Below are 72,089 nucleotides of genomic sequence, written 5' to 3' on the forward strand. Positions count from 1 at the left end.
CTTTTGGAGGAACATTATTTAAAGATCAAGTGGGCCAAATCGTCTGAGCACAAATATATTGAAGAATCTTTACTTAGATGATTTAAGCAGCAAAGAACAAGTAATGTGTTGATCAATGGACCTACTCTTCAAGCTAAAGCTAATGCAATTCCTCGCACTCCCACTTCACTAATAATAATAATAATAAAATCCAAAGCCTGTTTCCAGTGATTTGACCGGGTCAGGAATGGAATGAATGAAGCCCCCATCCAGCGGCGAGGATAGGAATTGTGCCGGTTGCCGAAGTCTGTCGCGCTCCTCTGGGGCAATAATTATTGTGATTAATTAGTGTTGCTGGAATGAAGGATGACAGGGAAAACCGGAGTACCCGGAGAAAAACTGCCCCGTCTCCGCTTTGTCCAGCACAAATCTCACATACAGTGACCGGGATTTGAACCACGGAACCCAGCAGTGAGAGGCCGGCGGGCTGCCACCTGAACCAGGGAGGCCCCTCCCACTCCACTAGTACTGTACTGTAAATATAAAACTTAATTCAGTTACCGGTACGTCTCTTGAAGTTTTAACTTAATTCTGATAATTAACCACGTAAGTGTGCAGCCTAAAACTTACATATATGACATTTTTAGCAAACAAAAAAGATAAACCCAGTTTGTACGACTACTTGCGTCGCGCGCGGCCGCCCTGCTTTAAGCGTATATACAATCTGTGAAATCTTACCTTATAAAAGATGCTGGAAGTGTCATCCTTCATAATGAGGGACTTCATAAACACCATTAGGATTTTCCCCACACCAGTAGGGAGAGTTATAACCTTTCACACGACTATTAAGTTGAAACCAGGCCTCATTCGAAAACAACACATGCTGTGGGTCTAATAAACGATCAATCAATGATGCTGTCCTAATTTTGTGAGTGATTTATCCGGTGACCGTTCAAGATTCCACCAAAACTGTTCGTGTGCGCGCAATGTTTTTATTGAGAACTGAGCCAGTAGTTTCAAATTTATTTACAATTACGAGAATCTGTGTTCATGAAGGTGGCACTTCACCAGGAAATGCATCACGTACCCGTCGGGCCGACTCGTACTTGAAAAAACTTTTACATACGAAAATACGGCGTTGCAGCGATAATTGTCTCACCGTGTTAACAACTGAGATTCAGACCAGCTATTGATGCTAGGCCGAAGACGTGCATGCTCCTTGCAAGGTCAAGAACTACGCGCGCGCCTCCCGTACAGCTGCTTAGGTCTCGGAGAGTAGAAACGCCGCTGGACGGTCTGGGTTTATGAGAGAGATCCTGTATTGTATGTAGAACATTTTCCAGAATGCATTCTGCATAATTCATTGAATACGTTCAAGGAGAGTATACCATTAACTACACCCCAAACATAATTTTTCTCTCTCCTGAAAAATTACTTATTTGTTTGATTACATCCTTATTCCGGGGAGGTCTTCAAATCACAAAGTAATTATGGATCACAGTTATTGTGATCCGCGCGACCACCGGAGTGTTAATAACATCATCGCTCTTTAAAGAGCAAGTTGTTCGTCTTTTTTAAAAGTGAGAATCGTTGTAGAACTTTAACTGTATAAAAGATGAGCTCATTTATCGGGTCATTACAGTTTACACGAGCCAATTACTGGCAGAGCCAGTCTGTTCCTAAGTGTACTTTACTAGACCTTTATTGCGTGAAAGTGAGACTGGTTTTACAGGGCCATCTTCGTGAGTGAGAATTGCTTTCGCTGCTGGCTATGCGTGCAGGTGAGCCTTCCCCAATCCAAACTAGCTTTCGCTCGCTTGCTTGCTCATTCGTAGGCTAACCCTCCTTGCCTTCTCACAGCGAGTGGCGTTGCTCCGGAAGGTCGTTGACCCTGCCAGCCAGGCCCGCTGGGTGGGCATGTGGGGGAACACTAGTGGAGGGAGGGCTTAGGGAGGGAGGGAGTAAGATTCTTCTGTACCACCGCGACGTCGAGGCGGGTCGGAAATAGCGAACAGGCAGAAATCAGCACGTGTGTTACTGTCCATGCAGGTGAGCCGTGGCCTCATTTCCGTGATAAAACTAAACTTATCTTTTGTACTGTGTAGGCTGACCAGAAATGTTTGGGTTGAAAAACGTAGGCTGTATACGAGATCGTATACGAGCTGTATACGATCGACCGATATGGAGGGGGTTATAGTTACAAAATGACAGAACATAATGAAGGTACTTGTGCGTGTGTGGTGCGCGCATGCACGAGTGTCATTGTAAGGTCACTGATACAAGTAAACTATGTTGATATTCAGATTGCAGTACCGGTGCATTACAAAATCTTACATTAAAATTCAAAACACGAACCTTATGATTAAAGTGAATGGTTTTACGGCGAATGGTATGTTCAGATTACAATCCAAAAACCAACTTTCTTTTTCTTTTTTCTTGGTATTTGCTTTACGTCGCACCGACACAGATATGTCTTATGGCGACAATGGGATAGGAAAGGCCTAGGAATTGGAAGGAAGCAGCCGTGGCCTTAATTAAGGTACAGCCCCGGCATTTGCCTGGTGTGAAAATGGGAAACCACGGAAAACCATCTTCAGGGCTGCCGACAGTGGGGCTCGAACCCACTGTCTCCCGATTACTGGATACTGGCCGGATTTAAGCGACCTACAGCTATCGAGCTCGGTAAAATCCAACTTTCGAGGCTTCTTAGAAAATAGATTCATGAGATCTGTTGGCTTTACAATTTTTTTTCTCTATGAATATTCAAAAGAGCCAACTCGTTGAGTGGACTTTCACATATATATTCTCAGCTTCTTTTATTTTCTTTTGTAAAAAAATCCATGGGATAGGGAGGGGGCGGGGGTTTGTAACCTCCAGAGAACCCACCTTGGCTACGCCCCTGATCCGAGACATTCAATTATTAACTGCTGCAAATTAGCATACATCTTTCTTATAGACTGCTATGCCCATCAACGTTCAGTCTACAAGCCTCTGGCAGTTGACTAAGCCCCGAGTGAGTTGGCCATGCGGTTAGGGTCGCGTAGTTGTGATATTTCATTCGAGAGATAGTGGGTTCGAACTCCACTGTAGGCAGCCCTGAAGATGGTTTTACGTGGTTTTCCTTTTTTGCAATTGGCTTTACGTCGCACCGAAAAGATAGGTCTTCCGTGGTTTCCCATTTTCACACTAGGGAAATGCTGGGGCTGTACCTTAATTAAGGCCACGGCCGCTTCCTTCCCACTCTCATTCCTATTCCATCGTCGCCATAAAACCTATCTGTGTCGGTACGACGTAAAGCCAAGTGTAATAATTAAGGCGAAGGCCGTTTCCTTCCCAGTCTTATCCCTTTCCCATCCCTGGGTCGCCGAAAACCTTTGATGTGTTAATGCGACGTCAGCTGCTGTCAAAAAAAGAAAACATGAAATATGCAAATAGATCCTTAATTACATCAATATTATACATGTATGTGTTACAATTTTGTCTTCTTCAGTAAATCTAGACCATATTCTCTGGCTAATCTGAACTTGTCACAGGTACTGTTGACATTGTATTTAATTTTCACTGCTTGTCCATGTGCTGACACCAAAAGTTTACTTATCCGCTCGACAATAATTCTTGATGTCACTGCAAAATATACATTACACTACCTGTAGCCAGTGAAATGGTTGAGTAGAATGCAGATTTCTATCCCTGTGTAAAGAAACAACAACAAAAGACAAACACGGCTCTTTAAAGAGAAAGCACGATACAGCATATTCGTATTTTTGATACTCAAAATATTATAACACTCTTAAAAATAGTATATTATTTTGGTCATCCTAATATCAAGTCGCATTCATTGCTATGAAATTACTTCGTTTTTCATAGGAGTGAGTGAATTTGTTCTTCTGAACTATCCCACGAAGCGAAGAGGGTTAATTGTCATATGCAGAATGTTCTAAATAATAATTGCAGGAATAAATCGTGTGCACGGGGCTAAAAAGAAAAGATGTGTCAGGAGCAGCTGCGAAAATTTGACAGGTGGAAACAAAAATGATTATTATGACTTACTGGTTACTATTATATTTCTGGAAATACCGAGGTGCTTGAATTTTTACTCGACAGAGTTTTTTACGAGCTGGTGAATCTACCGCTACGAGAATTGGCGTATTTGTGCGACTTCAGTGTCACTGGTCTGAGCCGGGATCGAGCTCTTTAATTTAGGGTTAGAAGGCAAGCTCTGAACCTCCTGGGCCACTCAACATGGTTGACTGATCGCGTAACTCTCGCCTTCTATGCCAATGGTTGCGAGATTGTATCCCGACACAATCGATTAGTCATTAAGATATGGCTTTACTGGCACAATAAATAATATTTTAAAACGCAAATTTTCCGCATTCTGGTGTCTCTCAAGAGCGAAAAAATAGAAGGGTTATTGATGATGATTGACGTTTTAAGGGGCCCAACATCGAGGTCATCATCTCAAGGATATGTGACATATAAAATCGATTCATGTAGTTCTAAGCGCCGAGATTTTCATAAACTGAATGTAAAAACTTTCTTCGTTGCTGAAAACGATGATTTACCTGAACGTAACCCATCGCCTCGAAAGCTTAGTATAAATTTAAAAGACCTACTAAGAAGTACATGTGCCTTATGGTGAAGGCTATGTGATCGAATCGTGGCACAGTGGGTTAATATCTTCCAGTGTTTAAATGTAAGAGACCCTTGGTAATTGATTTACTTCCACGTTAACCCTCTCTTAGGTGTGAGGAATTTAATGACACCGTTAGTCACAATAGGCACGTTCCACCACGTGCTAGTAAAAATCCCACCCGAATTTGTCGTGATTCGAATCCGGCATATTCAGTCGAGTGGAGAGACCACCATAACAGCGCGCCCGAATAATAATAATAATAATAATAATAATAATAATAATAATAATAATAATAATAATAATAATAATAATAATAATCCGCCTCTGTGCTGTAGTGGTGAGTGTGATTAGCTGCATCCCCTCCCCCGGAGGCCCGCGTTCGATTCCCGGCTCTGCCGTGAAATTTGAAAAGTGGCGTGAGGGCTGGAACGGGTTCCACTCATCTTCGGGAGGTGAGCTGAGTAGAGATGGTTCGATTCCCACCTCAGCCATCCTCGAAGAGGTTTTCCGTGGTTTCCCACCTCCCCTCCAGAAAAATGCCGGGATGGTACCTAACTTAAGGCCACAGCCACTTCCTTCCCTGTTCCTTGTCTATCCCTTCTAACCTTCCCATCTCCCCACAAGGCCCCTGTTCAGCATAGCAGGTGAGGCCACCTGGGCGAGGTACTGGTACTCCTCTCCAGTTGTATCCCAGACCCATGATCTCACGCTCCAGGACACTGCCCATGAGACGGTAGAGGTGGAATCCCTCGCTGAGTGGACCCCGTTCCAGCCCTCGGAGCAATTTCAAATTTCGTGGCAGAGCTGGGAATCGAACCCGGGCCTCTGGGGGTGGCAGCTAATCACACTAACCACTACACTACAGAGGCGGATATCGTTACCTTTTACAAAATGTGATTTTTACTTGTAATTTACTTCTTGAAATAAAATTGTAATTGATATAAATCGCTAGAAACAGAATTCAGTTCTACTCCGGGATAACCAGTAGCTTCAACAATGCTGAATGAGGTACGTTCTTAGCTTTGCAGTACTTTCAAAACATCATGCTTATTCCAACGATATTATTAAAATTTAAAACAGAGGTATTTTCCTAGTACCCGTGTAGGGCGTCTTTTCAGTAAATTCAAAAATATTCTCCCTCCCCTCACTCTTCCCATGTCTTCGATGATTAGCGATGAGAATTTTGGAACCAATTAATTTATTTGATAAGTGAATGGCAAATTATTTGAAACGCTAAATGTCATGGACTAAAATACAAAATTATTGGAAAAGATCATTTTCAAAGTTCTAAGGTATCAAATTTTGTTCTCACGTAGTGATGATAACCACTTATTGTCTCTTAAGCTAAAATAAAAACACAAAATGAAGTATCTTTTCCCTGTACACTTTTGTACTTTTCCAGGCCAGTGCGAAAAAAAAAGCGTTCTGTAAAGTAATTGTAATTCCACTGACTACTTGTTGAATGAGTAATTTGTAATTGTAATTGATTAAAATATTTCTCAGGTAACTTTATTCGAGCCCAATTACATTTTTCTTGTACTCTTCCCTTCACCATTACAATGCAAACTAAATACGTGTTGCAGGAAGCGTCGGGTGGTCTGCTGTTCCGTAAAGTAACGAGAGTAACATAACATGTAGGGGTACTGATAGGCTGGGTCCCTAATGTTTATGCAAACATCCTAGCAAAACTGTAGTCGGCCTAAAGTATACTTCTTATACTTCAGGAAGTTCGCATTCTAAACTGTCCATGCCTCAGCATCCGGGCTGTAGCAATAAATAATGCAGTGTGAATGAACAGCCTACGATAGCCTGTAACATTAAGTTGGTTTGCTGGGTCCAATAATCGCATATGAACGTTCAGCTGACGCCTGTAACATTTGCGAAGTTATTATTGGATTCATCAGACTGCCATCTCAGCAAAGCGTTTATAAAGGTACAGTAGCCTACTGTCTTTGGTTGATAAAAGCGTAAACGTGATAACAGAAGCAAATAAAACGGTGTTTTTAGAACTCCTTTCAGGATAAAATTCCTTTTCTGCTAGATCAGTTAAGGCTGGTGATAGATGTTTTATAAATAATAATAATAATAATAATAATAATAATAATAATAATAATAATAATAATAATAATAATAATAATAATAATAATGTGGCCTTGGGCAGACATTTTGATTTGATGCCATTTAAGCTGTCTCACATCAGTTTCGCCTTTCCGATGTACTCTACCGGACCTCTGTCAGGTGATGTATGACAATCTCACCAGAAATTTTTACATGCCGGACACCGTACGACATAGCATGTCAAATGGACTTCTCTTTTCAACCCTTCAAAAATCCCTGTACTTCTGCCGGGTTTGAACCCATGACCTTATCATCTAGAATCCGACACTCTACTACTAAACCACAGAAGGAGATACTGGTAGTAGAGTTTTAATTTATTTTACAATTTGTTTTACGTTGCACCGACATAGATAGGTCTCATGGCGACGATGGGACAGGAAGGGGCTAGGAGTGGGAAGGAAGCGACCATGGCCTTAAGTAAGGTACAACCCCAGCATTTCCCTGCTATGAAAATGGAAAACCACGGAAAACCAGCTTCAGGGCTGGCGAAAATGGAGTTCGAACCCACCATCTCCCGATTACTGGCTATTGGCCGCACTCAGGCCACTGCAGCTATCGAGCTCGGTAACTGGTAATAGAGGAAGGAACGTTAATGACACGGCAATTTCATCGGACAACAGTTTAAAAATAAGAAATTCACGAATCGTGGAATGATTTGCAGCGTGATTTATTGAGGGACACTATTAATCTCAGACTTAATTCAACATTCCAGCATTTGCTAGCGAAAGTGGGCATGCCTGCAGATTGAGGTGTCGTGAGGTCAGCACGACGAATCCTCTCGGCCGTTATTCTTGGCTCTCTAGGCCGGGTTAAACGTTATATTCCTTCATTAAATATGTAATTAAAACAATGAATGAATTTCAACGCATTTTCACGTCTTTTTGTGCCAGATTTTAGATCTCTTTTTAGGTCTTCTTAGTCAATTTATAGGTCTTCAGCGTCCGATTCCTACTCTTAACTCTTTCGAGAAAGCTTCCATACACAGTTCATGGCTCTTGAAATATCGTGTCTGAAGTAGGTATCTTAGTCTAGGAGTGAGGGAGGTTTAATTTTAAAATTTGGATTTCAGTCTTATTTGTACGGTTTTGAACTGAATGATCAACGTTCATACGTTTGGTTCATAGGGCTCTGGGTTCGTAATTGCGTCTGGTTATTTCCTCTGATTCTGGGACTGGGTGTTTGTCTCAACAACTCAACACACTCCTCATATCCATACAATACACCACTCTACCAACCACCGCAGAAACACGCAACACTGAATACATACCTCCACATTGGGTTGGCGTCAGGAAGGGCATCCGACCGTAAAACAGGGCTAAATCCTCATGTTCTACACATTTTCCACCCGCAACCTCACCAGGGTGTGGGAAAAGTGACAGGATAAAAAAAGAAGAAGAATGTCAAGAAAAAAGAAGAAGACTGTCTTTCTCAACCACCCAGCCAGCTTCAATTCATATTTTTGACAATGAAGAAACTCACTTCGAAGTATTTACAATGATTGAGCAGTATATGATGTAATACATTTGTCTGTAAGACTAACACAAACACCCGGTCCATAAGTCGAAGGAATTAACAAGACGTGGTTAAAATCTCTGGCCTGGTCGGGAATCGAGCCCAGGTCTCGCTGGCCCATTCAGCTAAGGAACCGGACTTGAAAAGAACATTCTCAGCATGAGTACCGGAAGTTTTCGTGGACTCGATTCGAACCTTTAATATTCGACTTCCTAGTCCAATCATAAACATATGCGCACGGTTATAGAGGTTTGTTTGCTTTGGAGCTTATGGGTAGTATGGATACGAAGTCAGACGAAGGAATCCAAACCAACACTACTAATAAAATATTAGCACTAACATATGACCTTTGCTTTAGTGTTATTGAACCGAGCCAGCGAGCTTCACAGGCGTTCGTTTCGCAAAGTTCGCTGACTGCTGACCTCCCAGGAGAATAGCAGACACTAGAGGGACATGCGCAGACTACCACTGCGTCGCTGTTGGAGAGAATGTTCACCCCGCGAGGAGTGTTCCCATTGGTTGAGCTAATAAAGGCACTTCAGGCCGTAGAGGACATTAAGGTCACACACACACACATATACACACACACATATGTACTCACAAAATTCGCGAGTCAAGCGCTTTCTCATTGGTTGGCTTCTTTTTACCACATGACCTCAACTGCGGGAGAGAGAGAGAGAGAAATCGCCGTGTGCCGTGTTGGAGACATTCAACTTCTTCTTTTGTTTTACGCTGCCTTTGAGCGGAATGAAGGAAGAAGGCGAGGCGGCCCTAATACCACATACCCTCCGGAGTTTAGTTGCAAAATGTATTTCGCAGCGTAAGGAAGCCTTTCTCGCGCTATTCTTTGGTGTGCGCCGAATAAAAACACATGCTTTTTTTATACTCGCCGCTTTTACAGCTGACTCAGTTTGCGTGAGGGTAGACCGCTGCTCAAAACGCTCTTGTGTGTGTCTGTCATCTGGTTTCCCAGAAAGGTCTTTCTTGTGTATACGGGTGCGCTGGCAGGTTTAGTTGGAGGTTCGCATCGATCCGAGAGAGTGGGGTCTGGCTTGTCGGCTTCGCGGAACGGTCCACCAAGACTACTCCACCACTAGTCTGCTCTTCCCGCCAGTTGCCGTCTCATTGTTGCGCTGGAATGTTCGATTACACAGTGGGCTTTAAAAAAAAGTGACGTCTCGTTCGACATTCCACAGAAGAGTTCAGTTTCTTTAAAAAGTACGTGAACATTGTGATTATTCGTTTCAAGTACCGTTGGAGATTTGTATCTACACTGTTACGTATTTCGATTGTGCTATGTGTTCTGAAGAAGCTAGTGATAGTATTTTTGTAACTAGCGCCGCGGATTATTTTCAGGTAAGATCTTATTATTATTTTCAAATAATAATAATAAATCTAGTTCCCGAAATAAGTGCATTCTCTATACGTAATCTATCCTTACTATTAAGACACAGTTTCACTGACTTACTTTTGATTGGAATTGTCACAAAAGCAACAAATGAACTCAAACTGTGTAAAGTACCGATTTAATGATTCTGTGGAGCAGAAGCTCTAAGAATAGCATTATTACTTTTGTTCGTTTTGAGGAATTCGACTTTGCTCTATACATCTGCCCACTTTACAGAAAATCACTTCAAAGATTCCTGAGGGAGGGTAGATTAAACATAAAGCAATTAAAGCAAGCTATCGGGATGAGGATATCATTTCACCTTCGTATTCTCTTCTTTGAAAGCATTCTTTATTCTATTATTCAAGTCAGTTAAGTTCAAATAACTCATATTCCGTAAGCATTTTAGGCCATTAGTAAGAACATCGTATTGAAATTTATGTGGAATCGTATTGCTTGATTTTTGTTTTACAATATATATAGGCTATATAATACAATTTTATTCGCTATCTATGCATTCTCAATATAGGATCCTTACGTGATGTGATGTGATGTGATGTAGGCCTACGTACATGGATCCATGGGTTATTCAATTTTTTAGAATCATAATATTGATTGAGTTTTGCGTAAAAACCCATATATTTGTGAAAAAATGAGATTTCTTCTTCCTATTATTAAATCTGAGAATAGAATAATTCAAAATAGAAGCATAAACCCAAAGAAAGCGACAGTGCATGTAGGCTCCTAAAGATAAAATAAAAGCTATGTGAGTATTGAATCTCCTCGTCTTGCAGTTAGCTGTTCCTTTACACACAGTTTATGAATCCTTTCTTTAAACGCTTCCCATAATAACATTGCTTGATTGCCGCTTGCGTGTAATAATAGTAGTTGTAAAAGTGAGGTTAAGTACACACAGAAGAGGTGGTGTTTTATAGTTAGCATACCGTACTTCACCGTTATGTATGTCGGCTAAAGAACAACCGTCATGCTTTTACTTGTGACATGTTTGAAGCCCCAAGGCACGTTGGCGATTCTCAATTGCTCGCTTACCACAACTGACCTATACAGACCGAACTGTGCGATGACGTCATTCTGCCGGACATGCCGCCTTAATTCGAGTATCACGGGGGAAAAATGTGTACATACTTTGGTCTGTTTCATTTTAACCCCATTTAAGTCACGTTCACTAATTTTAACACAAAAAAAGTTATTTTTTAGCCATACCTTCAGATATTCGTTTTCTTCTGATTGAAATTTTGTGTTAAACGAGTGCAAATAGTACATAAAAAATAGCTATTATTAAAAAAATAAAGTGCAAAAAATATATATTTAAAGCTAAGAATACACCTTTGAGATGGTATCTTAAGGAAATTTTTGATTGGCCTCATTTATGGAGATGGTGGTGATGATTATTGTTTCAAGGAGAATTACAACTATGCAACTATCCCCCCATTTATGGAGAAATGAGATCTAATATCATTTAAGTATACCTATCATTCCTTTTCTCACTGAAAATATATTTGTCTTCCACGGTTTTGTATTTCTGAAAGATCCTCTTAATTTCAATCAATCAATCAATCAAATCAATCAATACTTATCTGCAATTAGGGCAATCGCCCAGGCGGCAGATTCCCTATCTGTTGTTTTCCTAGCCTTTTCTTAAATAATTTCAAAGACATTGGAAATTAATGAACATCTCTCTTAGTAAGTTATTCCAATCCCTAACTCCCCTTCCAATAAATGAATGAATATTTGCCCCAATTTGTCCTCTTGAATTCCAACTTTTCCTTCATATTGTGATCTTTCCTACTTTTATAAACGTCACTCAAACTTATTCGTCTACTAATGTCATTCCACGCCATCTCTCCTCTTGACAGCTCGGAACATACCACTTAGTCGAGCAGCTCGTCCTCTTTCTCCCAGTTCTTCCCAGCCCAAACTTTGCAGCATTTTTGTAACGCTACTCTTTTGTCGGAAATCACCCAGAACAAATCGAGCTGCTTTTCTTTGGATTTTTCCAGTTCTTGAACCAAGTAGTCCTGTTGAGGGTCCCATACGCTGTATCCATACTGTATTAGGGGTCTTACCAGAGACTTATATGCCCTCTCCTTTACATCCTTACTTCAACCCCTAAACACCCTCATAACCATGTGAGAGATCTGTATTCTTTATTTACAATCCCATTTATGTGATTACCCCAATGAAGATCTTTCCTTATATTAACACCCAGATACTTACAATGATCCCAAAAAGGAACTTTCACCCCATCAACGCAATAATTAAAACTGAGAGGACTTTTCCTATTTGTGAAACTCACAGGCTGACTTTTAACCCCGTGTATCATCATGCCATTGCGTACTGTCCCATCTCACAATATTATCGAGGTCATTTTGCAGTTGCTCACAATCTTGTAACTTATTTATTACTCTGTACAGAGTAACATCATCCGCAAAAAGCCTTACCTCCGATTCCACTCCTTTACTCATATCATTTATTTATATATTGATTAGTATGACGTTTATTATTACAAACAGCATTAATTTTGAGCAATCCTTCTAAAACCATAAAAAAAGTCAGTGAAATTTGAGTTGCTTGTTCTTGATTTATATTGGAGCTTGTGGTTCCATGTTGGTCATCATCCTCGGTACTTTTACATAAGAGAATATCTGGAACGCGGATACGATTGCCCCGTTAATTGGAAAGTGCCGGTCTGAATGGCTCAGACAGTTGAGGCGCTGGCGTTCTGACCCCAGGTTGGCAGGTTCGATCCTGGCTCAGTCCGGTGGTATTGGAAAGTGCTCAAATACGTCAGCCTCGTGCCGGTAGATTTACTGGCACGTCAAAGAACTCCTGCGGGAGTAGTCAGTGGGACGTAAAGCCAATGACATTAATTATAAATCAGTCGTCAATGGCTTCTCATCAAGGCAGTCGCGGTTTCAATTCCAGCCAAAGCATACGATTACGGTATCTACAGTACCGTAAACCTACGAGTTTGCTTGCTTCAGAGTTACATCCTTGCAATTTAATTTATTTTTCTTTCTGTCATTTGTTTTATGTCGTACCGAACAATCATTTCTTATGGCGATGATGGGATAGGACTGATCTAGGATTAGGAAGGAAGCGACTGTGGCCTCAATTAAAATACGCTCCTAGTATTTGCCTGGTCAAAAACAAATCTTCAGGGCTTCGACTATCTTCCGAATGCAAGCTCTGAGCTACGTGAACCAAACCGCGTAACCAACTCGCTCAGTGTAGTTTAGTCTCTACATAGATTTATAGTTTTACATCACTGAAATGAACTGGCGTTGGCCTTCGATACTGCATGTTGTTTTCATTATTGGTATCTTTGATTGAGAGAATGCCCTTGAAATTGAAATAAGGCATTATCCCAGTATTTTACTGGACTGAGTCTGAGAAATACCCGAAGAAAAATACAGGATAACCATATTTTACGTAGATGTTCAATACATGCCAGAATGGTACTATCCGAAACGAAGACTTTCTGATGAAATGAAATGGACTATGGCTTTTAGTGCCAGGAGTGTCCAACGACATGTTCGGCTCGCCAGGTGCAGGTCTTTTAATTTGACTTCCGTAGGCGACATGCGCGTCGTGATGAGGATGAAATGATGATGAAGACGACACATACACCCAGCCAGCGAAATTAACCAATGATGGTTAAAATTCCCGACCCTGCCGGGAATCGAACCTGGGACCCCTGTGACCAAAGGCCAGCACGCTGACCATTTAACCATGGAGCCGGACATTTTCTGATTTATCTTAAAAAAAGAAAACGAGTACATATTTAGAAAACGAATTACATTTAGACATTAAAATTAGAATAATAGAATGGGATCAGGTTTACTGTGGAACATTGTACCAATCCTTGTAGTCTGTCAGCTTACAAAGATTGGGAAAATCAAATGACAATCAATTTATTATGATGATGATAATTTCGTGTGGGTATTTCTAGCCGAGTGCAACCCTTGTAAGGCAGACCCTCCGATGAGGATCGGCGGCATCTGCCATGTGTAGGTAAGTGCGTGTTATTGTAGTGAAGAATAGTGTTATGTGTGGTGTGTGAGTTGCAGGGATGTTGAGGGACAGCACAGACACCCAGTCCCCGAGCCAAGGGAATTAACCATTTAAGGTTAAAAAATCCGACCCGACCGGGAATAGAACCCAGGACCCACTGGAGCAAAGGCCAGCACGCTAATTAGCCATGGAGCCGCACGATCAAATGATTATAAATGTGTCCCATATGTCTCTCGGTCATAGTCATCCATCAACGGTTGCTAATTTCAGATGACCCCCAGCCATAAGACAGAGCCTGTACGGTTGCTAGGCAACACTGTCTAGCCATCCATCCTTACTTCACATTACAGCCTGCATGGTTGCTAGGTTGCACTTCCGTCACACAGTTTGTTACAAACACTATTTCGTTATACAAATTTTCGTGTGACCCAGCTGCAAGACATATTTATGATCTGGGAGTGTAGTCCTATCAAGCGCCAATGTCTTCGGACATAGAAAAGACTAAAGCATTAAATTAAACGCATCTAGTAAGCTTCGATTGGGAAAGAAGAATGCATTTTTGGCGGTGAGCCGATACAAGAAATTTTATTTTAATTTTATACGAATTATTTTACTTACCGAGTGCATCAACCTCCTCTGTGGTGTAGTGGTTAGCTTTATTAGCTGCCACCTCCGGTTGCCCGGGTTCGATTCCCGGGTCTGCAACGAAACTTGAAAAAGTGGTACGAGGGCTGGAACCGGGTCCACTCAGCCTCGGGAGGTCAACTGAGTAGAGGGGGTTCGATTCACACCTCAGCCATCCTGGTCGTGGTTTTCCGTGGTTTCCCACTTCTCCTTCAGGCAAATGCCGGTATGGAACCTAACTTAAGGCCACGGCCGCTTCCTTCCCTCCCCATTGTATATCCCTTTCAATCTTCCCATCCTTCCACAATGCTACTGTTCAGCATAGCAGATGAGGCCGTATGGGCGAGGTGGGATCCCTCGCTGACTGCGACGGAAAAACCATCCTTGGATGTTACATACATACATAATCATTATAGACTGTTATGCCTTTCAGCGTTCAGTCTGCAAGCCTCTGTGAATTTACTAAACGTCGCCACAATCCTCGATTTGCAACTAGTGTTGTGGCCTCATTTAGTTCTAGACCTCTTATCTTTAAATCGTTAGAAACCGAGTCTAACCATCGTCGTCTTGGTCTATCTCTACTTCTTTTACCCTCCATAGCAGACTCCATTATTCTCCTAGGTAACCTATCCTCCTCCATTCGCCTCACATGACCCCACCACCGAAGCCGGTTTATGCGTACAGCTTCATCCATCGAGTTCATTCCTAAATTAGCCTTTATCTCCTCATTCCGAGTACCCTCCTGCCATTGTTCCCACCTGTTTGTACCAGCAATCATTCTTGCTACTTTCATGTCTGTTACTTCTAACTTATGAATAAGATAGCCTGAGTCCACCCAGCTTTCGCTCCCGTAAAGCAAAGTTGGTCTGAAAACAGACCGATGTAAAGATAGTTTCGTCTGGGAGCTCACTTCCTTCTTACAGAATACTGTTGATCGCAACTGCGAGCTCACTTCATTAGCTTTACTACACCTTGATTCAATCTCACTTACTATATTACCATCCTGGGAGAAAACACAACCTAAATACTTGAAATTATCGACCTGTTCTAGCTTTGTATCACCAATCTGACATTCAATTCTGTTGAATTTCCTACCTACTGACATCAATTTAGTCTTCGAGAGGCTAATTTTCTTACCAGATTAATAATAATAATAATAATAATAATAATAATAATAGTCGTTGGAAATGACCAGAACGAACTTTTGTTATTATCACTCTGCTCGTAAATATTCGCTTATTTTACTTATCTCATGCATGCACTGTGGCGTGACTCATTGTGGTGAAAGTTCTCCAGAAATCTTTCCGGTGTTTAACATTCCAAAGATGAAAGAAGAATTAGAGCACTGTTATTTGTGTAATTCAGAGACTAGTAACACTTAAAAAAGCCGTAGAACGCCAAAGTTTTCCAGATCTAAAATTTGCTCGGAATCTGAAGCGCGGTACTACTTTTCTAATGACCGGGCGAGTTGGCTGTGCGGTTAGAAGCGCGCAGCTGTGAACTTGCATCCGTGAGATAGTGGGTTTGAATCCCACTGTCGGCATGCCTGAAGATGCTTTTCCGTGGTTTCCCATTTTCACACCAGGAAAGTGCTAGGGCTGTACCTTGATTAAGGCCACGGTCGCTTCCTTCCCATTCCTAGGCCTTTCCTATCCCATCGTCGCCATGAGACCTATCTGTGTCGGAGCGACGTAAAGCAAAATAGCCAAAAAAAAAGAACCTCTTCTAATGTCGTAATATCGCGCTGAAAAATATTAATTTAAGTACCCTATTTTTATTCCTTCTCAGTTCTCGTTCTCAGTTTTTAAGTTTAGCGTAATACCGTTCGCTCCCCTCGGCTGAATGGTGAAAGTACTGGCCCTCGATTCATAGGGCCCCGGGTTCGACAACCCGCCGGGCGGGGATTTTAGCAGCGCCTGGCTAATTGGTCTTTATGTTCGTCTTAATACTTCTCTTCATTTACAGCACATAAAACACATCACACTACGAACCATTGCATGAACACGCAATAGTGAATAAATCCCTCCACATAGGGTTGATATCAGGAAGGACATCCGGTCGTAAAAACAGGTCAAATCGCCATCATGTGCCGACCCCAATAAAATTGGTGAAAAGACTAGGAGAAAGAAGAAGATGGGGGTAGGAATGTTAGAGGGCACCTAGTGAATGGCTGCGTGGTTTGGGTTCGTGCTGTCAGCTTGCATTCGGGAGATAGTGGGTTCGAATCCCACTGTCGTCAGACCTGAAGATGATATTCCGTTGTTTCGCATTCTCACACCAGACGAATGCTGGGGCTATACCTTAATAAGGTTACGATCGTTTCTTTCCCGATCCTAGCCTTTTCCTATCCCATCGTCGCCATAGGACCTACAGTATTTGTGTAGGTATGACGCAAAAAACAAAAAGGAACTTAGAGGGAGATTCCCACCTCCTACTCCTACCTCGAATAGACAAACAGACTAAAGCAGATGTAGATTGCAATAGTTACAGTACGCAGAAATGAAGGATCGTATGGCATGGAGATCTGCATCAAAGTAGTCTAGAAGTTGATGGCCTAAACAATATCAACAACAGCAGCAGCAATATGAATATGTATATAATCGAAATCGAGCTGACGTCGCAGGGGCTTACTGCTCATAGTAATACTTTGCAGTTAAAAATTCCTTAACATACTGTGGGTCTGATGAGATGTTGCGTTGTCGGAATATTGTTTTAAAAACGGCTTGTAAATATACTAATCGAGACCTCTCATATTTGAAGCACGCTCTTGCGCCGGCTGACAGGGCTTGTCTTCTCACTACATACGGGACGACTTGGGCGACCATGAGGCTCATGCTGAGCCTAACATTACCTCCACTTCATTGCTTCAGGCTCTTACCTCCTTTCCTGTCGTCCACCTCCGTAACGGAACGTTCTCGGAGGACCCGGTTCGAAACTCGGTACTACCAGAGAGGGCTGGTATGTTGTAAAACAGAAGATACATGCAGCTCATCTCCATTGGGTGTATGCCTAAAAAGAGCTGCCACCTCGAGGAATTCGAGGACCCTAGTTTGTCTGGTTCAGTGGCTGAGTGCTCAGAGTATTGGCCTTCGGGTTTAGGAGTTCACCGTTCGATTCGCGGTTGGGTTGTAGGATTTTAATCGTAAACGAATGATTCTATTATTATTATTATTATTATTATTATTATTATTATTATTATTATTATTATTATTATTATTATTATTATTATTATTATTTAGAGGGATGGGCTAGATAGCAAATATTCTGAGACGGCTTTACTTGCGTAAGTTTTATGTTTTAGAAGGGTGACGTTACACAAATCTTGGTGGACCGTTATCCCAGATGACAAGCGATGAGGTGAAGTCCCTTGCTGGCACAGAGAATTTCTTGTTCTTATTGTTCTTCTTCTTGAGGGGTGTGGTTGGACTCTAGGATTATCGTCCAGTCACAAAGGCACAGAGAATGAAAGAGCTATGAGACTCCTCGCCTGTGTATTACGACCCAGTTTGGCAAACTATGTTCTTTGCTTACTATAGTCTGTAAACGATCCTGGAAAATGACAACAGTTCGCTATAATGTAGGCCTATACGGATGTTCTGTTGTAGCCCTACCGGGGAGCTCCCCAGGAGTTTTCCCGCCCCTTTTTATAATTACAAACCACTGCCTGCTCGATCTGCATCCGATGGCTGCTTATACTGCCTGCTCATTCCATATTCAAACGTGTAACACTACTTACAAGCAATCTGCCGCTAGATGGCAGCACCAGACGTACCCAGTTATCGCGTGAATACAACTAGATAAGCATACCAGCAAAATTTAAAATCTGAAAGTAACAGAAAAATTAAAGAATTTTACGTATAAAGTGGTGTTCTAGAGAGTTATAGCTTCAGCACTTTTCGAGAAAGAGGTTTCGACGAACAAGAAAACCTGGAAACTTTGTCTGTATGCTACTTCCCTACATTACTAAGTAGAGGTTTCACGAATTTGGCAACCACAGTTTCTGACACAAGTTCCTGGTGCTTATTGTTACTAAAACACTTTAAAATCTTACATTGACACAAAGAAGGTAGAACATCTGTGTCGGTGCGACGTAAAGCAACTAGGAAAAAAAAAGAAGGTAGAACATAGTTTTTATAGTCTGGACCAGACTTGCAGATTTCTTGCAGTACGGTAAAGCCGCCTCAACAAATTTCTGTAGCCCCATAATTAGGCCAATAAATCGTTGCTGGGGATAGCGCAGGCCTTCTCTATCCGACTGTCTGATTAGGCCTAAGCTCATCAATGGGGATGCATTAAATGAGGTGGAAACGTTATTCAACAACGTGTTGCATTCTGTTTTCTCTTCCATTACACGCACTAAATAACCACACCTGGTAAGCAGTTTCCAAAGTGACACACACACACTGACTCAGGGGGTTCACGAAAATCTTCCAGTAAATCAAGTACATATTCAGGGAATAATAATAATAATAGACGGCCTATTAGGCGGCTTGCATGTCTGTGAAGATGAAGGCCCTACCTAGGATGATTTCTAATGCTGAAGACGCCACACACACCCAGCCCCCGAGCCACTGGAATGAACCAATTAACGTTAAAATCCCTGACCCGGTCGAGAATCGAACCCGGGACCATGTGAACCGAAGGCCAGTACGCTGACCATTCAGCCAACGAGTCGGACATACTCAGGGAGCAACACTGGTTCTGTTTCGTCAAGTCCGGGAGAGAATACTGAGGCAGAAAATTTTGAATTTTGCTTGTGGATAACGTTAGCACCATCGGCGGAGAGAACCTGACATTAGTTTAGCTATAACTGTAAAACCGAAACAACTAAATAGGCCCTACTTGCGTAAATAATAATAGTAATAAAAAGAGCAGTATATTGACACGATTTTATACCGCTAGCAAACGACTCGTAATGGAATCTTAATCTACTTACCCTCCAGGGTTGGCTTTTCCCTCGGACTCAGCGAGGGATCCCACCTCTACCGCCTCAAGGGCAGTGTCCTGGAGCTTCAGACTCTGAGTCGGGGGATACACCTGGGGAGGATGACCAGTACCTCGCCCAGGCGGCCTCACCTGCTATGCTGAGCAGGGGCCTTGTGGGGAATGGGAAGATTGGAAGGGATGGACAAGGAAGAGGGAAGGAAGCGGCCGTGGTCTTAAGTTAGGTACCATCCAAGCATTTGCCTGGAGGAGAAGTGGGAAACCACGGAAAACCACTTCCAGGATGGCTGAGGTGGGAATCGAATCCACCTCTACTCAGTTGACCTCCCGAGGCTGAGTGGACCCCGTTCCAGCCCTCGTACCACTTTTCAAATTTCGTGGCAGAGCCAGGAATCGAACCCGGGCTTCAGGGGATGGCAGCTAATCACGCTAACCACTACACCACAGAGGCGGACAATGGAATCTAAAATGACAGCATATTATTCTGTTTTGTACCTTCACATTAACAGTACAATTGTCCCCAGAAATTATATTACTTAGTATGTAATACTTCAAACCTTATGTAACGCTTACTATTTTCTGCAATGTTATTTGAAGAGCTCTTGTTAGACGTCTCTGTGCTTGAATCCCTTCTCCTGATCATCGCTGAAATTAGCGGTTGTTTAAAAGCTGGATAATCAGGGAAAGGGCTGGGTACAGATCCTGTTTTTAATTTTCGTGTTTTGCTGGTCACTTTGAAATCGTCATTGACGAAATGTAGACTGCAAACCACGGAATAATCAGAAGGAATCCATTTACTTCCCTTGCTGTTTCCTTCCCTGGATATAATACTTAACCACTTTCGACGCAATTGTGTACTTGAAGGTATTTCGTGGAATGAAATATCACGGAATTCTGGTTTCCCTTTCTTTGATTTGCAGAAAGGCACGCAGCAGTACACCATTTTCACTGAAAACAAGTACAGTACTATCTTATTTCCCGCTATTTCATTCCGACAGGTCCGGAGCCGGTTGGTGCTGCCACCTGATGTGTGTATTTGTAAACGGAGTGTTTCATTTAGTGCCATGTTAATATGTTGTAATGAGCAGGCAGTATAAGCAGCCATCGGATGCAGATCGAGCAGGCAGTGTTACAAACCAACTCCCCCTCCCTTTCATAAATACCATAATCTACGGTACATTTTATCCGAAATGCCAATCTTTCGTGACTACCACGTGGCTACTTACTTACCTTTTAACCACAACGGGTTTTTTCTTCATTCAAACGGATACGAAATTTCAGGTTTTAAAAGGTATTTGCTCAACATTTATTCGGACACGTCATAATAAAACAAAGCAATTTGGAAGTGTGATATAAAACACAACTCTAAAATAAAACGAACGTTCTGACTACATTATACATAACAGCACAAAAATCCTGCCAGTTTTATCGTCAGTTGCCTAATCTCTTGTATCACCTATGTCTTCTTCTTCCTGTTCTCTCTCAATCTGTTTACCCTCCATGGTTGGTTTTCCCTCTAACTCGGTGAGGGATCCCACCTCTACTGCTTCAAGGGCAGTGTCCTGGAGCGTGAGACTTGTGGTCGGACGGTTACAAATGGGGAGGAGGACCAGTACCCCGCCTAGGCAGTCTCATCTGCTATGCTGAACAGGTGCCGTGTGGGGGAATGTGAAGAAGATTAGAAGGGAAAGACAAGGAAGAAGGAAGGAAGCGACCGTGGCCTTAAGTTAGGTACCATCCCGGCATTTGCCTGGAGGGGAAGTGGGAAACCACGGAAAACCACTTCGAGGATGGCTGAGGAGAGAATCGAACCCCCCCTCTACTCAGTTGACCTCCCGAGGCTGAGTGGACCCCGTTCCAGCCCTCGTACCACTCTTCATATTTCGTGGCAGAGCCGGTAATCGAACCCGAGCCTTCAGGGGTGGCAGCTAATCACACTAACCACTACACCAGAGAGGCGGATATGACCTATCTCTAAAATACAAACCAATATTGATCGGTGCAAAAATTCTCGGCAAGACCTGTCTGCCAGGAGACTGCCCATGCAAGCTACTACTAAAATGTTTTCCTTTCTCCCTGAAGGAGGAGGCGGGCCCCTTAGACGGTGACGCCTTCTCTCAGGCCGGGAGATTTGTTACGGGGAAGGAGATGCTCATAGAATGGGACGGGTTGGGGGCCCTGGCCTATACTAGTAACTGTCCCGGCATTCGCCTTAGTGCAGGAGAATGGAAAACCACGGAAAAGTATTCTCAGGACAGCCGACGGTTGGGGCCAGCCGTGAGGTCCAACCCTGTCCCGTCTCCTGAATACAGATGCATAGAGCCACGGTAGAGCCGTGACCACCCCTCCTCTGGTCGGTTGGCCGGTCAGAGTGCAGAACTATTGGACCACGGACGAGCCGTGGCCACTTATGGGCCGAGACCCACAATGCATCTACCGACGTCATGCAAGGAAAAGAGGGACACGTCGACAGCAAGCAGTAACAACTGTTACTGGGGTGGGTGGCGTCATCCGCGAGCACCCTTGTGTAATTCCGTCATATTTTCATTGATGCAGAACTTCCATTGGCAACTTTAATTTATCCACTGAGAATCATTTATTTATTTTTCATGTTTTATTTTACCGGCCCTGAAAGTAGCCACGCTGGGCGGTGGCACGATTCGCCCACGCCTCGAGCCGGCACCGAGCCCTCCTATCCAGTCCTTCAGTGTGCAAATCTTCTCTCTTGTGAGAAAGATGTCTTCCATCGGTAGCACCTTGAGGGTAGCGCTCGGTGTTAATGAAGCCACGCCCATTAAACTGGAGTGGGTAATATAGATTGTAACGTAACCTAATCCTCACTCTAACTACAGTTCTCTAGCAGACTCCGTTAGTATGAACTGTCTGGATGTAGGCAGCGGTGAATCAGTCGTTTATCCCCTCCACGTTAGCCTTCAGAATTTTTGACGACCATAGAAATCTAATGGGTGTCTCTGACAGGTTAGTAACCTTGTATGTTGCTTGTGCTATCGACCTGGAGTGTGCGCCCATCCTGTTTAGCGTGCTAATTTCAGAGTCGCAATAAAACGCCTACTGAAGAGTTAAATTGCAATGAGCGAGGCAAACCATGTGCTGTTAACATGTGAAAGAGTGTAAAGAATACACTCTACTACAAACAAGCACAACCTGTGTGATTGTCGTGTTCGTACTGGTGTATAGAAAATGATCTCATAATACTTTTTTGGGGAGAGGGGGTTCTGTCACTCTATCGTCCGACATGGCGAGTGTATTGCCACTAGACTGCACTTCGTTTTGAACAACAGCGACATAGGCACAAGTTAGATAAAAGAGACGAACAAGAAAATCATTGTAGACTGACGCCGGATTCTAGAACAACAAGGAGCTGAGCTAGCATCATGACAGAGTAAATGGTTCTTGAATTGGTGTGCCGTGCGGTTAGGGGGCGCAACTGTGAGCTTGCATCTGGGAGATAGTGGGTTCGAACCCCACTCTCGGTAGCCCTGAAGACGGTTTTCCGTGGTTTACAATCTTCACACCAGGCACGTTACATAGGGCACGGCCGCTTCCTTCCCACTCCTAGACCTTTCCTATCCCCTCGTCGCCATAGGACTTATCTGTGTTGGTGCGACGTAAAAAACACCCCACAAGATTGAAGGGTGGAAAACTGGAAGCTACAGATATGCGATAGAGATCGCTCTATCTTCTTGTTATCATTATTGAATGTAAAGTCGAGGTACAGATAACGCTGAACTGATACCAGCAGTTGTTGTTGCGGTTCAACAACAAACAACTCAGAGTAACCGCAAAACTTGGGAAAAATGTCCGCAAATGCTTTGACTTCCTGGTCCTTTTCACAATAGTAAATCGTATGGCCTCAGGTACCGAGCGCAGACATTTTGGTTTGTTGCCTTCTAGGCTGCATGCGTGTCATTTTCCACGTTCCATTTTACTCTGCCAAATGGCAGAATAAAACAAATCTTTAGCTGAGTTCAGTTATTTTTTCAGATAAACATCAAATGTGTCACCAGAACTGAATGGTATTTGAAACTCATTCGATCATTTTATTCGATTACGTAAATAATCGGATGGAGGTTATTCGATTATTAAAAGTATTCGATTATGCCATCACTACAACTGAATGGTATTTGAAACTCATTCGATTATTTTATTCCATTATTTATTCGTTTACGTAAATAATCGGATGGAGGTTATTCGATTATTTTTTTTTTCTTGGGGCTTTACGTCGCACCGACACTGATAGGTCTTACGGCGACGATGGGATAGGAAAGGCCTAGGAGTTGGAAGGAAGCGGCCGTGGCCTTAATTAAGGGACAGCCCCAGCATTTGCCTGGTGTGAAAATGGGAAACCACGGAAAACCATCTTCAGGGTTGCCGATAGTAGGATTCGAACCTACTATCTCCTGGATGCAAGGTCACAGCCGCACGCCTCTACGCGCACGGCCAACTCGCCCGGTATATTCGATTATTAAAAGTATTCGATTCTCCCATCACTACACCAGAGAGCTTTCGCATACCGGCATCGAACAACATGCAGTGTCAAATATAATGTTTCCTGCCCTCTGTCCGGTTTGAACCCGCGATCTAGGGATCCGCAGGCCGGCAGAAAGAGCTTTACAAAAGAGAATACAGACAGTAGGGCTTAGTGTGAAATCAAATAATTAATGTTGTTTGTTTCACTTAGAGCCTCCGTGGCTCAGGTGGCCTCTCACCTCTGGGTTCCGTGGTTCAAATACCGATCACTCCATGTAAGATTTGTGCTGGATAAAGCGGAGGCGGGACAGGTTTTTCTCCGAGTATTCCGGTTTTCCCTGTCATCTTTCGTTCCAGCAACAATCGCCAATATCATTTGATTTCATCTGTCAGTCATTAATCATTGCCCTAGAGGAGAGCAACATGCTTCGGCAGCCGGCATAATTCCTATCCTCACCGCTAGACGGGGCTTCCTTCAGTCCATTCTAGACCGGGTCCAATTGACTGGAAACATGCTGTGGATTTTCATTTACATTTGTTTCACGTCCCTTAAATTATTATAGATTTTAAAGAGATGCTGGATTGTCGGTATTTTGTCCCGAAGAAGTTCTTTAATGTGCCCAAAGCCAACGACACCGAGGTTGTGGCATTTAGACCTCCCAAAATGACACATAACTCTGCCAGGATGGAAAGCGTTACCTTAGGAACAGAAGGATTAAGACTGTGGTCGGCTGTACCAAATCACTTTCAAGGTCCATAAAGCTGTTTGTAAACTTCAGGCTTGTAAACCAAGACTTTCAAGCAGTGCTGTCAGACCTACAGATTTCATTTCCTAAAAAATATCAGTCTTTATTAACAATTTACTGCTATAGCCCGGCTCCATGGCTAAATGGTTAGCGTGCTGGCCTTTGGTCTCAGGGGACCCGGCAGGGTCGGGAATTTTAACCATAATTGGTTAATTTCTCTGGCACGGGGGCTGGGTGTATTAAGTTAGGTACCATCGCAGCATTTGCCTGGAGAAGTGGAAAACCACGGAAAACCACTTTGAGGATGGTTAAGGAGGGAAACGAACCCCATCTACTCAGTTGACCTTCCGAGACTGAGTGGATCCCTTTCCAGTCCTCGTACGACGTTTCAGATTTCATGGCAGAGCCGGGAGTCGAACCCGGGCCTCTGGGCGGAGGCAGCTAATCACACTAACCGCTAAAAAGTAGAAGTCTTTGTAAACAGTTTACTTATCTATGACTTAACAATTGAAACAAGTTTTTATGGATCAAGTGTGTCTTTCACAGCTTAATTTGAGCTTAACCTCTACTAAATTCCAAGGTGAACGTGCTGAAACTGAAGGCGAGAGGTCACGAATATACAGTACAGTGTGTACGGAAATTCCCGCTACGAACTCCTTGGGCTTTTAGGGCGAAATATGTAGATAACTTTTCGAATACAAATCTATATCGGGAAACACACATGCCCACTTCCCGACACAGAAAGTGAGCGCTGAAAAATCGTCAAAGTCCCAACTGTACAGTGATGAGTATTGTCCTCATGCAACCATGATGTTGTGGTTCCTAGTTCTATATTCAGGAGCAATGAAGCATTAGTCATACAGAAGTTGACATCATAACTGGCGTATGTACGAGTGTGCGAAGCAATTAGATAGCGCCGTATCCTGTAAACGACCTTAAATTCGAGCGAAGTGGAAGGTAGCAGGCAGGCTAATAGTTGTCTGCGCACACCAACGCGGGACGCGGGAACGATCCCGTCGCGAAATATTATGAGTACAGCGGGATATGGATACATTCACACCCGTGCGTCACTCTCCCGCCTACATGGCGGGATTGCTGCGAACCATTTTCAGTTCGCAGCGTGCAGCGTTTTCCCGCGTCCCGCATTCATTGTGGTAGTAGCAATGGTGACTGAACTGTTGACAGAGTGCGTTAAGAAACATCCAATGCTTTACGACATGAGTAATGAAGATTACAAGAATGTAAGGAAGAAAATATATGTTGTGGGATGAAATAGGAAAAGAATTGCGTATTACAGAGCACGCCGTTGGATGTCATTATTATTATTATTATTATTATTATTATCATTATTATTATTATTATTATTATTATTATTATTATCATCAAATAAATTTCAATTGTGAGATATCCCGGTGGATATGTATTTTCACAATACTATGGGAACGACGTTAAATGATAACATAAATTACCTAACGACAAGCAATTAAATGAAAGCAAGACATTGGAAGAGATTACTGTATAACAAACCCAGGAATTTCACGATAACGAAAGGAGAAGTATAAAAAAAGCAATATATGAAAACCATTTTTATTTTCGTAAATTTAAAATGATTTTTTCTACAGCATTTCATTCCCTGCGTATTTCCGCCATGTCATCGTACTGTGGGTCCTCTCTACTGAGACCATGACTGCCTATTAAAGCAGTTTCATTGCTGGGCAACGCAGGGCCACATCCAGATGAAAGTGAACTAGTTTGTGATGGACTTCGTGCTTTATTTTTACCCCCTACCGTAACAAGTGTGATATAACCTATGGATCAGGCCGTTTTGGAATGTCTAAAAAGAAAGTATCGGCACCGCCTGCTACATTCACTCCTGGAAGCTACTGAACGTGAGGAAACCATCACGAACTTCCTCAAACAGATAGCCATGAAGGTCGTAATATATTGGACGAGCTTCGCAGCGAGCGCGGGATTGTAGGTTTCGCTCCCGCTCCCACTTCCGCGTCCCGCGTTGGTGTGTGCAGATCTTTATACGGGTCCGTTCGTGAAGCGCCGCAGCCCAGTGGGTGCGGACTCAGGTTCACGATGGGAGGGGGGCTGATTCGAATCCGCTTGGGTATTTTTTCACTCCGCCGGCAGCAGCAGTGGGCAAACCAATCAATCACAGGTAGGTCATTCTGCCAGCAACTATATCACACCAAGGACCACATATCCGTGAGCGGGCAGGTGCTCTCGTTGAAAAAAGGAAATCTAACGGCAACGGAGGCTTGGCGACGGTACCGCATCCCAGAGTACGGTGACACGTTGGATAAGACGTTTTCGAGAATCGGAAAACGTAAAGGTGCGGCCACACAGAACGCTACGTACGCGATGCATGCTACATACGCGACGGCAGCTATGCGAACAGAAAAATAGCTTCCTTTGTTGACGGTGTGACTGGTCACGCAGAGTTCCATACGCCACGTCGTTCTGCTTGCTACGTTAGCAGCGTCGCGGAGTTTATGATTCTCGGCTATATTCGGAAAATGTCGCTCCTATTAGTCGTCAGTCATTTTCCACTCGTGTTATTACCTTTCATTCAGCGCAGTACTCGCTTATTTAAGAACGACTCTTTAAATTATTCTTTTTACATTTAGGCCTAACTTTCATCATTACGTAACTCCCGAAAGGATGACATTCGCCAAACTTTGCTCTCTTTAAGTTCAAGCCATTCACCCACTTCCTTTTACGCTTACATACGGAAAGCAACAACACTAGGTCATCGTCGGAGTCATCACTGCTCACCTATGGCGTACTGTCTGCCAACATCTCGACCAAGACTGCGGAGTCTCGTACAAGACATAGCTTTCTGTGTGGCCACGTGGGGTAGCGAACGTAGCATACATCTCGTACGTAGCGTGTGTAGCGTTGTGTGTGGCCTCAGCTTAAGCCGACGTACTGGCTGGAGTTCGTGGCGGGTCTCGAACCGGGAACAGGGCGATTGTTTAATTACCAATTCGATTGACGCCATCCAGCTGCGTCCGACCGCACGGTTTCCGGACGGCTCGAGGACGGCCATGAGATGCCTAAATGAGGCAGGGTTACAATCCCGGCGAGCGGCTAAGAAACAAAAGCTCACTGATGAGCTTGGGGGGGGGGGGGGGTGGCGAGTGTATCGCCTTGCGTTTACCGAGGACCATGTGCTAAGCATCGTCGCTCTGGCCGTGTACCTGTTGCGTGTTGAGGTTGGACGAGCTCTCGCGGGATATGAATGTTGCGCAGAACTGAACAACGTCTCACCGTGAGGCAATATATGCACATTTTAGACAATATTATGATTTCTTCCGTGTGGGTGTTTCATCGCGCTGTTGTTATAGGTACTGTACAATGTCAGCAGGACCTGTCTCCGATCCACACGTCCCGATTAGTTCAGGAATGGTTCGCAAGGTCAGGTCGTGCTTATTGACTGGCCTTCTTGTGGGGCAGACATGAATTCCATCGATAACGTGTGGGCCGAGACGAAGAGAGTAATGATGGCAACCTGTCCCGATCTTGTGCCAAATACGAACGACGGTCTCTTACTAAGAGGATCACCCAACGACCGTTCTCAAGGTCACAAATAAAGCCATTCACTGTCAATAAGAGCATGATAAAACAAAGGAAATGATGTTACTCGCCATACAAGTCAGTGTAGGAATAAAAAAAAATAATATTTTACCCTACCGAGACTCGAATTACTGACACCAAAGATGAGCGGCAGAACTTACGATTTAGCACTTACGGCTACTGCTTTGACTGACAGAGCCTGCACGTTCGTAAGCACTTCACAAAATTATAACATGACCGCCGGACAAAATAGAGTGCATACTGTACATTACATTACGACTAATGTCGCCACTGGACGGATATATTATGTCCCAGACCAAGAGACATAACAAGCCATGTCCTATGACCGTATAAGAACAACGAAATAGAACGTAACTCGGCAAGGCCTCACCTGTACGTGTTGCGGGCAACCATACCTTTCAGGGGACGCTCAGCTTCTGTGTCGGGAAGTGTACGAAGTTTTAAATATCCCACTTCTGTTAGGTGAAGAGCGATTACTTCTGTGTATCACGTTTGCCTGTAGTTTGACAAGGTGCGGGGTGCCTAGGTTACCCTGACGTCACGTGATATCTAACCTGCTTCTCATATTAGTGCTTCGAACTGTACACCTCATTCACTTGCCACTGCGTCTCCCACGAACATGTTAGAACACAGGTAATTATTGACTGAGTCACAACTGTCATAATTCCATTACAGTACCGGTCAAAAGTTTAGGACCACATTAAAAAATCATTAAGTTCCATCTAAAACCTAAAATTGCGCTGCTAGACCTCTGTATCTTTTTCTGAGCTCTCGCATCCAATATGATATACGTCGCCTAATTTCACTGATTTACGCCAAGTATTGTATAAGTTATATATTTTTAACTGTTGGAAGGTCACATCAAGAAGTCAACATTTTTGGAAATATTATGTACTATATACTCTAATTGGTTTCAAGTATCACCAGCAAGATTCTTTTGTAGACTTAGCAGTGGGGGTCATTTTAGTATAAATATAAAAATTCCGAAAAAATGCGGCATCAATTTTGGTGCGGTTTTTTTTTCACAAACTAGTTCTAAAATGGTCAGTTTCTCCTTGTTCTTGTCATAGGTCTCAGTGTGAGCTATCGGTATCAGAAATGTGTTCTTGGACGCCATCCATAGAGTGCAAATGAAACTATCAGGGCAGATAAGTCTGACGCCGATAGCTCCCTGAGACCTTGGACCATACATGACAAAGGCAAAGAAAAATCAACCATTTTGACCCTGGTTTGAAAAAAAAATACAGGACGCAAAAAACGGCGCCGCATATTTTAGAAATTTTCATATTTATACTAAATTGGTGGTGATACTTTCATCCGATTAGAGTACACAGTACATTATGTTACCAAAATTTTTGGATTTTTTGGTGTGACCTTCCAAGAGAAAAAAATTCATAATTTCTATAGTAATTAGACTAACTCAGTGAAATCAGGCGACATGTATCCTATTAGATGTGAGAGCTAGGAAAGAAAATTAAGGAGGTCTAGTGGCACAATTTTCGGTTCTAAACTTTTAACCGGTACTGTACTATCGCTCCTTCACTCAGAAGAAGCAGATTTTAATACGTTATTTAAAATTGTTGGACCTATAGCACTCCAGACATAGGTTCTTATTCAAAATGTTATCAACTCAGTCCCCTCTCTAAGCCCTAGGGGCTTGTATTGGACATTTTCAGACACCATGTATACGTCGAAATCCGCGGGGGTGGCAATTAATCATACTAACCACTACACCACCGAGGCGGACTATTCCTCTATATTTAAAAATAAAAACTTACGAATGGCTGTACAACATACGAACATATCCTGCCAAATAGCGACGTATGGTAATCTTAGATGGGAACACTGATTGTTGATCCACGTAGCACATTGTATTACCATCCCTAGGACAGGGATAGTGAGTGGTCAGTTGGTAGTGAAGTACACGTGGATAATGTGCGCAGGTGAACCTCACGTATTGCAAGCAACCTGAAGAGCATAGACGAGCTTGGAGTGTTGCCCGAACCGCGGTTGGGTTTGATGATGAAATCGGTAGTACATTGGCCTTGCATGCCAACTGTTCCGGGTTCGTCTACGGCCGAGATAACTAATTTAAGCTTCGTGGATTGTGAAATTTACCGGAAGACGAGCAAATTGGCTGAAGTGCTCCTTTTCAGAAGAGTGCCTGGAACTCGGCACTGCCTCAGTGTTATACTGTGACTACCCAAACCGCATGGCGCAACAGCCGTCCAAGCGTCCGCTACTCATCACGAAGACCTGCAGATTACGAGGTGTCGTGTGGTCGGCACGACGAATCCTCTCGGCCGTTATTCTGGGCTTTCCCGACCAGGGTGATGTGTACAGGTAGAATGAAAATGAAAATAGGTACGAATTAATTAGGAACCCTAGAAAATTAACATGTGGCACCAAAGAAAATGGTGCAAAACTCCCAAAAGAACAGAACTTCCCAAAAATCTCCGAGGAGGCGAGTTGGGGTGTATGTTACGTGTGTGTTTGAAATTGGAGCTCAGAAGCAAAGATATGTTTGTTATATTTACACCATGTACCTAGGAACAAAGTAAATAAACATATCGGAAATAATAATAATAATAATGATAATAATAATAATAACAATTTTTACGAGGGATTGTGGAAAATCTTCAAAAGACACTTGTAAAGGGTCCGCACTCCACATATGTGTGGGATTCTTACCCACTAAAAACCACACACCGTTTTCCCACGATGTGTATCATCACCCCGGAACCGCTCTCGCATTACTTCAGGGTGATACCGTGCTTTGTCTTTCAGACGTCTTCTTTCTTCATTTCTCCTTTACGAACGTTCGTATGCTTCCAAATCCTTCTTCTGGCGAAGGACATCCTCCACATACACTGCCACGCGATCCCAGGATTCCTGGTTTCGCAGCATCGCAGAAATAATATTATCTGTTGTAAATTCTCCTACGAGTAGTTCAGTTTCCACGCATCTTCTCTGAATCGTCTAGTGGCCGCACACAAAACAGGTGTGAAATACGTCGTGGATGTCATCACAGTATATGCATGCTGCGTCACTCGCTGCCCAGTTTTTGCAGGAATTTCCGGAAATATCCATGTCCTGTTAGAAGCTGCGTGAGGTAGTAATTTACTTCACCATGGACCCTTTCAACCCACATATTCAAGCGTGGTATCAGTCGCTTGGTCCATTTGCCTCGAGGGTCACTTTCCCATCTGAGTTGCCATCGCCTCATCCGTTGACTGAAGGCACGCTTATGTGCACATTTCTTTCCCAGCTCTCCTTGGGCACGCCAGATTTCATGTCGCTCCAATGCAAGTAGGTCTATTGGGGCTATTGCTGCTACCGTGAGGATTGCAGGTTCGGAAACCGTCCGGTATGCACCTGCAATACGTAAAGTTGCTCTCCGTTTTACGGCAGCAATCCTCCTCCGATACCAAGCAAATCTCAAGGATTCAGCCCAGATTTCAGAACCATATAGGAGCACTGACTGAACCGTCGACATGAGAAGACGTCGTTTACTGGATTTCGGACCTTTAATATTTCCCATCAGTCTGCTAAGTGCAGTCATGTATTTTACTGCCTTGTCTGTCGCTCTCTGAATATGATTCCAGAATGTGAGCTTGGAGTCAAGTGTCACTCCTAGATATTTTGTGCTCGCAGATGTTTCAATCACTAACTCTCCAACAGTCATTGGTACAAGAGTTTCGATCCTTTTCCTCGTCAGAAGAACTATCTCCGTTTTGTGTTCGGCTAATGTTAGACTGTGGTTCATCATCCATTCTTTTATTCGCCGCATCACCTGGTTCAGTTTGATTTGAGCCATTTCAACATTACGAGCTACTAGTATCAATGCGGCCACATCATCAGCGTAGCCCACAAGCTTCGTGTCCTCTGGCATCTCCAAACGTAACAAGCCATCGTACATTATGTTTCAAAGATCTGAACCAAGGATCGATCCCTGCGCTGCACCAGCCGTCAGACGTTTTGTCTTTTGTCCATCTTCCGTATCATACAGCAGAGTGCGATCTTTGAAGTAATCTCTCATTATGCGCATAAGATATTGTGGTAGCTTGAAAGTTTCTTCAAGAGCTACCAACATATCGCTCCATCTTGCCGAATTGAAGGCATTCATCACATCCAGGGTCACAAGAAGTGTCAATTTACGGAAATGATGGTTGCCCATTTGTGCCCTTTCTGCTGTATTCACCACCTCCCACACTGCATCTAGCGTCGAGTGTCCTCTACGAAATCCATGTTGGCGAACAGATAAATCCCCTACTAGTTGAACTGCTGAGAGGATTCTGGGCTGCAGAAGTTTCTCCAGGCCTTTTCCAGCTGTGTCCAGCATACATAAAGGTCTATAACCACCAAGTTTTCCTTTGCTGATCAAAACCAAACGAGCCATTTTCCATCGGGGACTAAAAAACATTCGCTTGCAGGCAATGATTGTACATATTCAGCAACAGTTCTGGACATAGTCTGATAATAATAATAATAATAATAATAATAATAATAATAATAATAATAATATTCCTGGTTTTACGCCCCACTAATTACTTTTTCGATTTTCGGGACGCCCCACGAGTTCTTTAACGTGGGAGTAAATCCACCGGAGCGAGGCAGCTTCTTATCACCGGACTGAGCCGGGATTCAACCGGCCAACTTGAGTTCAGAAGAACAGTGCTTTATCACTTTAATGTATAAATACAAACCTTACTCTGTGTGTTGGCCCTTTAGTTTGAAGAAACCATTGTACCTGGTACAGTTGATTGTTAATATCATTATTGATATCATTAGTGATATGTAGTTATCATTTAACTTTACTTAAAACCTACTGCGATTATTATTATTATTATTATTATTATTATTATTATTATTATTATTATTATAGATTCACCGAGCTCGGTAGCTCCAGTCGCTTAAGTGCGGCCGGTATCCAGTATTCGGGAGATAGTAGGTTCGAACCCCACTGTTGGCAGCCCTGAAAATGGTTTTCTGTGGTTTCCCATTTTCACACCAGGCAAATGCTGGGGCTGTACCTTAATTAAGACCACGGCCGCTTCCTTCCCACTCCTAGCCCTTTCCTGTCCCATCGTCGCCATAAGACCTATCTGTGTCGGTGCGACGTAAAGCAACTAGCAAAACAAAATATATATATAGATTCTCGATGTTGGGTCCATTAAATCGGCATTATTCATCATCATCATATCATCATTCATGTAATTAGATTCTGAATAAGAAGGAAAATCGGTTTTAAAATGTTTCTCTAAAATGTTTACAAAAGTCACAGTGGAGTTTTAAAAAAAAGTTGGTAACAATTTTGTCAAGATTTGGAAACATGTGTGTATCTGTCCTCGAGTCATTGGGTAATGTACTTGCCTGTTTCGAGTTCCAGGGGTGGTAACATTCACATTGTACATAACTGTATAATGTGAGGGGTGTTCAAATGAAAAGGTACGAAACGTCGTAAAAACCAAACTGGTTGAAATTTGAATACGACGCTTCGAGATAACGTAATGCGGCATCTAGGGAAGTGGATGTAGTGTCCGGCGTGGTGGTGCGCATTGCGCGGGGGCTCTCACATGACCCAAGGTGGTGCTCACCGTCTTTTTCGAAGCTCGATACTCATCGAGTTCCTTGAGTACGGAAAAACCGTTAACAGTGAGGTGAAACACTCCGTAGTCTACGCAAGTCCATCAAGAGCAAACGGCCTGGGCTGTTCACGCAGGGAGTGATTCTACTTCATGATAACGTTCGTCCACACATCTGCAAGGTCACACAAAGTGTACTGGCCGCACTTGAGCATCCGCCCTACAGCCTGGACATAACGCCCTGCGAGTTCCATCTGTTTGGTCCGCTAAAAATACATCTCAAAGGGAAGCGCTTCCACTCGGACGACGAACTGAAGAACACCGTGAAAATCTGCCTCCTGTCACAGCCACAGAAATTCTGAGAGCAGGGAATCCTTCTGCTCGTGAAACAGTGGGATAGTTTTGCTCAGGCCTGTGGTGATTACTTTTGAATAAAAACACCGATTATACGCACACGTGTCGTTTCGTATCTTTTCATTTGAACACTCCTCGTAGCATTGCTCATATTTAAATGGCACCTAATTATCCTTAATTCTTGGTATCATTTTGATTCTGAATTGAGACTAATAGTACACATTTTATATTTCAATGGCATTTTAATGACACCTGAGGGAACGCTATTTCTTTGTATAGTCTATAAATTTTTATGTGAAAGTAAAGAATATGATCGCCTTGTCTGTTTCAGTCTCAACAGAATGCATATCATGGATGAGGACTGTAGTAACAAACCCTCAGCCTTGGATGACTCGCCAAAGACCAATGGATCTCCCAAGACAGTGGCGGCTGATGGAGAGAAGGAGAAGGACTCCGACAGCGGGAAGGAAAATAGTGGTACCGCTAGCTCGAAGTGTGAGCAGGACTCCACATCGAAGAAGAGAGGAGCCAGCCAGGAAGGAAGCGAGAAAGTAGATGAAGAAAAGGAGTCGGCTGCTGACAATGAGGAAGACAAAACAGGTAATAATAATTATAAAACGAAAACAAACCAAAAAATGCCCATGTCGCTACAGTCTACAAAGCTACCACTGCTCACTCTGAAGGCCTGTAGAATACGATGTGACACATGGGCAGCAAATACTCTTGGCCATTATTATTATTATTATTATTATTATTATTATTATTATTATTATTATTATTATTATCCACAAATTGCAGATACAGTTCAGGGATGGTGAATGGAGCATACCCACATACAGTCTCACGCACTCGGGATCACACAAACTTACATCCGTCCTCCCACGCATACTGAACATTCACACAGTAGAAAATTATGTTATGTACAGAAGGTTTCTTTATATACACATTCTTTTTACCTTTTTACAAAAAATATTCAGTAGGTAGTTCTTTCCTCTGTAGTGAGAGTTTATTCCATAGCCGAGCATAACGAATAAAGAACCCACTTTGATATACTGTAATGCTGTTCTTGCAGGTGGAGGGAAAAGGGACACACCTCGACCTCTTTGAGCGGAACGGTAGTTCTTCTGGAAGCGGTTGAAAGGGTTGATGTGAATGTTACCTGCGAGGGATTTTTGTCAGAAAAGCAACATCTATTATTAGTTTTCTTAGCGTGAGGCCGTTATCTCACTTTTAAATAGCTCCTCAGTTGCTTGGTAAGATAATGTTTTCAGATACAAATTTATGAACATATATTTATCTTTCTTAGTCCGTTTTCCGTCCAGGGTTGGTTTTTCACTCGAACTCAACGAGGGGTCCTACCTCTACCGCCTCGAGGGCAATGTCCTGGAACGCGAGATATTCGATCGAGGATACAACTGCGAAGGAGGACCAGTGCCTCATCCAGGCGGCCTCACCTGCTATGCTGAACGGGGGCCTCGTAGGGGATGGGAAGATCAGAGGAGATAGGCAAGGAAGAGGAAGGAAGCGGCCGTGACCTTAAGTTAGGTACTACCCCAGCATTTGCCTGGAGAAGAAGTAGGAAACCACAGAAAACCACTTCCAGGATGGCTGAGATGGGAATCGAACCCCTTCAACTTAGTTGACATGCTGAGGCTGAGTTGATACAGTTCCAGTGTTTGTACCACTTTTCAAATTCTATGGCATCGCCGGGAACCGAATCCAGACCTCCGGGAGTGGCAACTAATCACACTAATCACTACACCATAGAGGCGGACATGAAAATATATATACCTAAAGAAAAAAGCCACTTTATTAATAATAGAATGACGTGTTTCGTTCTATAAGAATATCCTCAGATTCTTTCAAATCACTTATTTGCATGTGTAATATCTTCATTGTGTAAACTTGTCACTGATTATGAATAGACGATATTATGAACAAGTTAAAGAATTCGTACATTGTCCAACTTTGACAGCAGAAGAACCTACATAAGGGGTCTCTCATATAAACTCAGACCGAATGCACAGTGTTTGTACTCTGCGCTACAGCAGTTGTCTCAGCCGAACTAATGCCACGTGCTGCCGCCCTGCTTTAAGCATGTATACAATCTTATATGAAATCTTACCTTATAAAAGATGCTGGAAGTATCATCCATTCTGGGTTTTACAGGCATTGTATCTAGTAACTACATTCTGGTTGACGCGAGTAAGTTCTGCCACTGTAATGTTTCTGATTTCATTCGTAATGTTTTCTTTCAGTTTACCTTGCAAGTAAAAACCACACACTGTTAGATCTGGAGAACGAGGGGGAAATAAACTAGCATTTACACTGTCTGCAGACACTCCCAAGATCGTAAGAAGGAAATCTTCTGCTGTATGAGCAGGGCTGAATCTCGTTGAAACCACCCACACAATTTTTATTTTTCCATTAACTGGTGGAAGAATGGCGTCAACTTGCCATCTTGGCACTACTGATTTACTGTTGTTTCGAAAAAAATATATAGGTCAAGTTATTCGTCCTGTACTATCAACACACCAAACACCAATCTTTCAATCATAATGTGGGTCTTCGTAAACACCATTAGGATTTTCTGCACACCAATAGCGAGAGTTATGACTGTTCACACGACCATTAAGATGAAATAAGAACTTTTACATATACAAATACGGTGTTGTAATGATAACTGTCTCACCATGTTAAGAGCTGAGATTCACCCTGGCGACTGATGCTTGTCAGGTCGAACACGTGCAGGCTGCTTGCAAGGTCAAGAACTATGCACATGCCTACCATACTGCAACTGCCATAGCGCAGGGTGCGTTTGGTCTGGGTTTGTATGAGATAATTGTATATTTGTTTAACAAACTGTTTTTGAGCATGTTATTTATTTTCTTGTTTGTTGTCCAACACGGTCCTCATGAAATCACGCACGGGCATTGTCAACGATGGTCGGTCGATGTTAACAGAACAAGAGTCAGGCTTGTCCTTCCAGCTGCATGGGTTCGAAGGGTAAACAGGTGCGTTAAGTTGTCTTTATTTTGATGCTTCAAGTGCAGGGGCAGACAGGTTATCTACGGTTTTAGGTTTTGTAGATGAAAGTATTATTAATGGCACGACACTTGAAGTTTGTTTTAAACAATGCAGAATACGTTTTGTTGTTTTGGATGACTTTTATAGTGCAGAGTGCAGTAAGGGTCGCCCAGCTGTGAGCTTGCATTCGGGATGTAATGGGTTCGACCCCACTGTCGGTAGCTCTGAAGATGGTTTTCTGTGGTGTCCCATTTTCACACCAGGCAAACGCTGGAGCTGTACTTTAAATAAGGGCATGGCCTCTTCCTTCGTGCTCCTAGCCCCTTTCTATCCTATCGTCGCCATAAGACCTATCTACATCGGTGCGACGTAAATCAAGCTGTAAAAGTATAATAGTGCAGAAGTTGTATGAAAGCAAAAAGTTTTGTTGTTTCGTGTTTAAAGGGGCCTAACATCTAAGGTCATCAGCCTGTAAAACATTTTAGGAACTTCAACCATTTAAATCATTCATTTATTCGCATGTCCAGTCAGCATTTCCAAAAACTGCAGTTGCGATGGCCATGTTGTTTCCTCTAACAGTATCTTGTGATGTCCAGAACGGACAGATAAGTAGGTGGCTTGGGGCTTGTTCAGCACCACATTTAAATGAGATGTCTGCATTTGCTGGAAGGATCACCATTTCTTCAGGTTGGTCTTGCATCGAGGAACGCCCGAAAATAAATTAACTATGTAACATCTTTACAACAAATATATTTATATCTTACCTAAGAAATATCATCACTTAAATATTTTCAGGCAGAGAAAATTGAATTTTAAATGTATTTAGTGTGTATAAGACTCTCAAATGATATTATCAAATAATAATATTATTTAAACCACCAGGAAGGAAAATAGAATTTTATTGTGTGTATTGTTACACATACTTTAATGGAATCCTAGAATTACAATTACAGCATTCATTTTGAATGAATGAATGAATGAATGAATGAATGAATAAGCCCTCTTCTCTCTCAGTCACTAATGACCACCAACTTGGGAGAGAGTTTACATGAATGAATGAATGTTCTTTTTCAATCGTGAGGGAAAGTAAGACAATGCTTTTTTATTGATAGAAATGCAGTATGACATTATTTTTAGCAAAGGTAAGTGGCTCCCACACATCAGTTTCTTTGACCTGTTGGCTTGCAAAATCATTGGAGCCATTCTACAGTTATGGAATAATTTTTTCTGGTCCTAGGAACCCCATCCTATGCAGCAGGCAGGTGACTCTGCATTTATATATATCAACTGTCATTGCTGACATTGCCTGTACATTGTATCTGTGGCACTAAGGCAGAACCCGATATGTCAACAAAATCAAATATTTGGTTTGAATGCCAGTATGGTAGATTTTGTGATGAAGAATATGATGGCAAAGCCCGGTTTAATTCTGGTGCATGTACAATGCACTGTTTCCAAAATAAAGATTCTGATATATTCAGTACATACATAGGAGAAACCTAGTGATTTGTTCTCTGAACCTGCTGGGGAAATAAAAATAAAACTTGTTCCTTCTTTTTATTATATTCACAGATATATTACACGATAAAAATTTCATATTCAGTTCATTTTATGAAGCCACTCATGTTGCATTAAATCCGTGCAATCCACGGACATTTGGGCATTGTGCAATGTTTGGACGTTGTGATTTACATTATATTCATGTCAGTTTTAAGACTCATTCAATATATTACCAGGGTATTATTGAGAAGATGCCAACACGTCGCATTGCAACAAGATGTATAGACTTTTTATCTAATGATTTTATTGCATCCTTACTATATTTTTAATGGTTTTCGTTTGTGACTGAAGATATCTCAAAAGCAGGACGAAACATGTCTCATTACTATATTTTTATGTAGTCTTATCAATTATCATTATTATCAATGAAGACGATTCATAGTATTGTAAAGGTGGAACATTTGATGTAAGGATTTCACAAGTTTATTCACGAATATATGCCACTTCAGTTTAATGGGTACAATATGAATTTCAGTGAGCTCGCCAACTTTTAAAAGCTCCTACTGAAAATTCGTGTTCTTTGAAATATTGGGTTCTGCCTTAGTACCACAGATATAAGACAGAACATTTTGAATTAAAGCTGTATATATATTTTGAAAAATATGCATTAATTATGCAACATCTACTTATGTTTTGCTTTATTGTGATACATTTTGTCCTCACTTTTTACAAACTTTAATTTATTCTTCCACCTAATCAACACATACTGTAGTTTTCCTTTCAAATAGTACTAGTTTCAACTGTACGTAGCAGCCATCCTCAGCTGTTCATCATAAAAATTGGAATTAGAAGAACATAGTGTCAGTATAAACAAAAGGGTTAAAAACCTCCTGAGTTAAAACTACAAAAATACAAACACAGAAAATACACTAATGTACACATTTAAAAGTCCAAACATTAGACACTTGATAATGGTCAAGTAGATTTAGGATTTAGGGGACTGTCAATAGGCATTGGCATTTTACGTCACCCTTATTCGACACACGTGTATTTTTGAATGGAGCTACACCAAAATAATTTTCAAGTTCCAATTATCTTGCAATTTATTAGTTTTTATTCTGGAATCCTAAATCCACTTGACCATTATCAAGTGTCTAATGTTTGGACTTTTAAATATGTACATTAGTGTACTTCCTGTGTTTGAATTTTTGTTGTTTTAACTCGGGAGGTTCTTGTTTATAATGATGCTAAGTCCTTCTAATTCCAATTTTAATGACGAGTAGCTGAGGATGGCCGCTATATATGGTTGAAACTAGTACTACTTGAAAGTATAACTATGTATTGATTAGGTGGAAGAATAAATTAATGTTAAAAGTAAGGTATATCCATCAATACGGGCCTAACCAGGAAATTTATTGCTTATACATTTTGTTCTCTGTGTTGAAGATGAATCGGCTGAGCTGCAGATCCCGGTACCTGTGGCTGCATCAACTCCGATGACAGTTAAAGAAGGGGAAGCTGAAAAGGACAACACAAACGTTGAGTCTCCGAGTGCTTCAGGAGGAGAGGAAGGGAAACAGGTAGTCGATAATGGTGCAAGAGGTGACGAGGCTGCAAGACAACAAGAGAAACAAGATCAACAACAAGACTACTTGAAAGGTGGAGGTGCTGGAGATAATTGTAACCTCCCACCTTCTCCTCCGGAGGAAGAAGAGGATAACAGTGGCGCAAGTAGTCCTGCCAGTCAACGTGAGGAGCCCAAACGCTGCCCGGAGCGGAGGAAGCGAGACAGCAGTGAAAGTGACAGTGATACTCCGAGTGTAGTTAAGAAAATGAAGATGACACATGCGGAGTTGGAAGAACGTGAACGTACCGTTAGTGAATATGTAGAAAGTGCAGCCGGGACGAGTCTCGAGGAAATTCAGCGTCACACAGAAAAACTTCAGCAGGAAATCCATACTCTTAACGCCCTTGCTCGAGCTAAAGAACAGGAGTGGAATAACATATTGCGTGTGAGGAAAATTAAGGAAGAGATGTACATACGTCTTCAGAGAAAGAAGCAAGTTATGTTGCTTATGATGGGAGCTGCAGGCAAAGGTGGTGATGCTCTGGACTGGGATCTAATGTCTGACATCAGATTTGGTGATTTCTTCGGTTCAGAAGAGTTACCATATGACAAGAATAAGGTGTGTGCTATGAATTGTAAAAGGGTTTCCAAAGCATCCAGTAATAAATTCAACATGAAAGGACATTTACATCAACAACCTTCATCTACTGGAAGTGTTCTGAAAGGTGTACGCAATCACTTGCCTGTTACAATGGTTCCTGCAATACCGTCAGGTCCTTGCAATTTGTCAACGACCAGTCCTGTCTCTTCTTCTTCTTCTTCCCACCTCTCTGCAAATACAACACTGACGAGAGTTCCTGAATCAAGCAGAGACAAGTTGAATGGTAGAACACATCGACCAATCCTACCAAAACCTACTATCATTGTCCCTTCAGGAAATGGTAGTAACAGTAACAACAGTAATAATGGACAGAATCCTGTGATAGGTGAAGGTCGTCAAGGGCCAATTCTCGATGTCCGTTCCATTATTGCAGACTATCGATCTAAACATCCAGGAGATGTTCCGAGACGTGGCCGAAGGCTTAAGAGTGCATTGTCCCCCACGCCAAGTTGTCAGGTTCCAGAAAACCTTGTTACCTCAACTAGAGTCAGTGGTACTGGTGGTATATTGAGTATGGCATCATTGGCTTTAGGGTCAGGATCTCAGATGAGACCTGGACCTGGACTTATAGGCTCATCAACAACAGATATGCCTGACTTAGGGTTTCTCCTCAATTCTGCTGCAGACAGTGCTCGACAAGATTCCTCGAGACCTTCCAGTGCTGATTCTTCTCGCAGTGGGGCTCCTTCTCAGGTTGCACATGAATCTGGAAACCATGGAGCAGTGGGAGGAATCAGCTTTAAAGATGTTCTGGTTCAGTTTGCAAAACTCAGCCAGAATGAGCAGCGCCATGAGCCTGTACCTACAACTACAGCTGCCAACAAAGCCCCTCCATATCCTGAAGTCACTCTGCATCCTGTGTTAGCTCCCAATTCTCCTCCATCTTCCTCATTGCTGCACGGCATCCTTACCAAGTCTACGTCAATGCAGCAGCAAAGAGGTGGTGATACTAACAATGCACGTCCAACCACATTCTCTCCAACTCTTGCAAGATTGCTCACTGCTCCAGAGAGAATGTCAGGCAGTATAGCCAATACCACCACAGTCACACCTTTTCACGGAACTGCAGGACCAGTCTCAATATCCGATTTGCTGTCTACTTCCAAGGTGAGATTAAGTTTACTTTACTTATTCTTTTCTGCATTCTGTTTATATATAGTTGTTGCACCTTGAGAAACTGCTATGTGAAATATTAACACGTTCACGGCCGATGACGACACGTGTGTTATGACTTCACTTTCACATAGTGCCAATGACGACACATGTGTTACACTCCGTGCCAAATATTAAAGCTAATTTTTACGGCAGTACCTATGTAAACAAGTGGACCTCTTATCTGTGCATTGTTAAGCTGTTGTTAAACATATGCTCCAACTTGGCAGCAGTTTAATTGCTAGTTACTATCTCTGTAGTCATTAGAATTTGGCTTAATGTTCTACGATGTCAACAGTGAGGTTGCAGGGCCTTCTCAGCAGAAAAAACACCACTTCATACCCAAAAAATTGACACCATCTCATGCACAAAATCTTTCATACCACCTACAGGAACACATTTTTGCATTTTGCCAGTAAATGTGTGGCTAAGGAGAGTGGGCATAGATAGCAGGAGCCGTGCAGACAGTGATCGTTCATCACACAGCAATAACACAGATTTTACCACGCAGCATTTTTGCTGGAAGTGTTCAGAAACTCGTTTATCTGTTGTAGGAAAGTTATCGAAGATCTACGACCAAACAAAAATTTATTTCTCAGATTCCGATTCATTACCTGTCATGACGCACATGCTGCATCAAAAGGCACTGCAGATGAAACGCTCATCAGTAGTGCCGCTTATACACAGTGTGCATCATGACTCCCATGCACAGAAATATTATAGAAATAATTCAAATGATAATCTAAAATGGATAAGGACACAGAAATAAACTCCTTTAAGAAAAAAAAAAGTATTACGACACCAGGGTAACGGTTACCCATGTCCATATTACCAATATAACTCATTCTTGGTTGCCAGCGTTTCGCCCTCGTGTGCTAGGGTGGGCTCATCAGTTGGTACCTAGCACACCTACCAATACGCTGGCTAGTGCACACCATGGAGGCCACTGCGTAGGCTAACTGGAGCCACCGGCAGTGCCAATGCACTAAGAGACTTTGTCTCATTATCAAAAATTGATGCCTGCTTGGTCATCAGATGACATAGATATTGATTCCCATAGGGAATCTGAAATATTTGTCCTGAATGAGTAAATTTATATTACCAATATAAATGGTCTGTTTTTGGACATTATAAATTTTCCAGCTAACTCATTCTTGGTTGCCAGCGTTTCGTCCTCGTGTGCTAGGGTGGGCTCATCAGTTGGTACCTAGCACACCTACCAATACGCTGGCTAGTGCACACCATGGAGGCTACTGCGTAGGCTAACTGGAGCCACCGGCAGTGCCAATGCACTAAGAGACTTTGTCTCATTATCAAAAATTGATGCCTGCTTGGCCATCAGATGACATAGATATTGATTCCCATAGGGAATCTGAAATTTTGTCCTGAATGAGTAATATTGGTAATATAAATATATAAATATAAATATATAAATATAATATAAATTTACTCATTCAGGACAAATATTTCAGATTCCCTATGGGAATCAATATCTATGTCATGTTACCCATGTCCAGGCAGCCACGAATGTGTTAATTTTCAGTACAGAAATATTGTGTGAACAACATCAAAGAATTCCTGTTCATAATGAAATGAGTGCTGTGGGTCAGCGTCTCTCAAACATCACAGTGTTCTTTTTTCAGGCCCAACAACTACATATTTATATTTTAAAATAATTTGAATTTGAAGGCTATACTCATACAGTAGATCTTTATCATTAAACTTACATTTGAATTAGGTAATGGAAAGGAACACAAGTATCGGATCAAGTCATATACAGCTTCACTGTCCACTTCAAATATCTTGTGATCTGGTAAAGATATAGACATTTTGTTTTCAAATTCTTAAATTGTGTTAAGGGGCTCATAACACACTATCCAATTCATCTTCGTCATGTATGTATTTACCAAGAAGCCGGTAGCAACTTCGTTTTTCTAAAATAGGACTATACTAATTCCACCCAATAGAACAAGAAAGAATCAAGCGATCAGTTCAGTGATGTGCTTATTTTGCAAATCCATCAAGTACTTTTGAAGATATTAAGATAGTTGCCTGCGTCTTGCTAGGAGCTTCACGGGAATAATCTTTCCTTATATTAATACCTAAGTATTTACAGTCATCTGTGGGAGTTACTTTTACGCCGTCAACACAGTAATTAAAACTGAGAGGACTTTTCCTCTTGCTGAAACTTACAACCTGACTTTTTATTCCTGTTTATCATCATGTCTGCTGTCCATCTCACAACATTGCATTATTTTCACAACACTACTCTTTTGTCAGAAATCACCTAGAACAAATCATTCTGCTTTTCTTTAATTTTTTTTTTTTTTTCCCCAGTTCTCCAATCTAATTTTCAGTCTCAAGATATGCAAAGAGACTTAGGTGTTAGTTAATATTTCCTGTGGGTCATTTGTGGTAGTCATGAGTATGGTACCATATTTTAATTTTTCCATAAGAAGATATATTTTTGTTAGAAATCTTTAACAGTGTATCTTTTCATATTATTTCAAGACTTTCATCAAGATCATGAAGGTTGTGCAATATAAATGTATTTCAATATCTGTCTTGAATTTTTTTTAAATCACTGTTTTACTAACACATTTTATTTATAAAATGTATATTACTCATGATGATTAAATCTGATCAGCTGTTTCGGAAGTAAAATACAATTTTGAAGTAAATCCATGCAGATTGTAATTTTGTAGCCCATTCTTTAGTCTGTTATTCATGTGGTATTTTGTGGTGTGTTACTTGGTAACTTGAAATATATTTTTTGATTCTGATAATCCAATTTGTGGAGTGTTTATAATATTCAATTCAATATAATTTTAACAGATTTAGAAAAATGTCACTGGCCTAACTTTATTTTGCCGTACCTTTTGATCATTAGGACTCTATTTGGAGCATATCAGTTCTGGTCATGAAAGACGAACAGTCGTTCTTACATTGAAGTTCATGAATCATTGTTGCATGCACCAAAACAACAAAAATTAATTTTGATGAAAGGATAAAGAACGTGCAGCAAATTGTAATTGGACCTTGGTTTGTTTTAGCAAACCAGAAATGAGATCACCATTACTCCTGTTGCTGCTCAACAACCAGTCAAAGCCAAAGAAGAAGTTGTACTTTTGGTAAGTGTTCAGTACTTGTTTATAACTTCCTGCTGGGTCAGTGATAATAACCCCATGGTGTAACTGCCTATTAAGGGCAGTAGTCTGTGCTGAGATGACTGTTGCCCAGATACTGGAGTACCACATGGTTAGTGTGACGACATCCTCAGCCATATTGCTTGGTATTAATAAGAGACCGCTGGGCTGAGTGGCTCAGACCGTTGATGCGCTGCCCTTCTGACCCCAACTTGTTCAGTCTATTGGTATTTCAAGGTGCTCAAATACATCAGCCTCGTGTCAGTAGATTTACTGGCATGAAAAAGAACTCCTGCGTGACTAAATTTTGGCACCTCAGCATCTCTGAAAACCGTAAAAGAGTAGTTAGTGGGACCTAAAGCAAATAATAATAATAATAATAATAATAATAATAATAGTAATAATAATAGTAGTAATAATAGTAATAATAATAATAATAATAATAATAATAATAATAATAATAATAATAATAATAATAGACCTTTAAAATTTCAATGCTCCATATATGCATTGGTTGTTTTAGTTATAGGGTTATCTTAGTACTATACTATTTATTTATCTACATGCTTATAGGAGGTAAATTAACTTATTGGTGCCGACTTCCAGAACCATTCCATATGCCAACAGTTTGGACCGAAAGCCGACATATAGAACTGTTTATTTAAAGATAAAAATTTCATTGTTCCGTATTGAAAGTATTAACGTTAAAAATTAAATAATTGAAAAAGAGGTTCAACCTATTCAATACATAAGAGAAAGAAATGTAGTGATTACATTCTTATTTAATAATAACTATAAATGGGACCGGTTTCGACCTTAGTCCAGGTCATCGTCAGCCGTTCAAAACATAAAAACATGTAAAACAATGCATATGAAAAAGAAAAAGATTAAGTGAACTCTGGATCCGTATAAGATGAAATATAAATTAACGATGGGGGTAGAAATTGTGAGTCACTTAAAAGAAAACAGTACGTAATATTAAGAATGGTAGTATGGCACACACAATGATAGGCAAAGTCTCACAATGTTTATGAATATTGGAGAACGGTCAAATGGGTCAGTTTCCACACTCTGTCAGGCACAACTGACCCATTTGACCGTTCTCCAATATTCATAAACATTGTGAGACTTTGCCTATCATTGCGTGTGCCATACTACCATTCTTAATATTACGTACTGTTTTCTTTTAAGTGACTCACAATTTCTACCCCCATCGTTAATTTATATTTCATCTTATACTGATCCAGAGTTCACTTAATCTTTTTCTTTTTCATATGTGTTGTTTTACATGTTTTTATGTTTTGAACGGCTGACGATGACCTGGACTAAGGTCGAAACCGGTCCCATTTATAGTTACTATTAAATAAGAATGTAATCACTACATTTCTTTCTCTTATGTATTGAATAGGTTGAACCTCTTTTTCAATTATTTAATTTTTAACGTATAGAACTGTTTACAAGTAATCTGTTTCGTGGTCCATATCAAAATTTGTGATCTAAAGAATTCTATAATAAATAAGACTTTCTACCTTTTTGATATACTATATATATATTTAAAAACATTTAAGCTCTTTATGCTTTTGCAATCGTGAAATTACCAGCGTTTCGCCCTAGTGTAGCAGTGGACTCATCAGTAGGATGGCTACACCTTTCCAATACCCTCGCACTAGTGTGCCGTTGAGACACCACTGCAAGCCTCTTATGTAGGACAACGCAGTTACGGTGCACTAGGGGAAGCATGTGCCTCCACTTTGCCCGCCTTTGGCCTTTATCAAAAATAAGGTTCCTTGAAGGAAACCATAATTTAATTTCATTGATAGCAAATGTTAAAAATTTTTAAGCACTTTAGGCATTTTCAGTTGTGAAATTATCAGTGTTTCACCCCAGTGTAGCAGTGGGCTCATTAGTTGGATTGCTACACCTTTCCAAGATGCTGGAGGGTAGTGCACCGTTGAGATATATTCAGGTATTAAAACTATATATTTGCTTAAAACAAGCTATCTAGCAGTGCATGTTTTGTTCCTCAGGAACATCCTCAGCTACTTATTTATTGCTTAGGTGATTTTTTTTACAAAGAATTATATTCTTTGTTAAAAACCATCTTAAAGTTGTACTTGGGTAGTTATACTTAAAATAAACTAATAAAGAAATGGAAGGAGAAGGGGGGAGAAGGTAAATGGGGACAGAGGGGGGAGAATTTATTTCTATTTTACTTAATTCTCCTCATTTAAATGATTTTTCAAAAAACTTTTCGTTTTGATGTTGTATCTTGGCTTTAGGAATGTTCCTCAGCTGGTCTTCTATGTTGGAACAAGATTTGTCGTAAACTGATATGATAAAATTGGACCTCTTGGGTATTTGTTGTTTAATGACCTCTCTAAAGCTGAGTACTTTCAATTTAAAGGTTCTAAAATAGCGTTCCAAAATCTTGTTATGAATGTCGTAATCCTACTGTTGTCGTTGGAGAGGTCTTGTTGCAGCGAGTGTGGCTTTCCATCTGGTGAAGTAACGGTGTTAACACCATTGCATGTACTACCGACATCCATAGATGCCCACTGCCCCTGTTTACCTTCTCCCCCCACCCCTTCACCTGCCCTTTTCTTATTATTTTTCTTTTAAGTATAATTAAGGAACATTTTTAAGATAGATTTTAATGAAGATTATAATTCTTTGTAAAAAAAAATCACCTAAGCAATGAAATAAGTAGCCGAGGATGTTCCTAAGTAACAAAACATGTGCAACTAGATAGCTTGCTTTAAGTAAATACGGTATATAGCATCAAAAATGGTGGAAAGTCTTATTTATTATGGAATTCTTTTGATACAAAACTGTTCCTTACTAACTTATAAATGCTAATAGTTCAAGTTACTGGCAAGAGATGGGTCTTGCAGCACATATAGATTCATGGGTGCCCATAGGACAGTTTGTAGGGGGGGGGGCCTACACCTGGGGGTATGTAGTATTTTTAATAATTTGGAAGATGAATGACGACTTGTATTCCACGGCAGAATACCACACACCATATCACCTACCACTTCTACGTAATACCGATTTTAAAATAATTTTCTTGAAAGAAAAACACCTGAATATATTAGATTTTTTCCTTTCCCTGAGAGCTAGGGGGGGAGGGGGCATCCCCACCTTGCCCCCAGGCATGGGCACCCATGTAATAGATTACTTCTTGAACTTCAGGGAATCTTTTAAATGAAATGTACCTTTCAAAGTTTATGGACAAAAAAAATGCAATCTGCCTGTGCTTGTTCATAAACAAATGTGGCTGGTGATCCTGAAGTGGCTAGAAAGCGATGATGACTTTCTCATCAAAAGGCAGTAATCTTTCTCAAAATGATGATAATAGTGATGTTGGTAGTTTTATCGAAAATGATTCTACTTTCAGGCCATGCAGAGTGTACAAGGTTCATAAAATGATGTCAGAAATGTGATTTGAAATATGTGGTGTGGCCACTTCATCTGGAGAGCTGCATCAAAAAAATATCACACGCTGATTCACTACTAAAGACTGGAAAACAGTTAACACACATTTAGACATTGGTCTGTGATGGGTACAGATTTTGGTTTTTCAATAAACAAAGTTACACATAATTCTTGAAAATTTTTTGTCCCTATTATTCATATTTCAATGGATTAAAAACAGATGCTTCAAAGCTCAAACATTCACTACATTGCCATTAATGACTGGTTAACTGGAGGTACTGTGCTGTCAGTATGACGTAGGTCTGCCCTTAGGTGCTGTCCCAGCCTCTACCCTTCTAGGAATAATTTTGATTGATGTCTTCCATTCCTCCTACAATATTGCAAACAGTTCTCTAGACATTTTTGGGCAGTCTCGTCTGGCTGTCAACCAGCACTGTAGGAACGAATGCATTATCATGTTAAAAATTAAAAGGGCCAATTCCAAAGGGCCATTGAATTCCTTGTGGGCCAGCAGCTTTAATCATGTCTGCAGCTAATTCATCAAGGCCAGTAGCTCATCCATTGCGCATACTTTTAAGGGCTGATTCTACTTCACTTCAAGTTGGTGGCGTTTCTTCAGATATATTATCTCTGCAGCTTGACTGAATCTGTGCATTGGGACTGGAGTCCTTTTTTGTACCATTGTATAAATTCTCAAAGTACAATTTCATAATTTTTCTTATTTCTGTGTCTTTCCTAGTGATGTTCTCATCTGGTTTCTATAAAGCTGTTATATTTGCTCATGATTACTCCTGGTATTTCTAATAACACTGTACAGCACTATTACAAGAGTGGTATTTCAGATTCGGAAGACAACTAAATGTGAAGGACTACATTATCGAAAGCTCATAAAATTGACCAACAATAATATTACATTGACCATTGTTTGTGATATTTTTTGTCTCTTTTGCTGCCACTCATCTCCGATAGATGGGATTACTGCTGCGTACCGAGTATAACAGCCTGCCTGAATATTGGTGGGAAATAGCTGGGGAGTTAGGTAACTTTCTTCTTTAGCCTGCCATTCTTCTGGTTCATACATTTTCTGATACTACGGGCACGTAACACACTGGTCCATCGTAGTATTCCAGCTATTCAATTTCTACTCTGGGGCACTGATTGGGATGAGCAGAGTGCACACTTAACGGGATAATGGCAGAGGAGTGTTTATGGCTGTCTGCGGCCAGGTCATTCCAACTCTGGAACTTCGGGCTGTTAGATCGACAGCATAGTACTGTTTGTTAATAATAAGAAAATTTGTGGTTTTTCATTTGATTAAGTATTTCAAATGATAGGATTACTTTGAGAGATGACATTCCTACTGACATTGTAATGCTATGTTAATTTCACTTGGGAAAACCACTAAGACAAACTTTCCGAGGATGTAAAAAGGCAGACAGAGAGTGAGTGTCTGGCGTTATAATGAAAACTCCCCAAAACTTGATTGTGACTGATGGTAGACAAGAAGACATCCATATTATTTTCTCTAATGGAATTCAAATTTCATTGCAAACATCACCAGTTTTCTTCATATTTACATTATTCAGAATCTGTTGAACAAGACATGATACTACAAGAAGACAGGAATAATTTATTTTTCTCAGTAGATCTGAGATCGCATGTTAACACAAGGACTATATTTTTATAAATACTTGGAAATGTCATCACAAGGTTTGTAGGCAATAAGTTTTTAATCTAAGACTAGATATAGTTGAGTACATTTACCTTGCCCAACCTCATCCCCTTCAAAGCTTAACTAAGTCAAAGTTTTTATGGTGTTGGGAACGTTATAAGACTAATAAGAGAAGAATATATTTTTATACCTTTTAATTATGTCACAAACATGCTGTAGCTGATGATGTTTACATACTAAAGAAAACGTGTACTACTGAAATATGAATTTGCCTAAGGCAAAACATACATATTGTATCGATTAGGTGGATTCCTTGGTTTACTTCACTTAGTTATATAATACATTGGTATGGACCATGAGGTTAATAGTTTGCAACAGGCATGATCTCAGAACTTACGGCGAAGTGCCGATAAGTCTGTTTCATTACCTGTTTTATTTACTGTTATTTATCAAAACTACATTTAGAACTGTAGAAGAGTGAAAACACTGACATGAGAAAGTTATTGGGTGGGACATGCCTTAAATTTTCCTCTTCCTAATGACACCCATGAATTCATGGAGTCGAGGAGGCGGTGGACTGAAAACATTCGGGAACCATTGTGTTATGCCATAAGCTTGATTCTGATATGAAAATGAAGTTCATTAACTACTGCATGTGTTTTTCTCTGTTGTCACTTACAGACATTTGTCTTTTTTTTTTTAAATTACCCCTATAAATGACTGCTGTAACTAGGAGTGTTTATTTCTTGTGTCAGGAGGAAGAGCAGGAAGACAGTGCAGATAGACTTGTTATTGATGAGTCTGGAGAAGGTGGACCTCGAATTGATGCAGAGGATGATCAAAGCGGTGCCCAAGATATTTCAGCCGATGATGTTCCAGAATGTCAAGGTTGTCACCAAAGAGCGGCTCAGTTCGTATGTGCAGGGTGCGGAAACCAGTGGTACTGTAGTCGTGACTGTCAGGTAAGAACAACTGTCTCTAATGTAATATTGTAGTTCCAGGTTTCATTTCTCTTGCGCCTATGTTTTTGTTACTAATTTACAAATTCATAGTCATTAATGGGCAGGTATTTGTGTAGATTGGGATAATTATGATATGCTATATAAAGAACTGATTTTCACTAGTATTCACGATTCCTGATTAATATCATCACCATCCTCCTTTCCCTTATCCAGCTCCTGCTGGGTCAGGACATTTACCAGATGTATGCATAAGTTTTTGCCGGTTTAAATGGTTAAGAAAACACGTAGTTTTCAAGGGAAATTCATTTTTTATTTAATCAAAATATTGGCCATTGGCTTCTACACACTTTGCCCATTTTTCAGGTAAGTTATGAATACCATGCCAGAAAAACTGCTTGTTGTCTGTGGCAAACCATCAAACCATTTTCCAACTTCCTTGAAATTGCTGAAGTGCTGCTCTGCGAGCGCGTGCCCCATTGGTGTGAAGAAGTGATAGATGGCGCCAGGTCGGGGCAGTAAGGCGGGTGTAGAAGGATGTCCCATCCAAGCGATGTCAAGGTGTTTTTCACTGGTTTTGCTGTGTGAGACAGCGCATTGTCATGTAACAAAGTCACTTTGTCATGTCTTCTGGCTCATTCCAGTCATCTGTCGATCAATGCATGATTTAAATTAATCATTTGTTGGTGATAGCGTTGTGCATTAATGGTTTCACTGGGCTTCAAGAGTTCATAATACACAACACCGCTTTTGTGGTCTACCGGAGCGTGCACTGTCTTTCACATTGATATCACCACGTTTAAATTGTTGAAACCATGTCTCACATGTTCTAATCGATGGAGCATGTTCACCATATGTTTCTACCAGCAAACGACGACTTTCTACAGCCTTTTTCTTTTGATTAAATAAGAAAAGCAATGTTCTTTTTGAGGAACAAACATCGACATGATCACTGAACGATACAACACAGCCACTAGTGTTTGGCAGGCTCAACGTGAGTGTGTTGGTAGGTTAATGTCAGTCAAACAAACTGATGTATGTGTCAAATTCATACGCTGTGTACTGTTCGCTGGTGCCACCTCTTAGTGAAACCAGAAAAGACTTATGCATACATCTGGTATTACACTTCTCCACTTTCCTCTCTTCTTCCACCATTCCTGTTCCATCATTTCGTCCCAGTCCATTCTTCTTCTTCTTGCACTCGTCTTTATTGAATCAATCCACCTCGTTCTAGGTCTCCCTCTCACTCTCTTTCCCTCGAACTTCATCTCTGTCATCTGTTTTTAGTATTCTTTTCTCCTCACCTTTACATGTCACTGAGCAAGTCGTCCATGCGGTTAGGGGCGCGCAGCTCTGAGCTTGCATTCAGGAGACAGTGTGTTCGAACCCCACTGTCGGCAGCCCTGAAGATGGTTTTTCGTGGTTTCCCATTTTCACACGCAGGCAAATGCTGGGGCTGTACTCTAATGAAGGTCACAGCTACTTCCTTCCCTTTCTTAGTCCTTTCCTATCCCCTAGTCGCCTTAAGACCTATCTGTGTCGGTCTGATGTAAACCAGATTATAAAAAAAAAAAAGCAAATCTTTACATGTCCAAACCATCTTAGTTTACTCCTATCAATTCTGTCATTTAGGTTTCCCATTCTGACCTCCTTTCTCACATCTTCGTTTCTCGTTCAGTTTATCCTTGTCATACTTGTAAGGTATTAAATTTTGCTGCCTTGAATTCTGTTCTCCTTCCTACTTGTCATTTTCCAGGTCTCAGCTGCATGTGAATATCGGTGCCTAATACATTTTGTACATTATCTCTTTACATTTCCTTCATACTTCCTTATTCCAGAAAAGGTTTTTTATACTCTGGTAGAATGCATTGCCCCATTGCAACCTCTTGCTAATGTGAATGTCCAGCCTTGTAATCTGTATTAATTCACTCCCTAGGTATTTGAAACTCTACAATTTCAAGGCTTTGACCACCATTTTTTGCGATGTCTTTCTTCTCTTGATATTGCCATGGTCTTGCTTTCCTCTGCACTGATTTTCATACCATACTTTTCAATTTCTCGTTCAGTGCGTCAAGTTGTTCTTATACGTCTTTGCTGTTCATTTCCCAGAGTACAATATTGTCTGCAAATCGTAATAACTTAATCTCCCAATTCCTATATGCTCCTTTTGTATCCTTTACAATTTAATCTATAACCATTAGTAATAAAAGAGATGACAGCACACTCTTCTGTCTTAGTCCAATTTTATTTCTAAACCATTCCATCTTTCCAACTGGAGTCTGGAGTCTGTACAGCGCTGATGCAGTTGCTCCTGGATAAGTTTTGTTTTTCAAGTGGATTTCAATTGAAACATGTGCAATGCTGCAGTTTGGGGATGCTTATTAAAATTAATGGAATTTCACAAATGATGAAATCAATCTCCATTAACAAGTGCCCCTTCTAATCATTTATACAGAGTCTCTTATAAACCCAGACTGAACGCACGGTGTTTGTACTCTGTGCTACAGCAGCTGCCTTAGCTGAACTTATGTCATGCACCACCGCCCTGCTTTAAGCGTGTATACAGTCTTATATGAGGTCTTACCTTATAAAGGATGCTGGAAGTGTTATCCTCCCTGGGTTATACAGGCATCGTATCTGGTAACCACATTCTGGTTGATGCAAGTTAGTTCTGCCACTGTCTGATTTCATTTGTAATGTTTTATTTCAGTTCCTCCAATTTGTGAGGATTTGTTCGATATACTTTTTCTTTCAGTTTACCCCACAAGTAAAAATCACACACTGTTGGATCTGGAGAACGAGGGGGAAATACATCAACACTGATCATTTTGTCTGCAAACACTTCCAAGATTGTAAGCACGGAATCTTCTGCTGTATGAGCAGGGTCTGAATCTTGAAGAAACCACCCACGTGATATTTCTTCTTCTGTTAATTGATGGAAGAATGGTGTCATAATGTCATCTTGGTACCTCTAATGTCATCTTTGTACCTCTCTGCATTTAGTATCATATGAAATTTTTTTTTAAAAAATTAGGCCCAGTTAATCATCTTGCACTAACAGCACACCAAACACCAATCTTCCTATCATAATGAGGGACTTCATAATGACCATTAGCATTTTCTGCACACCAATAATAAGAGTCATGACTGTTCACGTGACCTTTAAGATGATAATTGTCTCACCATGTTAAGGGGACTCATGAGTGAGTTTTGAAAATCTTAAACTACTGGACGGATCAGTTTGAAATTTTAACCACAGGTAGATATGCCTATAGTTAGGACACATTGCGAATTTTAACTTGATTGCTCAAATAGTTTTTGAAATAATAAGAAAATTATCATCAAAAACATTGGGTCATAAAAAATGTTCCTTGCAATGGAGTTTTCACTCATTTACATCCATAGTTGGTAAACATTACCTAAATATATGCATAATTAGAAATTGCTTTTGAATTTGATGTGCCTTTAATATGAGAATCAGGAGAGAGACTCAAAATGATAACATTTACGTTTTGCCCAAAAATCAGAAATTATTTATATTTGAAAGCACAAATAATGCAGTTATTTTTTACTGACATAAACATCCAGAGTTAATTACAATTTTCATACATATTTAAATATCTAAACCAACTTTGAACCAAATGACTTGAAAACTGCAATACAGGGAGCTTTTTTTATCATAATACCTGTAACAAAAATAACTTCATGAGAAAACAGCAAGTAAAGTTGGGTGGTTAGTTACTTACATCAGAACTGCCCTGCACCATATGCACAGCCCTCAGATCTCTTCATACTTACTTCTAAGTACACATTTTGCAGTTTTCTATCCTGAGGTGCTCCTTGTTCCGCCCTGACGAAGACAGCTGTGGTAGATAGGAAACTTAAAAGGGTCCACCTTTTCAATACAATAAATGTTATAGTTTATTTACAACATATATTTACACTTGGAACTAGTTTCGACGCTGTTTGGCGTCATCTTCAGCCAAAATGTGGGAAATAGGCTAGCATGTAGACATTTATATTACACAAGGCGTTACATTAAACAATACACATCTTACGAGGAGATAAAAACAGGGACGAATATAGAAACAAATGAATCGTTGAGAAAGCAAAAGTTATACATATTAAAAATAACCTTAACCACATATCTTGCAGTGCGAAAATATTCGCCATGAATGATTCCTGAATACAAAATGCACGCGCACACATTTCTGAAGAGCCAGCAGGCAGGAAAAAGTAAGGTGAAACCTTAAGAGTTCTTCTGAGAAGAGTTCATCATTTTTTCTATGTTCCGACTAACTAATGAAGTCTCCCTTGAGTTCCTGATAAACATACACAACAGGAAATTCTCCTTCACTCTCAACAATACAGACAAAAATGAAATTCTTAGATTTAAATTAAAAGACAGCTGTGGTCACGTTGCTCACTGATCTTCAGTAAAGAACTTGTCATAGGTTCTTGCCTAATGTCATGCATCACTTCTAATGTTTTCACACAACCCATGTTAAATTCACTCACTGTTTTTGTAACTGCTAATTCCAGCTTCTTCTTTGAAAGGAAGACATCGTTAGGGCAGTTATGCTATATAATGCTATGGAGACTCTCATTAGAATTTGAGTTTTCCCTCCCTTGCACCTCTCCAGCAAGGCATCTGAGGCCAATCTCTGGTAAATAGGCAATATTATTCTAACAATTTCAAATCATAACTTGGTTTTCACACAACCAATAGCGTGAAGTATCAAACCAGAAATAATAAGGCACACTCCAAACAATATTACCCTTGCCACAGATCAATATACGCCAACAAATATTTCAAAAACAACCCACACGGAGCGAATGTCAACAAAGATTGGTAGGAAGTAACTATAGTATTCGAATAAGCAAATTCATTTATTTACTAGTTTCTTCTATTTACTTCATTACTGATAACAAAGATATATTGGACGGCATGAAGAAAATAAAACTTGAAATCTAAAGGAAATTATTTTAATATTTTATGACAGAGGTTATTTCATTCCCGTGTGTAAAAGGTTATGGGAATTTTGTGTTCCTAGATGTCAAAAGACACTTGGCTGATCATTTCCGCAAGTGGATTTCGTGGTAACTTGTTAGCAATGACATGGAAAACAAAATCCGAAGTGTTTCAGTTCATGAGTCGGGTAGGCGTGTTGTGCTTAGGTATTTAATAATGACACGCAACCATCTTTAAATCACTGCCAGAGCTTTAAAAATGGCGCTATGGGAAAAATTTCAACATTCCTTATTTCCGAAATGGTTTGGGCCCTAAGTTTCGGCAAAATCCAACATTTGGTATTTTGGCCGTATTTTCATGAAAACTCGCTCATTAAGTCCCCTTAACAGCTGAGATTCAGACTGGTGACTGATACTTGCCAGGTTAAACATGTGCAGGCTGCTTCCAAGGTCAAGAACTGTGTATGTGCCTCCCATAGCCCAGATTATAAACACCATGTGTTCAGTCTTAGTTTACAAGAGAGACCCTGTATATATATTTTGTATGTAGCATCATTATTGTTGTGATACTGTAAGTTAGTGATTTTCAGAAGCCTATTGTGTTTCAGCACCAACACATATACCCAATGTGAAACAGATTAAATGTGAATGTATTTCATATGCTTCTCCAAGTCAACAGTATTATGTTGATGATTAAGAATTGGAAAATATTTGTTGTTAACTTTCCATAATTTGACTGTTTCAGGTTTCAGCATGGGACGATCATTCAGAAGTATGTTCAGGTTGAAGGAGATCAGCTAGCAAATCACCAAAGTGAAAGTGAAGGCGTAAAGTGTAAACTTTGTTAAATGAGTGCCAAGACCTTTATACTGTACATAAATACCTTCCAATCCAAAGTTCAAAGTATGAAAAGGACATCATACAGTAGTCTGTGGTTCTTCTGTATTCATCGAATACTATTAGTGTTGTCTCTAATTGTGAAAATATTTTTCTTAATAAGGACAAACCAAATGATGCATTTTTTATCTTCCTGGTTTAGTGTTGAGGTTACCATTGTCTAAAGGAGATTGCAATGACAAAGCTTATGTGAATACCGTAAGGCTTGTGCAAGTTATTGCTTTTATGTTTGAACATACATTTATAACACTATGCTTTTAAATCATCAGATGTCTCTAAAGTCAGATGCTGTATACAGTTCAACCTCATTATCCATTTGATAGATAAACAAAAATCAAGTAACTGATACCTTTGACCACATTTTAGCATCAACAGATGGCTATGCAAGTTTCTAATTGGCTGTTGGTGTAGGAACAGCAATAAGTAATTCAGAAGGCTATAGAACCTGTTTCATTGTAGTAAGAAACTATCAAGAACATTTGATTTAAAGAAAAAAGATAAATACATGAGATTATAATTGTTTAATCCCGGTAGATAAAGCAGAATATAGTGGTATAGCCCATGTCCTCTTAAAGAATTGAGCTATTTTGACAGTAGATCATCTGCAAAGCAATTTGTTAGAGGATGGATAGTTAAGGTTCTACTGTAATAGCATAATTTAGCTGTTGTGTACAAGATCTAAAGGTCCTTTGGTGTAAGTGCTTATCCAAAATGGAAATAGCCATGTTTTAGATGTTCCAGATCAACTTGAGGTAACACATTCATGCTTCTTGTCTCATCATCTAACCTTCAACCAAAACAGTTCTTGTGTTGGTAACATTAGACGCTTGGGAAAGAAAGGAACCATTTTCATCTTTGATGCAAACTTATTTATTCCTGTGATTTTCCATTCATAAAAAAATAATAATAATAAAAAAAAGAAATTTATTATCTGGATAGGGAGAGGAATAAACTACTACTACTACTACTACTAGTACAGTTCGTGGCACCCTTGCTAACAAAGGATATTTGTATCAGCACTTTGGATCAAAACAGCCTTAGTATTTACCCGATTTAAACATAGGGAAAATACGGAAAATGATCTTCAGGACTGTCTATGGTGAGTTTCAAACCTATAATCACTAGAATGCAAGCTTCATCTATATGGCCCATACAGATCTTTCGGTACACAGTAATATAGTTTCATCTTTCCTTCGCAGAAGCTATTTAGTTTACACTCACCGTAACAACACTGTAATTAAACCTACACTTCCTCGTATGGTGGCATGTCACTTTAGTGTTGATGATATTATATGAGATTTTATTTCCACCGAAAGCGATATTCTTATTTGTGTGCAAGTTGTGCTCATGCTTAACCATATTTGAGTAATGTGTAGCTAACGTTTGGCGTATGCGCCAATGAATTTCATTGGCTGCGACAAACAGAAAGTTGCATGGTTACTTCTATTTCCATTTTTGAACTAATATTGAAACTTTAAACTTCGTCTAGCTAAACACCGGCTGAACATTGTTTATGCAATGGAAGATCGTGCTCGACTTAGACGTTGTTTAAGTAGATGTTGTCTAAAACTTAAAACTAGTCATCATTTCTGTAATCATCCCAACAAGTTCTATGTTTACTCAGCGGTCCCTGTGGACTGACAGGAAATTTGGAAATTCGGCCGGCAGTCCTGACTCTGGTGCTCAATGTGTTAAACATAATAACGTGCTAAATAGCTTCCTCCATGCAGTAAAACTAACAGTAACCAAGATGTATTTCTCAAGAAAGACATCAAATGAACATAGAATACCATCTTATTTTCAGACTTACTTTTGCCCACGGCTTTGCAAGCATAGAAAGTGATTTTGTAATTAAATCTTATTAATTTTTCAAACAGTACATGTAATCCACAAATCTTCCTATCTTTCAAATGTGTTTATTGAGAAAGAGCAAGTTTCATGCTTTTGCTGGTCTGGTATTTAGGAATGTAAAGTTGTATCTCTGGCAGTGTGGAAAATTCTGATTTTGACATTATTTAACCTATTGGAATGCAAAGGCCTTTAGATATTGTACACACGTGTTAATGAGATTCATTCTCTAAAACTGAAAGCAATGGGAATGAAAATTACTTCTTGCATTTCTGTTTTTATAAACGGATAAAATGTTACTAATTTTGGATCGTCATAGGGCATTAACTATTCTTCCCGTGTCCAGTGAATGCAAATTTGTGTTTATTAAATCTTGCTGTTTCATTTGTCAGTCTTTCTGAATACTGACTATAGTAGGAATATTCTATTGACAGAAATGTGGATTCATATGACCAGTGTGTTTTTCACAATTGTTCTCTATTGTAATGTATACATTAATCATTATTTGTAGTTAACTTGTGATAAAAATATTGTACTTGATTTCTGTAAGTGAAGTTGTTTGATCATACACAGAAATTGTGTCAAATTAGCCTGTAAAACAGTGGTATTTTATTGTGACATTAATTGTAATCCATTAAATGATTGATGTCCTACTCCTGCAATGTACAAGTACGAGATGCTACCCAGAATTTCTAAGAATTTGTTCAAAAAAACATGAATACTTATGTTAACATCTAATTTCCATAATCACCTGCAAAGTAATCACTCTGGGCTTGAATACAATGATTCCAATGATTTTTCCATTTTTAGAAGCACTCACAGAACTCTTCCAGTTTCAGTTTGTTCAGCACTTCTTGGGATTCCAGTATGGTCAAAATGCCATCCTTTCAACTGGAGTTTCATTTTAGGGAAGAGATAGAAGTTGCAGTGGGCCAGATCAGACAAATATGGTAGGGTGTGGAATGTTGGCTGTGTTGCATTTTGTCACAGTGAGCCAGTTATGTACAGGTGCATTGTCATAATACAGTCCCCACTGTTCCACGTCAGGCCATTTGCACTGCACATCTTCCCTCAGTCGTCTCAAAACATTCCGGTGACTTCAGGAATTCTGTATGGTGATGGTCAACCTGAAATGTTATGTTTCTTCCACAGATTTCCACTTAGAAATGCTTAAACCACCCAGAAGTGTGTCACCAAAAGCCTCCTTTAGCATTCAGTGGGTTTCAGCTGCAGTTTTAATAAGAATGAAGCAAAACTGAATGCAGATCTTTGCTCCTTAATATCAGCCATTTCAAAATTTGCTGAAGCACAAGAACACAGTGGAAAGAAAAGCGTTGAAACTTGAAGATGCCATTCACGAGGATGCCAGTTGGCAGACTGATAGCTGAAACATACACCAAAAGGTATCTAGTATCAGAACTAATACCACTATTTGTTCATGCAGGATATTCAAATTTTTGTAAATTTTGGGTAGCACTTCATATTTCAGATGTTGTCACAATAAAAAATATAAAAGTGACTTGAATTGGAAACAAATTTAAGTTCAATATTTACTTGTTTTTACTATTGCCAAGTATTTAATTTGGCCCTTAATCACCCTGTAGGTGTGAACGAATATCTTCTATTTACTTATAATCCATTGTTGTATACTAACTGATAGCCTAGGTTGAACTAAGAAGTTGGTCTAAGTCAAGAAGAACATGGATGTTAGTGATATTGTTATTATTTATTTGACTTATTGTATGGCAAGTATACAAAAGAAAGAGAAAATTTACGCTGTATACAAGGACAAGAATGTTGGTAGCGTTCACATTTACAAATCAATGTCCAGTTGCTGTAGCCATTCTAAGAAGGGGGTGTAGTTACATCAGAAGTGATATTGTTTAAGCATTGTTACTATTATTTTGTAGAAATCTCTTCTAAGTCAAGAAGAATATGGATGGCAGTGATGTCATTTAAGCACCATTACTGTTTAGAAATTTCTTCTTAAATAGATGTAATGAGAATTTTTTCCAGAATAAGAATGAAAGTACAGGGCAAGTCCCACAAGGGTTGCTGTCTTTCCTGCATGCCGCATGTCAGCAAACGAAAGCATGGTCACCGCCACTCCATTCCCATGAGCCCGTAGGAAACCCATCAGCTTTGATGAATGCATAATCAGATTGAAAAGCAGACAGAAAAACAATCAGACTTACCCCATTACAATAAGCATTAGAAATACTCTCTCTCAGCCTGTAGACAAGCATCGTAGTGTGTGATAATATTCTGGTTTAATCTCTGCAGTTTAGCCACACGAATATTCAAAATTTCACTTTGAATTGCATTTTAAAATACAGTCGAAATCGGTTATAACTATCCCAAAGGGACCACCAATCAAGGTCATTTTAGCCGATAGTTGCACAAACTTTTTTTTCCTTCCTAAAAATATAATATCTTCAAGTGTTATGTTTCACACTTTCATGATTAATTAAAATTATTTAGTTAAAACTTCAAAAACATAACTGAAATAGGTACTGTATTTACAGTACAGTATTTGTGGAGTAGGACTGCAAGGAATTTTGTTGGCTTTCACTTGAAGAGTAGGTCTATTGATTGGCACACTATTTGTTCTTTGCTGCTTACAGCATCTAAGTAAAGATTCTTCAGTATCTTCGTGGTCAGATGATCTAGCTTACGTGATTTTATAAGATTTTTCTTTTGAAAAGAGACTTCTTTTATCTCTGTGCTTCCAAACTGTAGAAATCGTTCAGCATGATACAATTCCTTTGTGATTGTATCCCCATTTTTTAATCACCATATTATGTGTGACTTTTCTTCATTATTAGACACTTTCCTTTTCTTTTGCATCATCTTCACAGTGATGCCTGCCTTGACTATTTAACAGACTGATTTGAAATCTACAATAATAGCATTAAATTGTTGTCAACTATCCCCATATATGTAAATCAAAAATCAACATTGAATGTTATAGCCGACACATTTCTCTGAAAATTTCATCAAAATACGTTGTTTTATACGATATGTCATAATAAGCGATGTCGTACTAAGCGATTTTTTAAATGCAGTGTTTATATAGGATATATACGGGACCATTAGATTTCACCATTACATCCAGTATGTCGTTAAAAGCGATGCCGCTATAAACAATTTTGACTGTATGCAACACTTGAAAATACGTTGTTCAACACTTAATTCAAAAGCCATGAAATGCACTAAATCGGCAATTACTGCTAAGAAGCAATGTTGTGCGCTGTACAGGAGCTTATTGCAGACTAGCTGAGATCATGACACCACTGCACAAACTGTATGGATCAGGTGGCTATTGCATCAGCCACTTGCCCAGACACGGGGCAGGAAATTACTGGCAATTCAACTGAGGCTCACACTGTGTATCTGACATCAAATAATTTCAAAATGTTTTGACCTTATTAATGAGAAAAACTTATGATCACTTATTTTTGTAATCATTTTATCCTGAAAAACAAGTGGGGGTAAATTAATGTGATCATAACATATTTCTGAAAATATCAATGAAGTAGAAATCTCTTTTACTGTTAAAACTACTCTCAACCCATCTAATGATAAAAGCACAATATTGTTTCTCATCTATTCAGTTCTTGATTCTATCATTCATATACACTATTTGATCATCATTTTGTTAAACTCACTGTCTATTCATGTTCTGATTTCAAATCTCTTATGAAATTTTAAATGAAATTGTACTTAGTGAAGCTCATCAAAACATAATTACAGTAGAACCTCATTACTTTGGGCCCCATCAGTATGGACTTTGCTTAATCCAGACAGCCATTTAATAATAATAATAATAATAATAATAATAATAATAATAATAATAATAATACAGTTGCAGTATAAAGCTGAGTTACGAGCGCAATGTTGTAAAGTACACAGAGGAGGAGATCATTGAAAGTGTGATTGCTGCAGAAAGCTCTGAAACAGATGTCACCAGGATGAAACAAGTGATATTATTCACCCTAAGGCAAAACTTAGTGAAATTAAAGACCATCCAAACATTGTCATTAAATATGTTGAAGATAACAACAATGAAAACATATCTGCAAATAACAAACATTTTGAGGCATCTGGGTGAGTTAATTATTAAAGAAATTAATGTCAAAGGAAGACAACAAAAGATCAGCAGTTTCTTCAAACCAGTAAGCATGTCAAGTGAGGGCAATGAAGGTGTGCCTTGATTGCCATGGTCTAATTTCATACTGCACTAATTATTCTGTATTTTGTAGGGCCTAATAGTGTATTGCATTATATCTTGTATACTAAATAACCTTTGTATTTCATAAATTTAAAATACTGTACTGTTCATGTTCTTTTCACTGAACAAAGTGCTTAAATATGTACCATGGCACATTTCATAAATTATTTTGTTTAATCCTGACTTTCATTAATTCGGACAACCTAGATCCTCAATTAGTCCGGATTAATGAGGTTCTACTGTGTACTGAATGTCATTATCAGAATATGCAGTAAAATTTCACCAATTCTACTTCACCTTCTTAATTGAAGTCATGAAGTTTACTTTGAAACTGTTACCTTTTACTTGGAAGTTATGGCAGCATTCAGTGTGTTTTTAATTGACTGTCATTCCTAAATATTAACTGAAGATCGAAATAGGAACTGTTGAAAACGAGAATTTTTTTTTTTTTTTTAGGACAGTGAATGTGATATGGTATAACATCCACAGCAACTGAATGCTTAGTTTCTTATACATTATTAAGTGCAAAGATATTTAGAAAGTTCTCAGAATGCAGGTAGTGGTTTATGGCAGTCTGAAATTCCTAATTAAATCTAACAAGAGCAAAGGTAATTCAAATTGAGGAAGACCTTTTAAGCCTTCTGGAAGTGATTTTCTTAGAATATTGCTTATAAATGTATTCCAATCCAAAATTGAATAACTACAAAGATATACAGGAGAGAAATATGAAATGAATATTATTGACACATTGAAGAAGAAATAATTTTCATGTTTTCTAGGTTTTCAAAATAAATTTTGGATCAAGAATTGTGATATAATGGACATCTTGTGTGTTGTACTGTCTCAGATGTTTGACAGTTGCTGGTTCCAGAGTTAATGTTATTCCCATATTATAATCAGTTTCTGTGCCATACTGTGTCATTGCAAGTCTCCACAAGGTCCTCCAGTCAATAGTGTGTTTGTTACCATGTGAGTCAATGTGAACGTTAAATATATTCTGCTTACATTAGCGTAAGAAAACTGTGCTGTGATATTAGTGTTGTTGCTCGCTGGTTGTTACATTCTTGTATTGCAAGTATTGAAACATTAAAATGTATTAACAACCATTTGTTTTTTTTCTTCTTTGCTTTTCAGTTAGAAATGTCCTCCCATTTGGAGTATATACTGACCCTTTGTTAACACTTTCAAAACTATCATATCTTAACAGGGACCCTGGCAGTGAACTGGGTCTTTTAACTAAATTTCAATACATTATAACACAACTGAGAAACATAGTGCATGCCTGATTTTTGTACCATATGAAGGTATCAGCCATCCAAATTGAACGTGTTAATTAGGAAGTACATATCTAAAGTAATTTAATTATACTAGTCTTTTGAAAAACCCAAAATTATACGGAAAAAGTTTACATTCAAGTTATACCCATGAGCCTGCTCAAACAATAAAAATGACTCATTTAATGTGGCTACTTAAACCACAAATTAACACAATTACATTTGATATAGAAAATGTACTTATTTAGGAATAGATTGATTTTTTTTTTGTATAGTAGCCCTGAAAACATTGAGCTATGCACAGTCTAACCTTGCACCGCCATCTGCTTTTGATTTGTAGTACAAAGGAATCATCAGCCTGTGTCTCTTCGTCAAAATGAAATTTCTGGAGAGGTGAAGTAACTCAATCGTTCATATTTGGAGTAAAATATTGCAGCTGAAAGCTTGCATTTAAAAGTGACATAACAAATACAAATCTTGCCTGAACTATCACTTGACATGTTATCTGGTTTGTAAGCAGAGTCTTCATCACTGTCATCTACAGGGTGATTAATTTGAAAATACAGAGCGGAGTGCCGAGGATTAGGCGCGCTGGGAAGCGGAGACAGCGAGCGAGTGCCCGCCATGACAAGCAGGCATAGTCGGTTCAAAGAAGCAGCACGATTACGCCTATAGAAACTAAACGAAACTGAACTCGCTGGCTACATAGATGCTCTGGACAAATAAGTAAATGAATGAACAAATAAATCAACTAGGAAATTAAACTGAATTCACCAGTAATAAATAAATATATAAACAAATAAATAAATAAATAAATAAATAAATAAATCAACTAGGAAATTAAACTGAACTCACCAGCATTTACAGACGATGCTGAAAGTGATCTCCTTCAGCTGCAATGCAAGCTTCACATCTTGTAATGAGATTTCGAAACACAGTTTGTAGTTCATGGACACCGATAGAATGCACAATGTTACTAATTTCAGTTTTTAATTCTTCTGCAGTTCGAGGATTATTCCTGTAAACCTTTCCTTTAAGATTTCCCCATAGATAAAAATCACATGTGCTTAAATCATCCTTTACTGATGATCTGATCCCCGTAACCGTCGCATAGAGCTACGCGCCGTATGGGCCATTGCACTATCCTGCTGGAAATAGCCATACCTTTTCTCTTCTTCAGTCAGTTCAGCAAGAAATGGTTCCAGAATGTTGTGAATATAACAGTCAGAAGTAATCGTGTCCTGAAAAAATATCGGACCAATAATTCGTCGGGCACTGATAGCGCACCACACACCCACCTTCACATCATGCAGAGGTCTTTGCTGTAAAATGTGTGGGTTGTCTGTATCCCAGATTCTATTGTTCTGTGAATTGACATATCCACTCAAATGAAACCAGGCTTCGTCGCTCATAAAAAGAAAGTTCGGATCCACAACACCGTCATGGACACTATTTATTAGCCAATTGCAAAATCGTATTCTTGCATTGAAATCTGTAGGCAGTTTGTTATGGACTGAATGAGTCCGATAAGATCATAAACGTAACAATTTTGTTGCATTACGTGCTGAAGAAGGTGAAATACCACTTTCCTGAGCTAATCTCCGAAGCGACTTATGTGGACTGACCTGGAGTCTTGCCTGTATATCTTCTAACCTCTCTTGTGTGAGAGCTGTTCTCCTTCGCTTCTTTTTCTTATTGCTTACGGAACCACTACTATGCCATTTGTAAACGAGCTGATGCATGTAACGTTTTGATGGTACTGTCGCACCGGGAAATTGTCTACGGAATTTTCGAAGGCACCTTTTAACTGGTTTCTTCTTCTTGTGCAAATAACACTCGACCAAAAATATTCTTTGCTTTATAGTGTATTTAACCATCGTGATAATAACCTCACAACACACCTTAAAAGTCCAATATTTTCTAACTAACTGAGGGACAGAGTGCTCAACAGCTGCGCATTGCAGTGAACACTTCTTATCTTGCCGTGATGACAGAAGCCATATGGCACTCGCTCGGGACTTCCCACGGCATGCGAGAAGAAGTCGGAACACTTAAAATATTCTCCCTGTATTTCTAAACCCGCTTCTCCCAATAAAATACTCAAAATATCGCAATCATTGAGCCAGCATCCGGATATGTTTGTACAGTAACACAGCTGACAGCACAAAATATTTGGTGCGTTAAGCACCCGGAACATCGAGTGCTTTGGTAGAGATCACAGCAAAGAGAAACCACGCTTTTTATCATTTCAGTGTGAACTTCCTGATAGGTGCTGCATTTTAGTGGACACTAGATAAACCACAACCTCCAAGCAAGGGACGGAAACCGAATGGGATACGTGCAGCTGCCTAAAAACACACGAAAACCATGCCCGTATAGTATACAGGCGCCATCGACAACCAGGAAAGCACTGCGCCTGTATCCCATACAGATATAGTGTTGAAAGTGTTAAACTATTGTGAGGAAATACCATGTCATTCCAAAGTTTCCGGTACAACTTTTGACCGAGGAGAAGAAATTTATAATACCAATATAATTGGTCCGTCATTGGACATTATAAATTTTCCAGCTAACTCATTCATGGTTGCCAGTGTTTCACCCCAGTGTGCCAAGTTGGGCTCATCAGTTGGTAAATAGCACACCCACCAAGACACATGGCTAGTGCATATCGTGGAGGCCACTTGGGAGCTACCAGCAGCACCAATGCACCATGAGAGACCCTGTCTCATTTTCAAAAATTGATGCCTGCTTGGCCATCAGATGATATAGATGTTGATTCCCAAAGGGAATTTCTAATGTCCAATAACGGACCAACTGTATTGGTATTATAAATTTACTCATTCGGGATAAATATTTCAGGTTCCCTTTGGGAATCAACATCTATATCAGAAGAAATGAAGTTCTTCACATTCTTGTGTGCCATCTGTCCTGCTTTCATTATTTGTTCATATGTCCGGAAAGGAATTTACCAGGTATCAAAAAAAAGTTTGTGCCATATTTTTCAGTGAGAAATAACGACTCGGTAGTTTCTTGCAAATCCATTTTATTTGGAAAAATAATTTCCTTCAGGTTCAATTACATGTTCCTAATGAGATACAAACTTATAAATCCCATGTGTGTAATAGTTCATGTCCCTAGAAACAAAAAAATGTTCTGTGGCCTGTATGACATCATCTCAGTTTCTGAAATGTTGCTCACGCAAATGGTTATCCATGGCCAAAAACAGGTGATAGGCAGGGCGTAACTTTAGGGCCTGGAGGTCCCGCAATGCAGGCGGGCCCCACAAACTCCTCTCAAAATATTATATATCTAACCTGATGTCACTCGGCACAAAAATGGCCAGAGTGGTTTTGTAAAATTAAGTCAACAATTTGTTTGTAGAAAATGCACATAGAGAAATTAATATTTGGTTGCATCTAGCAGCAGTCATTATAATTATGTTGAGTGTAACACAGCACAGCTTGCTGTCTCTTGTAACACCGCAGCGCCTATAACAAGAGACCTGCAACAAATTATTTAAAAATAATTACAGCAATGAAAATTGATACCAAAATACCACATTTTAGTTCGAAAATGATACTTTCTTGGTGTACTGTGCACCTGAGATCGTATTTGCACGGATTTTGCTGAACATTTAACTTTTGTCACACATTTATTCGGCAACAATGCCAATAAGAAGTTGGTGTACTATCAGTCAGCCAACTTAGTTTCAAACAAAATCTTTGCACAAAGTTGTAACTAGACTAGACTTATCTGTTGTGCGGTTTGATTTTTTTCAAACTTTATTTGAACAGATTTTGATTTAATTTTGTTTGTATATATTTAGTGTTGTAATCAAATAAATTGTTATAACTGAGACTTCCATATCAGCTACAGGGTATAGTTACTGAAAATCAAAACCAAGTATAGTAGTATAAGTCGAGGATCCGCCATCTTTGTGACGCCATGGGTGACAACGTTGAGAGGATGAGATTTACCCCTTCGTTTGTATAACTTGACTATATAGACATTACTTATACTTGCTGTTCTTAAATGTATATTATTTATAGGTTTTACATTTTATTTGAGAGGGCTCGAACTTTTATTTTGGCAGGCGGGCCCGTATGATGTATGTTACGCTCCTGGTGACTGGCAGATATGGAGTGATGTTCTGGAAGTAAAGAGGATTTGGTAAAGCTTTCCAACCAAGTGTGTTGAATACCTCCTTGGTCATTTTTGCCACATTAAGTCTAGCGTAGTATTGAAGAAGGAAAACTCCTTTCCTCTTGACCAGTGTTGGCTTCTTCTGATGCAATGCAACTACAGCCCTCTGCAACTGGGACAAGTACACCTTAGTTGTGATGGTTTTGCCATGTTCTAGGAATTTAAAGTGCACAATACCAGCACTGATCCATCTTGCTCGGGGACCAAATGTAACAGAACCAGGGGACGATTAGTGACGTTTCCTTTTGTGGTTACTGCATAACACTAATTTCTCGTCACATGTCAATATGTGGTCAGAAATGGGGCTTTCTTGTGTCATGTTGGCAATGGAAAGCAAATGGTAAGCCGCTGGAGTTTGTTTCCTCAGTCAAAACTTGAGGACCCACTGAGCTTCCCAAGTTTATGGAGATGTAATCGAATGGTTTTCTCGAAAGCTACAGTTCCTTTCATGGTTGATGTTCCCCTTCAGCAGGGCTTTGTTGGTAGTGGATGGATGGATGGATGTCCATCTCGAGGCTTCTCCTGGAGGCTCTCATCTCCCAATGCAAATTGACTGAACTACTTTTGCGCTGCGCGCCCAGTCATTGTTGCCTTTCCAGACATGGAGCATATCTTTTGAGCAGCTTCTGCAGCATTGCTGCCCAATTTGAACTCATAAAATAAACACGGCCGTAAAGCATCCTTTGACACAGACATATCCACTTCAGGATTGTAGTTCCTACAGAACTGCTTTCAACATGACTGATACCCCTCTCATCTCTCCACTGACTGAGAGAAATGTCAACATCCGATGTCATGCACACAGGGTTGCCGACACCTGCCGTTTGAATTTCACTTTTCATCCCAGCAGCACAAACTTGTTTTGATACCTGGTATCTTGTGGTGGGTTGTCAGGGTCCTTAAAATTACAATGGCTACTCAGAGGTGGCATGTTTTACTAACAACTAGATTTATTAAGTTACTATTTACAGTTACAGTAAACCTTGATTATCTGTTACAATGAAATGGAGGAGAGGAATGGATAATCAAACAGGACAGATAATCCGTTCAGCTTGTTTTTATCGTATTTTGATGAACGTCTGTAACTTTAATCTGAACCTTACAACCAGAAATTTCTTTTCTGATATCTATTCTAATTCTCCGGAGTAAAATAATGTCCAAGAATGAAGTGCCATCTCCTCGCTCCACAAACTGGACAACACACATCTGTTTGCCATTTTTGTGTCTTTCAGTAATTTCAACTTTCATTTCAATGTCCACTTAGAGACGCTAAACTGATTATAGGCAGCATGTGGGACGGGACGTATCAGAGGCAAATTAAAAGTGAAACTTGGGTCTACTGAGAAGTTCCGGTGTGGCATTAAGAAATTACGTATCTGAGAATTGAATGCAGAGTTCTATCCATCACAAGTACAAAATTTGGCTTTGCATCACCTTCTAAGGGTGAAACTTTGTGCATAAATGGAAATGTGAATGAAGTGAAGGAAATAAGAAGAGATGATGTATCAGTCATTTCTACAAATGAAATGAAATGGCGTATGGCTTTTAGTGCCGGGAGTGTCCGATGACATGTTCGGCTCGCCAGGTGCAGGTCATTTGACTTGACATCCGTAGGTGACCTGCGCATCGTGATGAGGATGAAATGAAGATGAAGACAACACATACACCCAGCCCCGGTGCCAGCGAAATTAACCAATGATGGTTAAAATTCCCGACCCTGCCGGGAATCGAACCTGGGACTCCTGTGACCAAAGGCCAGCACGCTAACCATTTAGCCATGGAGCCGGATGTGATGCAGCAAACATCTGTGACTACTACTGTACACAGTAAACTCCTGGCAACTGTATAAAATTGTGTATATTTTTGTTATCCATTCCATTTGTACTCCACCTGCACTAAGTAAATATGAAACTTCTAATTTTTATTTTATTTAAATTTGTTTAAATTGATTCAGAGTGCAGAGTTCTAAGTGGAGAATATCCTTGGTCTGCAGGAGGAGGAACGCGTAAACACATTGCAATTGTATTTTATTATACTGAAGAAAATGGAAATTGCAACACCCAGGAGTGGTGCTACATTGCTGCAATTGAACATGCAGGATGAGTGTTCGGCTGTGATTCAATGATTACACTTTCAGGTCCCTCTGACCGCAAGTTTGGACAACAATCAATGCAGGATGTGCCCTCCACGAGCTGCAATACGTTCATGAATTCATCGAGGCATGGAGTCAATAAGGCCCTGGATCGCTTCCTGAGGAATTGTGGCCCATGCTTGCTGCACTGCACAGGTCAGTTGTTCCAGAGTTGTGGGTGGCTGAGGACAGTTGGCCAGTTGTCAACCCATCATGTCCCACACATGCTCAATGGGACTGAGGTCCAGGGATCTGGCGGGCCATTCTAAAGTTGTGATGTGGAGAGCTTCTCTGGAGATGCGTGCAGTGAGAACCTGGACATTGTTCTGCTGAAACATCCCATTAGCAATGTTCGCCATCATAGGGACAATCACCGAATTGAGTACCCTATCAACGTACTGTCGAGCAGTCGTAGTGTCCTCAACAAGCACTAATTGTGATTTCACATTAAAGCCAATAGCTCCCCAGACCATAATGCTTGGTGTTGGCCCTGTGTGCCTCTCGACAATAAGATCTCCCCGGTACGTTGGCACATACGATTCCGGGGATCACTGCGGGCAAAACAGAAGTGTGATTCATCACTAAAGACGACCCTATGCTATTCGTCAACCCACATCGATCTTTCTCGACACCAGGCCAGCCTTACACGTTGCTGTTGTGGGGTCAATGGAACACCTTCTGCAGGGACACGGGCTCGTAAGCCAGCTGCACGCAGGTGATTACCAACTATTTGTTGTGTAACGTGGGGTGCCACAGCTGCTCAAATTTGCGCTGCTGTTGCATGGGGTTCCATCCGGGCCATCCGAATGACGTGACGATCCTCTCTCACAGTTGTCAGTCGCGCTGGGCCTGTGCCAGGTCTACGAGTGTGGGTACCTTCATTTGACCACTGCTGCCATACACGTTGTACCGTAGATGCCTGTCGGCCAACACGTGCAGCGACAGTCCTTAGTGATAATCCAGCCTCACACAGCCCAATTATCCGAGCCCTCTCAAACGGCGACAGTTGTTGATAGCGTGTTCTCTGTCGTCGAGGCATGTTTGACGGGGAACACTTCACTGCACAGACTGCAAGTCAACTACGCTACACCAGAGTCCGTATACTGGAGTTGATTCCTCCGCGACCAATCCATGGGGAGACCTGTAGCAACAATCCAATGGGTCTGAAACTTTGATCGTTTACATACCTACATAGCATCGTTCCATATCTTGAAAATCAACACAAACGACCAATGCCTTCATGGTGTTGCAATTTCCATTTTCTTAAGTGTATATCAACAATGAATGTTCCTCCTCCAAGATTATTTGCCACAAAATTGGGGGATACCTAGTGCTACCAAATTCTAATACTGTATTTGCATTGTTATTTGCCACTTGTTCTTAAATTCCAAGTTCTTT

At 40.3% G+C, this 72,089-nt stretch overlaps 1 protein-coding gene across 1 annotated transcript; it reads left to right on the forward strand.

Annotated features, from left to right (window-relative positions):
- Positions 1–30,290: 30,290 nt before the first annotated feature.
- LOC137501917 (uncharacterized) lies at positions 30,291–57,095 on the forward strand. Its single transcript, XM_068229087.1, has 6 exons — positions 30,291–30,421; positions 34,349–34,617; positions 39,991–41,879; positions 44,978–45,055; positions 50,936–51,139; positions 56,853–57,095. Exons 1-6 carry the CDS (start codon positions 30,291–30,293, stop codon positions 56,892–56,894), a joined length of 2,613 nt encoding a protein of 870 aa, XP_068085188.1. The 3' UTR covers positions 56,895–57,095.
- The last annotated feature ends 14,994 nt before the right edge of the window (positions 57,096–72,089 follow it).

Source organism: Anabrus simplex, chromosome 8 (assembly GCF_040414725.1).
Source record: "Anabrus simplex isolate iqAnaSimp1 chromosome 8, ASM4041472v1, whole genome shotgun sequence".
Classification (NCBI taxonomy): domain Eukaryota; kingdom Metazoa; phylum Arthropoda; class Insecta; order Orthoptera; family Tettigoniidae; genus Anabrus; species Anabrus simplex.

Bases quoted from the DNA above. Each gene is read 5' to 3' on its own strand.
- LOC137501917 (XM_068229087.1), top strand. From the start codon at position 30,291: ATGGCGCAACAGCCGTCCAAGCGTCCGCTACTCATCACGAAGACCTGC. The intron at 34,618-39,990 runs GTAATAATAATT...TCTGTGTTGAAG, and splicing joins CAATGAGGAAGACAAAACAG to ATGAATCGGCTGAGCTGCAG. The intron at 51,140-56,852 runs GTAAGAACAACT...TGACTGTTTCAG, and splicing joins ACTGTAGTCGTGACTGTCAG to GTTTCAGCATGGGACGATCA.